The sequence below is a fragment of the Antechinus flavipes genome, chromosome 4 (genome assembly GCF_016432865.1).
Source record: "Antechinus flavipes isolate AdamAnt ecotype Samford, QLD, Australia chromosome 4, AdamAnt_v2, whole genome shotgun sequence".
Taxonomy (NCBI): domain Eukaryota; kingdom Metazoa; phylum Chordata; class Mammalia; order Dasyuromorphia; family Dasyuridae; genus Antechinus; species Antechinus flavipes.
The window spans coordinates 474,033,293-474,105,381 of NC_067401.1; the positions used below are offsets into that span (position 1 = coordinate 474,033,293).

The following is a 72,089-nucleotide window of genomic DNA, read 5'->3' on the forward strand; positions in this document are numbered from 1 at the left end:
AGGAGATGAGATTGATCTAGCACAACAGACTGAAAAGGAGTGGGCAGAGAAAAGAAAGAGCAAACTATTATAGAAGCAAAAGAAAAAGAGAATTTCTTGGAAGAGGGATTGCCTAATAGTGTCCAAAGCTGCAGAAGTCAGGAAAATGAATATTGAGAAAAGGATGCTAGATTTTTCAGTTAAGAGACTATAGGTAACCTTACAGTGCCCCAAGGATTGGGTTTGGACCAAGTGTGCTTGGCCAGAATTCATTTATCAGACCATAATCTTTTATCCTTCTGTCTTTCCCTGAATCTCATCACCTAAGCCTTTGTCTTCACCCTAGTCTCCTTCCTTCCATCCCTCAGTTCTGCCCACCCCGGATTCACTCTTTTCTCTTCCTCTCTTTTACCCTTTGGTGAATCAATTCAACTCCATAATACCCTCTATTCTCAAATCCCTTGCCCCCTTGCACTATCCCTTCTCATGCCTTGCCAACCCCAACTAGGGATGACATTCTACATTTCCCTTCTTTGATACTATTCATTTGCTGCTGAATGGAGCTGGAGGGAATCGGGAAATCGTGCTGATTGAGTCCATTACAAATTTGTTATCTGATCTTCACTGCATCCTCACAGCAGAAAGGCAGCTTTTCTACTCCTTCCAAATCAATTCCCTTTTCCCTCATCGCCTCACACCTGGACCATTACAATAGATGACTGGTTTATGCGTCTGCCTCCAGAGTCTCCTCGCTCCCGTTCATCTTCTCCTCAGCTGTCAAAGGGATCTTTCTAAAGCAGAGATCTGACCAGAATAAATTCCGATGACTGTCATCTACAGGATCAAATGTAAAATCAACTATGGCTTTGAAAGCCTTTCGTATCCTGGCCCCTTCCCACCTTTCTAGTCTTCTTATACTTTTTCCTCCTCTGCATATTCTGTAATCCATCCATACCAGCCCTGCAGTTCCTAGCATTGAATGTCTTTTCCATGACTGTCCTCCCAAGCCAGACCTCCATCTTGCAAGTTTCTTCAAGACTCAGCTCAAGTCCCAACAGTTGCAGAAGGACTTTCCCAGCCATCCCCAGTACCTTCCTTCTGGGATTACCTCCTATCTCTACTATGTATTTTGTATGCACATATTTGTTTGTATGTTGTCTCCTTCTATTCAGATGAAGCTCCTTGGGTCCAGGGCCATTTGGGGGGAGTTAAATTTAATTTTAGTTTTGCTAAAGCTAAAGTCCCACCTTCTACCAGATGCCCTTTCTGATGATTCCCCCAAACTCTCATGCCTTCCCTATTACTTAGCTCCGGTTTATACTGTACATGGCTTGTTGTGTTGTCTCCCCTATTTTAGACTGAGAGTTCCTGAAGAGCAGGAAATGTGTTTGCAGTTCTTTATATCTCTAGTACTTAGCACAGTGCCTGGCACACAGTTGGCAATTAATAAATGTTTATTGGCTAACTAATTGAAGGCTTAGTCAGGGACATGGTGTCTCCTGGGGACAACCAGGTTCCCATCAGTACAAGAGGACAGAAAGGGTGTGGAAGGAAGCAGCCCAGTAAAGTCTAGTTTCTCAGCAACAGAGCAGAACATGATGCAAAGGGAGGTCAGAGGAGGCCACGACTGGGGTAAGGTAGGGCTGAGTTGGACAGGAACGGGAGAGCAGAGAGAAAGATGAGAAGGAGGGGGTGGTTTTCACCTCAGCAGAGGTGATGTTGGCTTGGAAACATGCAGATGAGGGCAGTGGGAGCTAAGGACTTCTCTGTCACAAGATAATGACTAACTGGTAGCATCCACATCCCCCCCAACCCGGCCAATGTTCTTGTCACAATAGTGACCACAGACCCTAAGCTCAGATTATCAGAGTCTCAGGAACTCTTACAAGCTGAGACCCCTGCAACGTGAGAAGAGTAAGATGGTGTTCAGGCCTAGCTCAGCTGGTTACTTTCTGCTGATGAGGCATTCCACAGTGGGGTAGATAAGTGCTTAGACTGGATAAAGGACAAGAAATCCTGAGTTCAAATCCAGCCTCAAACACTTACCAGCCATGTGACCTTGGGCAAGTTGAAGAAGAAGAAGAATAAGAAGAAGAAGAATAAGAAGAAGAAGAAGAAGAAGAAGAAGAAGAAGAAGAAGAAGAAGAAGAAGAAATCTGCAGCGAATAAATTCCATTCTGAGTCTCAGCCCCTATATTTGGTGGCTGTGTGACTTTGAACAAGTGCCTTTCTTTCTCAGAGTTTTGGTTGCCTTATCTTTATGGGGATAATCACCCCTGCCTTCCTGTCAGGAAGGCAGGGGTGATTATCCCCATAAAGCTATACTCCAGTATAGCTTTGAAAGCTATAAAGTCTAAGGGAGATGCAAGTTTTGCTAAGGTTTACACAGTCCCCAAGGGCTCTTCTAGGTCATGTGGTCCACACAGCTAGATGTGTGGAGGGATGGTAGTGGAGGGATGCTGGAACCCCAGTCTAAGAGCTGAGAACAAGTCCCTGGACCCATGAGGTGCTTCCATGGTGAGGAGTATTTTTCTCCATCATCTCAATTGCACTTGAGGATCAGCCCTTCCAGCAGGGATGGAGGCAAGCCAGTAGCACCGGAACTGAAGCTTGGACTCTCTGAACTGGCTGGGGCAGGAGAGGCCATGTCCAGTTTGTTCCTGACTGAACACAAGACATATGACCCTCCAGCTCTCCCTTGTAGATCCCAAGGATAGTCCACAAGACAATCCATCCTCTGTGGGGGCAGCTCCAAATACAAGAAGTTTCCTTTCATTTACCTAAAATCTGCCTCTTCCACTTCACCCCCATTGGTACTGATTCTTCTCTCTGGGGTCAAGTAGAAAAATGTAGCCCCTTTCTCACAAACCAACCCTTCAGATCCTCAACAAGAGCAACGGTGTCTCCCTCCCAGATCCAACACCTAGACTGCATCACCTCCCTTATCTGTCCTTACCTCTACACTACAATCTATGTTCCATTCAGTCATTAAGGTGATTTTTCTGAAATATAGATCTGACCATGTCACCTCCTTATTCAGCAAATTCTAGTGGCTCTGTAATCCTTCAGGTCTTCTGTTTGATTGTAAAACTCTTCATGACGTTGGCCTTCCCCTCCACAAACTCTCCTTGCAGTTCTTCAAACAAGAAACGTTAACTCTCGTGGCTGTGCCCGGGCCCTGACTGTTCCCTATGTTCCCTCCTCATTTCTATCCCTGAGTCTCCCAAGATTTTTCTCAAGGCTCAGCTCAAATCTCATCTTCTATAGGAAGCCTTTTCTGGTCCCTGCACCAGCTGATGCCTTCCTTCTAGAAATTGTTTTTCCTTTTTTCTGTCTACACATATCTGGGGCTGCTGCTTTAAGTTACCTGTTCCCCATTAGATTGGAAGCTCCTTGGGAGTAGGGACAGTGCTCTTACTTTTTTTGTATCTCCAGTACTTAAGCCTCTTACATAGTAGATGCTTAAATACATTTTTTGATTGGTTGACATGGAGGGTATTTGAGGAGTTGTCATATTGTGGGGTGTGTGTGTGTGTGTGTGTGTGTGTGTCTATGATGAAACTTGCTTTGCTCAGCTCTAAAGGGTAAATGAGAATGAAGGGAGAATTACAAAAAAAAAAGATAAATTTAAGCATTATGTCAGAAAGGACGTTGTAAACAATAAAAACTGTCTAAAAGTGGAATTGGCTATCTCGGGAGGGAATGGCTTCTCCCTCTCTGAAATTCTCCAAGCAGAAGTTATTTCTTGGGCATGTTAGAGTAGAGTTACCTTTGGGCTGCTTACATTAGCTAGTGACTTTGATTGTACACTTGTGTGAGCATGGACAAGTCATTCAAGCTACCTTGTAAGATGGATGACCTTCTAGCTCTCACTCAGTTCCACATAAAAATGTCCTAGGCAAAAAGGGATCATGAGTGGAAAAAATTTAAGAAATCCTGTTCTGTAGGAATTGAGCTAAGCTGAGCCTTATCCCCTTTCTCTTTCCTTTTTTAAAATTTTAATTAATTAACTTTTTGTTGAGGCAATTGGGGTTAAGCGATTTACCCAGGGTCACACAGCTAGGAAGTGTTGTGTCTGAGACCAGATTTGAACTCAGGTCTTCCTGACTTCAGGACTAATGCTCTATTCACTGCATCACCTAGCTACCCCCCCTTTCTTTTTCTAAAGCCTGAAGTGGTGAAAAGGAGGAAAAGGATGGAGCGCTACATATCAGAGGGTAAATTCACATATTTCTGATAATTTTTGAAGTAAATATTCCTTTATAAAAGTTAATCTGTTAGTGATTAAATGGAACTGGAGTATGGAGCACTACCCTTTACATTTGGGGAAAATACATTGGCAGGGGCTAGACCATTTGTGGGGGGCTTAGACACAACTCAGACCCCCTTAATGGAGAACTCTTGGAGGAGGGCTGAAATGTCACCCACTTGACTTGAAGAAGGGAGCAAGGTAATCCAGTGTTACACTAAAAAGAGTGATTGTATTTTATTCAGTCAGGAGTCTTGTCTCATTGTGTTCTGTGCCAGCATCCTACGGATCTGAGCAACATCCCCCTGTCTACCTCACCTCAACCCAATATATAACAAAACCCAAGAAGGGACCTCTAAAGCATCAGCAAAGTATCCACTCCCAATCCTAACATCACATCTCATATCCAGAGATTTTGTGAGATTCCTGGGAGTCTCTTCCTGAGCCATACCAAAGATCACTCCTCAAGGTGGAGATACTTCAGCTTGTCCCCAGGGTGAAGTGCTATGAGAAAAATGGGACAGCACAGTCTTGTACCATAATAACTGTAAGTCCCCTGCCTTGTTCACAAGGGCTTTGGCAGCAATCGGGGCTGTCCTCTGGCACGGTGGAACATAGCCTTTCAGAGAAAGACTGGTTGGATTTCAATGGTTCTCATGCCACAAAAAGACTTGTCCACCACTCAGTCACCAGTCAGAAACTATAAAAATTAGGGAAAACTTCACAGAATGTCAGACCTGGGTGGAACTTTAGAAATCATCTAGCTAACCCTCTCATTTAATCTCAGGCTACACAGGAAATTGGGAATAAAATCTCAAGATGCTTCTTTACTGTTCATTTAAATGAAAAGACAGTCCTGGGAAAGAGACCACCAGAAAACCTTTCACTGTGAAGAGGAGGGAATTTCAGGAGGTTTTCTGGTGGGGAAAGCCAAATAGGGGACATGAAGGTGGAGAGAAGAAGGACTATGGATGGATAGCAGAAACTGAAAGGGGAGAGAGACAAATGACAAACAGAAGGAAAATGTGGGACTTTGCAGAAAGTATCACCTTTTTGCTTCAGGCCAACCTAGTTCCCAGGGTCATTTATTTCAAAAGACATTCATTTACTGGAAGATGAAGAAGAAAGACAGAAAAGAAGCATGATGTGATAGAAAGAACATAACTTGAAGATCTACTCCCAAGTCTGCCAATAACATTCTGTGGCAATCACTTTACCTCGATATATCTTGGTTTTCTCTGCTAGAATTGGACTCTACGTTCTAATATTCTGTTCTAAGTCTATTCTAAGTTCCTCCCGCTATCAAATTTTATATGCTAACATTCTGTGCTCTAAGGTCCCTTCCAAGTCTAATATTTTAAAGTCATTTACGGCTCTAACCATTTATGGTATAATATCCATGTTTTAATGCTCCAATTCCTAAGCCTTATTACAGCTCTAACATTCTGTGTTCTAACACTCTGTATATTATAAGGTTATCTCCAATCCTACCATCCTATGTTTTAATGTTACTTGGTCTAATGATAATATTCTTTGTCAGTATTCTAAGGTTACCTTCAGTTATAACATTTTATACTTAAGTTCTAGTATTCTAGGTCCTGAAGTCATTTACAACACTAATGTTCTCTAACATTCTCGGTAATAAGGTTACCACCAGTCCTAATATTTTATGCTCTAATGCTTTAGATTTTAAGGTATTTATAACTGTAATATTCTATCTTCTAATATTACATACTGCCTCTAAAGTAATATTGTATGTTCTAACATCCTATGTTCTAATGGCCAGTGGTTCTCAAAGTATCATCTAGAGAATCCTGGAGATCTCTCAAACCCTTTTAGAGGGTCTACAAATTCAAAAATAGTTTTTATTTCCAATATGGTAAATGTCTATAAATATAATTCAGATAAACAAAAATTATTTGGAGAGATCCTCAATAATTTTTAATAGGATAAAGATACTGAAAACAAAATTTTGAGAACCACTGCTCTAAGGTAATTCTCAATTCTCATATTCTATGTTCTAACTTTTACATTCTAAGGTCACTCCCAATCCTAACACTTTGTGTCCTATGATTCCATGCTCTACAATCTAAGGTCATTCCAAGTGCTGCCATTTGATGGGGTTATTTTTGGAAGTCTCTAATAATTCTGACACTTTTCACCTGGTGTTCTACCTCACTCTGAAAGGCTGGGTTTATGGTCAGTTTTGCTCCTTTGTAATTCCCAGAACTCAAGAGCTCTTGGCAGGTTTTGTTTTCCACAGGCCTTTATTATCAAAATGGATGTGTTTGCATACATGAGGTGAGTCATCATTGAGGGTAAAATCAGCACCAAGGAAGAGCTGGGCCCCACAGTCAGGCAGGCGTGCCCTCTGCTCTGGACACCGTCAGTGTGACCATGGCTACGGGCAGGTAGCATTTAGCTTATTGTTAAGGGATTAGGAAGAGCGGTGTGGGAGATTAGGAGTTGATAGACCTCTCTCTCCCTCCCTAACTCACTGTGACCTGGCCCAAATCTCTTTCCCACTCTCGCCCCCAGTTTCCTCCTGCTCTTCCTTCTCTAAAAAGGCAACAAAAGAGCTGCTAACATGCTAATGAATCAGCTTTGCTCCTCGGGAACTGAGCTGGTAAAAGGTGGGCAGGGTTAGGCAAGTGCCCAAACAGGAAGGCTGGGGGCTACTTCTGGCTCTGCCTGATTTGCTGTGTGATTGTGGTCAAGGCACGGGAGGGGATTCATGTTCAGGTAGATTGGTCCAGATCCAATGAGAGGGTGTAGGTCAAGAATATTTAAAAGCCTACAGGAGCCCCTTTAGTGGTAGTGACTTTTATTCAGGTTCTGATGGTCTCTTGAGGGTCCTTAGAATTCAGAAGGTCTGAGGAGATTCTGGGGGCTTGAACTACATGGTCTCCAGGGTCCCCCTTCTCTCCACTGTAACATATTGTGAATAATAGGTGGGGCATTGTGAATTGGATCCCAACTGTGGCAGACCAGCTCCTTCCTTACCCTACTTCCTAGGCCCATGTGGGACTTTGCAGAAAGTAGCACCTTTTTGTTTCAGGCCAACCTATAAAGAGATCTGTGATGAGCAAAGTCCTAGGGGGGAAAGGTTAGCTTCATGGTCACAATGGTCTCATAGCAGAGCATGGTAAGGAGATACCATCAAGAACCCTTGGGATGTTAAGAGTAGAAGGAGCATCAGAGACCATCTAGTTCAACCAGGCCCCATGTACAAGTGGGGAAAATGAAATTCAGAGAAAGGAAGCAATTTATGCAAGATCACAGAGGGACATTGTGTTGGTCCCATACTTGGGATTAGCACCAGGATTCCTTACTTCCACTTTCGTCTTCTTAATAGTAGGAATCATCCTGGGGATTCCATATTTATTTACCAGGATCCTTCACCCCTCCTTTTTCCTCTCCTTCCTCCTTCCATAGGCACTAGGCTCTTTCATTATCTCTTCCCCATTTTCTCTAGCACTTACTCCCAGGACTGCTCATATGGGCATTTGAAGTTGACTGGTAACTTCTTCTTGGCAGAGAATTCTGACTAGTTGGTTAGTTCCTTTCGATTGTGAGTTTCTATTGGCTACAATTTTTATTGGCTAGTGAGGTTTGATTGGTCAAAAAGTTCTTATTGGCTATAAGTTCTTTTTGTTCATGAGTTCGTTATGTTCATGAGTTATTATTGGCTATTGAGGGCTTATTCTTTCATGTTTCTGAGTCCTTATTGGCCTCAAGTTTTTAATGTTTACTGAGATTTTAGTAGCCACAAGTTCTTATAGACTGATGAATCTTTATTGATCACTGACTATTCAGAACTTAATAACTGCAAATTCTCATAGGCTGATGAGGAATTCTTATGGGCTACAAGTAACTATCACCTCTTGTCTTCTGACTGACCAGAAGTTTGTAAAGGCTGCTGAGTCCTTATTAGTTACTAAGATCTCAGTAGTCAAACTTCTTATAAACCGATAAAGAATTTTTATTGGCCACAACTTCTTATTGGCTGCTGAGACCTTATTGGTTATGTTTCTTATAGGCTATTGATCATTTATTGGTCTCACCGCATTACTTGGAAGAGATTCTGAGATATTGGTAGCCAATATCTTATAAACTGCTGAATTCTTATTGGTCTCAAGTTCTTATTGGCTCTGTCTAGATTAAAAGTAGAATATATCTCTAAAAACCCAAGTTTTTCTCCCTGGGCTTGCAGAGCAAGGAAGGAATAATCTATTCCTGAAAGGCACCTGTAAGAAAAAAATCTGGCATTCACATTTGGCATTCACATTTGACACTGTGAAGTCAGGAATGATTATAATTCTTCCTTCTTCCCCACGATGAGCTTCCCCACGAGCTCGTGGATCTTGGGTCGAATTTCTTCTACTGATACAGTTGAGTCCCAGGCTCCCACCACTTTTCCATTCGGGGCGACTAAGTACTTCCAGAAATTCCAAGTTGGTTCTTCCCCGGAGGATTCTGGGTAAAAAGGAAGATGAGAAAAGTACATAAAATCAGGTGGATCTTTGGATAGGGGAAGAGGGGACACAAGGGTTTCCTATTTTCCATGGACAGGACCTTCTATCTTCTTACTTCAATTGCTTCCTGTTTCCTCCACTCCTGAAATTTCCCCATTAGCACTCATCCCTCTAACTCTGAACCTGTGAAAAAATACTCTATGTCCTGAGAAGAATAATACCACAAACTATTCTGTTCCATCACTGACCCCTCAGTGTCTTTCTGATTCTTTCCTGAGAGCATTGCCTTGGTAGTGAGAGTGGCCAAATTCAAGGGATATTTTAGAAAAGATTCCAAGTCAGATATCAATTGAATTATATGGCTTTTGAGGCTCCTTCCAAATGTGTGATTTGGGGTTTCTTCCTTTATTTTTAGCTGATGAGTGAGGGTTAGGGTTAGGGTTAGTGCTTTCCTCAATACAAGCCTTTGAGGTGGGTACCATTAAAGAAGTGACAGGATTGTCCATGATCCCATAGTTGGGGATTTGAACTCAAGTCTCCTGATTCCATGTCTGGTATTCTTTGTACTGGGAAAGCAAGGTGTCACTGAGACTGTAGTCTCTGGAAGACTCTTTTTCATGAGTTCAAATCTGAGCTTAAACATGTATTTACAGATCAACAAACTCAATTCAGTCCAACAAGCATTTATTAAGTACTTGTCTCCCTAAGTTGCCCAAAGCACTGAGGGGGACTTGCCAGTATGTGGCAGAGGTTTTATAAATGCTCCTAGGATTGTTTTGAATAAGAGGAACCAGAGAAACCCGAGACACCATTCGCTAGGATGGCTAGACGGGTCCTGAGCTCCTTAGGGACATAGCTCACCAATTAGATATTTGAAGGCAGCATTGGCCCCAGCACCACGGACAGCGATCTTGCTGAACATGGGGAAAGAAACTCCATAAGTCTTCCGCGCAAAGTTTTCGATCTCCTTGTTGGTGTCTGGCTCCTGCTGCCCAAACTGGTTGCAAGGAAAGGCCAACACGTTGAAATGGTGTGGGCCCAGCTCCCGCTGCAGCTGCTGAAGGGCTCGGTAGTGCTGGTCTGTGTAGCCACACTCACTGGCCACGTTGACAACCAGTGACACCTGAGGAAGGAGGATAAATTCTTGTTGATTGACACACATTCACAGAATTGAGTGACTAAGCAAACATACAAAAAGAGACATAGTTTCACATGGAATCATAAGCACAGACACAGGTATGAAAGCAATGACAAACGACATTTTCTAAAGGGTCTTCTTGTCACAGAGCCTTCTCCTGGGCATCAAGGGTGATACATAATTTAACTAAGATTCAGGCCCCATTTTTATGGAATACAACATTTAATAGGTTAATAAGACACAGATACATCTAAGGATGAGACAATATCAAAGGATAATTTACTAATAAAAACATGTAGGTGGACACACAGATATAGGTATGATATTTATCCATACACCTATACATGAATATATGTATAATCATTGTTATTTATATGGGGTTTTGAATTTTATAAAATGATTTATAAATATGATCTCATTTTATGTATTATCTCATTATGTATATCACAGATCCAGTCATAAGTATATATTAACTAAGATTCAGATCCTATTTTTATGAAATACAATAGCTAGGTGGTTAATAAGACACAGATACATCCAAGGGTGAGATACAACATGAAATGATAATTTACTAATAAAAACATGTAGGTAGACACACAGATATAGGTATGGTATTTATCCATACACCTATACATGAATATATGTATAATCATTGTTATTTATATGGGGTTTTGAATTTTATAAAATGATTTATAAATATGATCTCATTTTATGTATTATCTCATTATGTATATCACAGATCCAGTCATAAGTATATATTAACTAAGATTCAGATCCTATTTTTATGAAATACAATAGCTAGGTGGTTAATAAGACACAGGTACATCCAAGGGTGAGATACAACATGAAATGATAATTTACTAATAAAAACATGTGGGTAGACACACAGATGTAGGGATGGTATTTATCCATACACCTATACATGAATAGATGTATAATCATTGTTATTTATATGGGGTTTTGAATTTTATAAAATGATTTATAAATATGATCTCATTTTATGTATTATCTCATTATATATATCACAGATCCAGTCATAAGTATATATTAACTAAGATTCAGATCCTATTTTTATGAAATACAATATCTAGGTGGTTAATAAGACACAGATACATCCAAAGGTGAGATACAACATGAAATGATAATTTACTAATAAAAACATGTAGGTAGACACACAGATGTAGGTATGGTATTTATCCATACACCTATACATGAATATATGTATAATCATTGTTATTTATATGGGGTTTTGAATTTTATAAAATGATTTATAAATATGATCTCATTTTATGTATTATCTCATTATATATATCACAGATCCAGTCATAAGTATATATTAACTAAGATTCAGATCCTATTTTTATGAAATACAATATCTAGGTGGTTAATAAGACACAGATACATCCAAGGGTGAGATACAACATGAAATGATAATTTACTAATAAAAACATGTAGGTGGACACACAGATGTAGGTATGGTATTTATCCATACACCTATACATGAATATATGTATAATCATTGTTATTTATATGGGGTTTTGAATTTTATAAAATGATTTATAAATATGATCTCATTTTATGTATTATCTCATTATATATATCACAGATCCAGTCATAAGTATATATTAACTAAGATTCAGATCCTATTTTTATGAAATACAATATCTAGGTGGTTAATAAGACACAGATACATCCAAGGGTGAGATACAACATGAAATGATAATTTACTAATAAAAACATGTAGGTAGACACACAGATATAGGTATGGTATTTATCCATACACCTATACATGAATATATGTATAATCATTGTTATTTATATGGGGTTTTGAATTTTATAAAATGATTTATAAATATGATCTCATTTTATGTATTATCTCATTATATATATCACAGATCCAGTCATAAGTATATGTTAACTAAGATTCAGATCCTATTTTTATGAAATACAATATCTAGGTGGTTAATAAGACACAGATACATCCAAGGATGAGATACAATATGAAATGATAATTTACTAATAAAAACATGTAGGTAGACACACAGATGTAGGTATTTATCCAAAAACATGTACATGAAAATTATACATATTTTATACCATTATATCATAAATGCAATTATACATTGGCATTTATATAGGGTTTTAAATTTTATAAAATGCTTTATAAATATCATCTCATTTTATGTATTATCTCATTATATATCACAGATCCAATCATATGTGTGTATATCTATATGTAATTTATCATTTCTATGCAAATAACCCTTAACCCTAGTTTCTCTTTTGAACATCTATACCATTTCACAAGCCGTCCTAGTGGATATTTCCAATCAGATGTCTCATAGACTCTCCAAATTCAACATGTCTAAAATAGGATTCACCTTTTACTCCAAATGCTCCCCTTATATCTGAGTTTCCCTATCACTGTTAAGGATACTATGCTCCCAGTCATTCAGACTCACAACCTGGGGTTATCCTTGATTCCTCACTCTCTCTCAAGCTCCCAGTCAGTTTATAAGTCCTGTTGATTCTAACTTTCTCAGCATCTTTCCTACACCCCACCCTTCCTTTGACATTGCCATCAACCTGGTGCAGTCTTTTATCACCTCATGCTTAGAATACTTCAAAAGCCTTTTGACTGGCTTCCCTCCCTCTAGGTTCTCTCCATTCATCTCTATCCCACTTAGCCATCTGAGTGATCATCCTAAAGTACAGGTCTTACTTGTAACTCCCTGTTAAAATCCAGTGACGTCTTATTGTCTCCAGGATCAAAACTTCTGATTGGGTTTCATATATATATAACCCAGCCCTATCTTTCCAATTTTCTTATACCTTACTTTTTCTCTGTACTCTCAGTTCCAGCAACATTGGTCTCTTTACTGTTTCTCAAACAAGGTCCCATCTCTGTATTCTGAATGTTTTTCCTGGCTGTCCCGAGTGTCTGGAATACTCATCTCCACTTCTTGCCTTTCCTGACTTCCTTTAAGTTTCACCTAAAAAACATAGGGTGAGACAGCTAGGGGGCAAAGTGGATAGAGTTAGGATGCTGAAAATTAGCCTCAGACCCAAAGCAATGTGGTCTTGAGTAAGTCACTTAACCCCAGATTGCCTTGAAAAAAAAATCTTACCTTCTGCAAGAAGTTCTTAATTCCTATGTTAGGGCCTTCCCTCTGAGTTTATCTCCAATTTATATATATGTTTCTTGTGTGGAAATAGTTTTATTATCATTTCCCTGCATTAAATTGTAGGTGCATTGAGGACAGGAACTATTTTTGCCTTTCTTTGTATACCTATAGTTTAGCACAAAGCCTGATGCATAATAAGTGTTTGGTTACTGTAAACAAAATCTACATTTGAGAAATTGGAGATAATCTCAGAGGGAAAAAGACACCAATATCTAGGGAAATACAAAAAGGCTTTCTGCAGAAGGAGAGATTTTAGGAAAAACTTGAGAAAGCTAGGAATCAGTAAAGGGTAAAGAATTCCAGGCATGATGGACAACCCATGAAAATGCAGAGTTGGGAAATGGAGCATCTTGTTTGAGAAGGCTGTGAGTCTGGGCACCTGGAAGGGTGAGAGTGTTTTTGAAAGCAAGAGGGAAGTTAAAAAGAGGGGATGGCTTGGAGGTCTAGTAGAGGGACTGGAGCATAATATGTGCTTGATAAGTGCTTTTTGATTGACTGACATTGAACTGGATCTGTGCCAATATACTGTCAATTAAGTAGTGCAATTGATGGGGTACAACTTCTAAGGAAATGTCACAATTATCCTGGGGCCCTGACCCTAGGACACATATTAGTGATTGTCAGATAAACAATTTGTCGATAACCCTAAGGTTAACCTTGGCAGTAATAGAGTTTTTATATATATATTTCCCCCTAACTTTTAGGGAAGTTGTAGTGATAATCTTGAGGTCCTCTGACTTTAGGAGTACTATAATCCTACAAACATTGCTGACTGTCAGATAAATAATCTATTGATCAGTGATAACAAAGTTCCTGAGACAAAAGTGAATAGACCACCCCTCAAACCTATGGTAAACCAGAAAATGAGCAAATAAGTAATATTTAGCTCCTGCTCTCTCTAACTTTTATATAAATTTATCTGCTTGTTTCTGGTTCTTTACTAAATTCTTTTGGAACTTAGCCGGCTTCAATTGGCATTTCAATTATAGCAAACTTTGCCCCTTGACCTGGAGATGGGTTCAAGCCTGCAAATTCTTTTGAGATAGCTCACGACACTGGTCTGCAACCCTAAACTTTGAGGATTTTCTTTGAACCCCAACACAATGGTTAGAGTCCTGGGCCTGTAATCAAGAAGACCTGAGTTCAAATCCAAACTCAGATGCTTACAAGCTAAGTGACTCTGGGCAAGTCACTTTCACTTCTACCTTAGTTTTCTCAATGGTAAAATGGGGTTGATAATAGTATCTATCTCAAAAGGTTGTGGTGAGAATCAAATGAGAAAATTTGTAAAGCACTGAGGACTGTGCTTGCCACATTGTAGCCACTTACTCAACTGTTGTTTCTTTCCCTTTCCCATAAACCAATTTTATTTTTTGGCCTAAACCTGGGATGGAAGCCTGAGAAAAGACCTGCCCAGACTCCCACAGCTAGGGTATGTTAGAAACACCTCTTGAACTTAGATTTTCCTGATTGGGAGAACTGCTTGTTATCTGTGTGAATGATTCACACCCCAAGGTAGGGCTGGACACTGATTTCATTGGTGAAAGATACTCTCCATGAGGAAACTCCCTCTTCCAATGCTGATCGACACTTTCTTGGAGGCATTGCCTAGGTGAATCAGAGGCTTAACTAGAATCCAGGACCTCCAGACTCTCCAAGGAGAGCTCTCTGTCCACCATGTCACACTGCCTCTCATGCCGTACACACACACCTATAAACAGAGTACCATGTATGGGAACATGACCACACCTATACAAGCACAGATGTTCATGTTCTTAGAACACGCCTGTACAAGTATATAAATATGTTCTCAGTCTTATGTATGGGACAAACATCCACAGAACATGGGGATTATCCACAGACTCTGCATGCTTTCGGACCTCAGGCTACCTCCCGAATCGGCTGGGGAGGAACAAGTGAGAACCTCTCGTCCAGTCCAAACCTCTAGTCCAACCATGTTAGGACTCTTCTGTTTCTATGCTTCTTCCATTAAAAAAAAAATCCTTCATTCTCAGGGACATCCTTCAGGGTTGGGAAGTCTTCTCCACATGTTACTCTTCCAAGAAGGAAGGGAGAAAAAGGTCAGATCTCTGGGGCAGAGCCAAAATCTGACCTCCACCCAATCATAAAGATGGCTTGGGTGGTGCTCCTTTCTTTTTTTATGTTTGGCTTTGCTTTCCTTATCTGTCAGAAAGGAATAATAATAGCGCACATTCAGGCGCAGTTGGTTTTAAATTGCTTCCCCTATCCTATGTCATGGGAACTTCTCGACTTTACCTTACAAGGAGAGAGGGTGTCCATAGAGCAGACCTCGTGATTTTGTCCGACAGCTGCACATGGCGACCTGTCTATAACTTAGGAGGTAAGGCTTAGGGTATGTAAGTGGCCATTTGGATGCTAATATTATCCAACTACATGACCATACATGGCTAGGCTGGTGAAGAGCCTTGAGTTCATTCCACGTGAGGGTCACCCCATAGGAGGATCTGTGGAGAGCCAAGGGGAATGGAAGAGCTCAGTTCAAAGCCCAGAAGATCTGTTGCCTGGTTCAATCGAACCCGCAGAGCAGAACCAGGAAGGGTTGAAAGGTGCCAAGATGCAAATTTAAACAAGAAGACTATACTCTTCCAAACTCTTTGAGAAGTGGCTTGGGTGACCCCTGGAGGAAGGTCCTGGATTTCCCTTCCTGATCTTCAAGTATCACCTGGATGACCACTTTTTAGAGGTTCAAATAGGTTGGACCAGACCAGGGATTCCTCACCTTCCTAGAGTTCTGTATGCCCTTCAAGACTTGGCAAAGAAAGTGAACCACTACACAGAATTGTGGGTTTTTAAAATAATAATAATATGTATATATATATGCATATGTAAATGCTAAAGTTAATGAAAATACAGAGAAATTTTCCTATCCAAGTCCATAGATCTCCCTGAAATCTCTCCATATGTGTATACTAGATTAAAAACCCCCTGGATTAAATGAATGCCCTCCTCAGGTCTTTCCTAACTTTATTATTCTGGGATATTATAATAAACAACATATTATTGAAAAAAAGAGTATATTACTCTTCAGTCTTAATTAACCACCAATGAACAAATGTTTATTAAGGATTTATATGATGGAGAACTACACGAGGAGCTAAGGATATGTGAGATGGTTCTCTCCTTTTATTCCTGAGACTTCCTGAGGCTGGTAGCGTTCAGGTCACCCACTTGGCAGAGGAAGAACCTGTGCCTCAGAGGGGAGCCACCAGCGGCAGAAGAGGGGGCTAGCTTAGGGTGACTGGATTTGCTGCACAAATCCCCAGGCCTGCGATGGGCCTGCAGACAGAAGGCCCGAGTTCCAGTTCTGCCTCTGCCCCTTTTTTTGAGGGGGCCGTAGCCTCCCTCGGGCCTATGCTTCCTCCCATATAAAATGGACTGGCTTCTCTCTGAATCATTTTACAGCCCCAGCTCCGGGCTACGAGCATGAAGCCCTCCCTGGGCTCGGCCCCCTTGCCTGAGTCGGGGGGCTGAGCCGCCGCCGCGGGGTGACTGGGTGGCTCTAGGCCTGGCCCGCTGCGGCTTTCTGCAGGCCCGCGTTATCCCTTTTAGGGCCTGCCTGCTTGTCTAGCTCAGACAGCAGGTGTCAATGTAGCAAAGCTGCGTGCGCATCCGTCCTTGGCCTCGGCCTTGGCCGCAGAGTGACAGCAGCATCTGCACTGGGCCCGCCCCCCGCCCCCCGGAAGACAGCTTCCCCGGAAGTGGCCGCCGCCTACCCGCAGCAGCCGCCACCGTGGCAGCAGCTGCCACGCTGGCCCTGCCCAGGGCGCATGCGCAGGAGCCCTGGCCCGCTGGCCTTGGCGCCCGCCCCAGTCACATGGCTGGAGGGAGGCTCAAATGAAAGAATGCTGGCAAAAATAACGCTTGGGGCCGGGAAGCGCCAGGGGGTGGGGGAGGGCTGTTATTAATTATTAATAAAAGAGAGCCCCTGGGCTGCTGGGTCCCGCACTGACGTCAGGACGCCTGGAGCGCGCCACCTGCGGTTGGCCGCAGCTGCCAATCAGGGGTTGTGACGGAGCGGACCAGCTGGGTCCGCCCCGGGGGTCTGGGGGTCTGCAGGCCCCAGCCAGGGGGGGACTAGGGTGACGAGCTAATTTGATAAACTCACTGCCGATATTTGGGCCAAGGAGACTTTGCAGGGGGACCGCGGACCCCACCTGTGTGGCTGCGGCGGCGGCGAACCGGGTCTGGAGGTGGTGGCGGACCCCAGCCCACGAACCCCACCTCCTGCCCCCTAGCCCTGTGGACCCCACCTCCCACACCCTCTCCCCACTCCCAGCCCTTAGCCGGGCTGCTCAGGGGACCCTGAGGCAGCTGTTGCGGACCCGAGCCCGGCTGTTCTCGGCTCTGGGCCGGGAGGGGGATGATGCGTTTGGGCGTGGCGGACCCTGCCGGCAGCCGAGTAGCAACAGCAGCTGCAGTTGCCGCAGTGCCCCCCCCCTCGGCCGTGCCCATGCCGCAGTGCCGCGGTGCCTTATGGGAGCGGCTGAGCCTGGCTCCCCGCCCAGCCATCTCAGGCGAGGGGCCGGGGTTTGGGGGCGGGGGCGGGGGCGGCGGCGGCCTTGGCGCGGGGCCTCTGCAAACGTCTGGCGGGGCCGGGCTGGCCGGGAGGGCCCCAGCCAGCGCCTCCCCGCCGGGGCCTCCCCAGCCTACGCGCTTGGGGAGCCTGGCAGGCTGCCCAGCCGCCCTCCCTCCCATCCCCGGGTGGAGACTGTCTTCCCGCCAGGGCGGGGCAGCCAGGCCGGGAGGCCCCAACAGCTGCGGCTTTCAGCTCTGAAGCCCTTTTCTGTGCTAGGGTCCGCGGCGGGCCCCATTCCCAGCCCTCGCTGGTGGCCTCCCCAGCCTTTATGGGCCTGGCACCCTCCGATGGCGGCAGGGGCCCAGCCTGGGAGCTGGAAGGGTCTCCTGGTTCCCGGGGTTTAGAGGGAAAGAGGGAGGGAGGGAGGGAGCTGCCCGCCGGGGGCCCTGGTCACTGTGGCGGGCAGGGTGGGTAGGGGCCTCCGCTTTCAAGCAGGGGGCTGACTTAGCCTAGCCCAGAGGGGGATGGATTTCCAGGGAAAGAATGTCAGGCACCACATCATAGGATGGGAGGCTGGAGGCCTGGCAGGGGCTGAAGAACAAAGGGCATTAGAACCAAGAAGATGGACTAGCACAGCTGGGAGGGAGCTCGAGCACGCAGTGTCGGGGTTGGGAGGGGCTTCTGCACCCGGAACGTTAGGGCCCCTGGGTCTACGGAGCCTTCAGACTACAGGAGACCTCAGAAGCCCAGACTTTGGAGTTGGTGGGGACTTTAGAACCCAGAAGCCCAGGGCTGCAGGGACCATCACAGAATGGCAATCGGGGACCGTTCGAATGGGAAAGGAGATGAATGCATGAGTCATCAGAACTGGGAGGGACCTCAGAAAATATATTGTCAGAATTGGAAAGGATCTTAGAACATAGATGTCAAGGTACAAGGAAGAGAGTGTTCAAGCCAAAAGGAGCTTTAGAACATCAAGCTGGGAAGAATAAAGAATATTCAAACAGAATTTCAGAACTGGGTGGGCCCTTTTAGGCAAGAAACGTTTATTAAGCATTGTGATAAGCGCAGAAGCACCTAAGATACACTTGAGCACAAGAACCATCAGAATTGGGTGAAATCTGAGAATATCTGATGTCAAAGATGGGGAGGACTTTAGAGTTCAATTCATTTTACATATTGGGGAAAATAAAACTCATCGAGGGGCATGAACTACCCTGTATTATATGGGGGAGTCCAGATCCTCTGACTCCAAAACCCATGCTGCTCCTAACTCGGACTGCCTTTGCGCATGGTAGTCCTGAAATAGATGGGTGTTAAATTAAAAGCCAGACCCATAAGAGAGAATTTTTTTTCACTCATTCAACCCCTACAAACCTTATTATGTACTCAACCTGGTGCTAGGTACTGGGAGAGAAGCAGAATCAAATAAAACTCTGTCCCTGCTCTCAAGGAGGTTCAAGCTGACTCAGAAGACATGACATGTATATAAATGACCATAACTCAAAAGGAAAGATGAAAACTACATAGTGAGGGCATAAAGTGGTACAATCAGAGGAGAATCTTTCCAGCTGGGGGGAACAGGGAAAGGTTTTCCTGGAGGAGGGAGACAGGGAGCCAGCATTTATAATGGACCCAGAAGAAAGGGTGGGAAGGATTCCCTTTTAGTATTTGACATTCAAGTGCCTTGCCATTGATCTTTCCTTGAAGTCTTTTCCCAAACCTTCTTCAAGGCACAGAGTTAACCCTCATTTCTCAAAGGCTAGATCAGTGGAGTTGGAGGGCTTAATGATGGGCTGCACTGACTCCTAGGAACCAGTGTAGCTAAGGCAGAAAGACTCAGCCTATGTCTGACTCAGTCTCAGACGTAGTAGTTCCTGAAGCACAGTAAGTCACAGGGGGCTACAATCTGGGCCACTGCAGGTTAGGATTGCTCACTGATTAAATCACAGACCCTTAAAGCATGAAGTAGTTGTGCTCAACATTCCACGTACAGCAATAGAACACAAATACTAACAGCCATTGGTTTCCCTTTTGCCAGCATGACTGGCCCCTTCTCTCTGATGACATCCTTTATGCCATTTCTTCTGTGCAAGTCTTCATTGTGAACATGTTGCATTATGTTAATGTCCCCCACGGTCCTCTCCATTGCGTCTTAGGTGACCCACAATTTTAATTCTTTAGAGACTGTGGTATTCTATGATTCATGGCCATTTAGCATCATGGAAGAATATTGATGTAAAAAAGGTGGGCTTTTGTTTCAAGAGAAAGCTTGAGGATATTAAAAATGTTGCACAATTTTCCAAAGTCAACCCAGCCCACTCTTCCTTCTGTACATTTCTGGTCCCAGTTTATTGTCTATCTGAAGTGTCTGTCTAAGATTTATGTATTGATGCACCATCTCAGTTGAACGATTGATTGTCCATGCGATCTCATATCTTATTTTAGATGATAGATATCCTTCATCTCGTTTACTCCTTTGTGAATAGTTAGGCTAAGGTATTTTGTGCTATTATGAATATCTGCAAAGAAGCTCAGCAGTGTCCCAGAGCTGGATGCAATCAGCATAATATTATCTGCAAACAAAGACATCTGGAGGATCTCAGCATCCATCTTCTTTGGTTTCATCTTTGCTCTGAATCAGCTCATGCAAATCTTCCCATGTTTTTCTGAGTTCTTTGTACTCATAATTTAAAAAATACAATATTCCCTGTATTTGTGTACCATAATCTATCATTCCCAAGTTGATGGGCATACAGTTTGTCTCCTTAAATTTGTTTTTCTCACCTTACTATTTTATTAGGCAATAATACTCTATTTCTTCCATCATCCTCTTCTGTAGGATTGTACAATATATTCTTTCTTGCCCTTGACTATCAAACCTTTACCCTTAACAAGAAGATCAAGTATTTACTGATGGAGACAGTTTCTAGGATCTTCTGGTATCCTCATTGTAATATTTAGTTTATATTCTAAGCATCATTAAGAAATGGTAATAATCTGTATTAATGCCATTTCTTTTATCCATGAATTATTTGGAGACAGCTTATTTACATAGATTAGGTTGTTTTTTGCCTCAATACTTCTTCCCCTTTTCTTCTAATTTGTTGTTAATTTTGATTTTGGTGCGTTCATTTTACTATGACAAATCTATGGATTGAACTACACACGCAGCTGATTTGGAAAAGGCTCTCACCTTGGTAACCAGTCATTTCCTGTCTATAAGCATTTAACACTTTCAGCTTCCATGAGAAGCAGTGTAGTATGCTGAATAAATAATAATGAGAATAGCTTTCATTTATGCAGCACCTACTATGTACCAAGCACTGTGTTAAATGCTTTACAAATATAATCTCAATTGATCCTCACAACAACACGGAGAAGTGAGTGCTATTTTTATCCTTGTCTTACAGATGAAAAAATAACTGAGGTAAATAGGGGTTAAGCAAATTGCGCAAGGTTGTACAGTTAGTGACTCTAACTATACAATTCAGGGTTCAGGTCTTTCCAGCTGGGGAAACAAAGGCAACAAGGAACCAGCATTTTAAATGGATCCAGAAGAAAGAATGGGGGAGGATTTCCACTTTGCACAATTACTAGCTATATGACCCTGAGCAAGTCACTTAATATTTTTTTCTCATTTTCAGGTTCCTCACATGTTAAATGAGACTGATGCCTTCTCAGGTCTCTTTTGGCTCAAAATCTGTGATTCTAATTAGGATCCACCATATCCTTCACCTTTCAACTCTCTTCTTGAGAAAATATTAATAATCAGTGATTTGCCCTTCTCATTTCTTGCTCCTGAACTGTGTCCTCCAACACTTTTTTTTTTTGTACTGTCCCTTCTATGCCTACCGTGACACTGAAATCTTCAAATATTACAGTATATTAGGAGGGTCCTACTGCATTCTTTGTAGAATTTATCTACCTCCTTATTCTCTGCAACAGATGTTGGAATGTAAGCTATAAATACCTTCAAAGTGGTCTCATTGCAAATATCCATCATGAGCACTACAATAGGGGATGACCAAATATCTCATGAAATGATGGTTTTTGTTCCCTTTGGATATGGGATAGAACCAACCCTGCTAACTCTTTTCTTTGCCTCTTTGTGAAAAGCCTGTGTCCTTCCCTTGAGCTAGTTTTAGTTGCCTGTGTTTTTCTATTTGCAGAAAAAGTATCAAGGAGCATGTAATTTGGTTCTTTTCAATAGAATAACATGCAGGTCATTGGACATTGTGTGTAGGGAATATTTAAGTCATTATTTAGGAAATATCTAAGTTATTCATTATTAATGGTTTAACAATTGTGGGATTCATATACCTTACGTCCCCCTTTCTACATCTCTGACACTATTACTACAGAAATAGAAGAACCTACGCCATTTTGTATTTTTCTTTGGTCACAGCTTGCTGTTTCCAGCTTACTGGACAAAAGGCTTTCTGTACTTAGCTGGACTGGTCCTTAGAAAGTAGATACAGTCTATTGCTAGGATCATACTTGGGGCCTTTCCAACATGGTAGAACCTGACAGAGCTTGCACCTTGCTGGCATAGCCTGTGAGAATTCTAAGTCACCTCCCATCCTTAATGAGGACTTGGTGAAGAAAAGAAAGCCCAAGTAACAATAATAATGGTGATGATAATATACAGTTAACATTTATGTAGCACCTACTGTGTTCCAGGCACTGCGCTAAGCACTTTACACATACATTATTTCATACTCACAATGACCCTGGGAGATACATGCTATTAGTATCCTCATTTTATGGGAAATTAAGTCATTTATAACTGTAATGGTAATAAAGTAATTTCTAATTAAGGGATTAAGTCATTCACCCAGTTTACAAAAAAAAGGAAGCATCTCAGCTTGCATTTGGATTCCTCTTTCTGACTCCAGGCCCAGCACTCTGATCTACTGAGATCTAACTTCCCCAAGTGTTGCCCAAGTTTTTTATGAATATCTGAATAATGATGAAAACCTAAGAGAAGGCCTCCAGAACATTGGATGGATTCTGTATAGAGCATTTAAGGGAAGACATAGAGACAAGAGCCCCAAAGCTTAGAACACAGCAATCACCTAGGAAATACCAATTGACATGAGACAAGAAGATCTGAAAGGGTTATAATATAGAAGGTTGAAAAGAGATACACTGATGAGATGACGGCTCCATGGAAGCATTATAAAAGGAGACACTATCCTTCATAAACCTCACCAGCCTCAGAGCCTTCTGAGGAGCTGGAGAGACTGGAATATTCTTACAGGAGTGTCATGTACCTGCCTTCTGTTCTTACTTTCTTCTCCTGTATTCCCCCTTTATTCATCCGAGTTGGTTAGTGAGCAGCCTGTGCATCCACATCAATCTCTTTAGATAGTTCTCCTTTCAACAACCCTCCAACTTTCCCATCATTTCCCTTCCTTCCCTCCCCAGCAGTCAGTTTCTCCTTGTTGCTCACAACAAAATCCAAAATAGCAATTCCTCTAGGCATTTTCTCTACCTTTTGAAGGATGGATGACATTAGCATGAAGGCAAAGTAAAATGTTCTTAGCTGTTCTGCCTTTGTGTGATAAAGAGAGACAACCGATAACTGAATAATCACAAGCCCTATCACTGCAATAGCATGCCTTCACATCAGGTGTGTCCCCAAACTCTCTTCACTTTTCACCTTCTTTCTTTATGGTCTGCAGACAATGTAAATGATAGTATTCCTTCTGTTTATCCCTCTCTTGATCTTGGCCCTAATGATCTTCTCCTTTGGATCCTGGAGAACCAAAATGAGCTTATCTTGTTAATAAACAATATTACCCCTCTTCCCTTTCATCTATCTTACTCTTTTTGGATAATTTATATCCTTCCAGAATGATATTCTCACCCAGGACGCTATCCCACCAAGTCTCAGTGAGACCTATAAAGTTGAATTTGTCTCTGGAGGTTAGTATCTCTTTTCCTTTTTACAGTTTTGAGATTCTTCTTATAATCACTATTACTTTCCAATGACCTGAATTGCATACACAATAATTCACTTGTTTGTGGCAGACAGACAGATAGAATGAGCGTTTATTAAATACATATTATATGCCAGGCACTGGGACAAGCATTGGGATACAAATACAAATAAGCAGGACACTTCCTTCCTTCAGAAAGCTTACATTGTAGTGAAAGATAGTAGATAAATGGGGGCTGGAAGGAGGAGGTATTGACACAGTGGGATGATTTAGATCTGGTGACAGTACAATCAAATAGACTAAATCAGCACGTTTACCATGTCAGAAAATTTGTACACATTCCTCATCATCTCTTTGCTGGGAGGAAGGAAGGATATATCAAGACTGAGGGAAATCTGTTTATGTTTATAGCGCCAGGGAAGAAGACAATATAATGAGAGAGATTGAAGAGGGGAGAAGAGTACGATATGATAAATAGGACATACTCCTGGAGGATACAGTAGGGCATGAGATTGAGGACCCAAGTAGAATCCATCAAGTTTTCTCAAGTCATGACTAGGTACCCACTCGTAGTAGTTTTTTTTTTTCATTTTGCTGAATACTGATATTATATTCATTTGTGTACAGAAATTTAAAGCCATTTAATTTGATTCAAATGGCCTCTTTTGGGGGTATCATTGCATCTACCACAAATCTGTCACTTCATGGCAGTCTTGTTTTTCCTTCCATGATCCTCCACCGATGTTCCCTTTCCTGCAGTTATTCTAATACTTTTCTTGCAGACTCCCTACATCACTCCCAAATCCTTCTCAAATTATTTGACCTCATCTACTTTGCTGAGAAAATCAAAGGGCCATCTGTTATGAGCCCCCTCATCTCCCCTTACTCTACACTTCAAAACTTTTCCACATGGACAATCTCCAATTTTTTCATCAAGGTCAACCACTTTCCTTGGGCATTCAATCCCATCCTTTTTGGTGTCTTCCAGGTCTTTGTCACAGCATTAATAACAAAAACAATAGGTTTGTAAAGTGCTTTACAAATATCATCTCAGTTGATCCTCACAACTCTGAGGAGAGTTATTTTCTTACTTTTACATTTGAGAAAACTGAAGCAGATCATAATTAAGTAATTTGCCCAGGATCACAAACTAGAAAAGCCAGATTTGAATTGGGTCTCTCTGACTCCAGGCCACTTCACCCAACCATTCTCTCCTTTTCCTTCTTCTTCAATCTCTCATTCTACTGACTTCTCAAAGCTTAGCAAAGTGCCTAGCCACAGACTAAGCACTTAATAAATATTTGTGATTGATTCCTCCTTCCCTGCTATGTACAAACACTCAGACCTTTCCTTGACCCTTGAGGGAGATCACCTCAAACTTTTATCTTCTATATTTTGTCCCCTCCTCAACAGAAGGCCCTAGTTGAAAGCAGGGACTTAACTATTTTTGTTTGCACTTGTAACTTCACTGCTTAGCCCAGTGCCTCCCCTAGAGTAAGTGCCTAATAAATGCTGGTTGCCTTATCTTGTCTTCATCAAGTTCCTCAAGTTCTTTCCTTTGCATCTGCTGCTCTTTCTGATTCCAACTCCACAGAGCAAGGTGCCTCTAACAGGATAAACTCACCACTTCTAATTTCGCCATGCTGCTAACTCAAGCCTTGATGGATACTACCTCCCTTAGGCTCCTCTTCCCTCTTTTTGGAGGGCTGTCGCATATAGTAAGCACTTAATAATCACTTTGTGGTGATTTTTCCCCATCATTTATAGTTCTTCAACATGTCCCCTGTAAACTTCCTTTCCCATTATCAAATCTTGCTATGTAACAAAAGATATACATTTAAACAAAAACAACTGACAAAGGCACCGCGTCTGCCAGTAGATACAATATTCCACACCTGTGTTACCCCACCGTATGAGTGGATGTATTTTATCTTCTTTTCTCGAGGACCGATTCACCTGCTTTTTAGAATTGTGGTACTGTTGCATTTACTTTACTAGAGTCACTGGGTATATAATGTCCCCTTGATCTACTTTCTTTGCTCTGTACCACTTCATACAAGTCTTTTCATCTTTCTAAGAATCCCCCAAATCATTTCTTGTGGTATCATATTATGGCATTATCTTCCGGCATGAGTTGAGTACCACTTATGAAATGCTTGTTGTGTTCTATGTATGTTAAATGTAATGCAATCTGTTTTGCCACATTTCCAATATTGGAACCCATCTTGTTCCCAATTATTTGCTACCATAAAGAGTGCTGATGTACATATACATATACATATATAAATACAAATATAGATATAGATATAGATAGGTAGCCAGATAGATAGACATCTCACTTCCTAGTCACTTAAGATCAGGCTTCCAACTTCTACTTTACTGAAACTAGACTGATAGGATCTCAGAATTAGAAGGGATCTGAGAGATCATCGATCTCATCCAACTATGTCTCTGTCAGGTCTTTACTAGTGATCTTTCCCATGCCCAAATAGTCTTTTCTCAGTCTTCATCTTCCTTTTTGTGCTTCAGTTTTTTCCAAGTATTTCTGACTCTTCATGATTCCATTTAGGGTTTTCTTAGCAGAGATGCTGGAATGGTTGGCCATTTCCTTCTCCATCTCATCTTACAGATGAGGAAACTGAGGCAAACAAAGTGAAGTGAGTTGCTCATGGTCATCCAGCTAGAAGTGTTTAGATTTAAACTCACAAAGATTCATCTTCCTGATTCTATCCTAGCCCATCCACCTTTACCTCTCTATAACTTTTGACATGATTTACTAGTCTTGCTCTTGGATTCTGGGCCACTGCTTTCTGCTCTTACCTATTTGACGGATTCTTCAGTTTCCTTTGGTGCATCATCATCCCTTTATCATTCTATATATGTGTGGATGTCCTTTCTGCCCCTTTGCTCACGTCAGCTTTCATTCCTGGATCACCCTCTTAGTCTGTTCATCGATTCCTATCCTAATTGATTCAGTCATCCACTCGTTAATTTACCCAAAATTACACTCCTTTGCATCTGCTGCTCTTCCTGATTCCAGCTCCACAGAGCAAGGTGCCTCTACCAGGATAAACTCATCACTTCTAATTTCGCCATGCTGCTAACTCAAGCCTTGATGGATTCTATCTTCCTCAGTCTCCTCTTCCCTCTTTTTGGGGGGCTGGCGCATATGGTAAGCGCTTAATAAACTCCTCCCAATGCCTTCTTTTATAGAGAGCATTAAACAGACTTTCCTCACTCCACTTTGCATCTGCTACTCAGTCTGGCTTCAACTACACTGAAGAAGATGCCCTGGTGTTGAGTACCTCCTGATGTCCCATCTCTCCCTCTACCTGCTTTTATGTCTTCTTTTATATGTTGTCCCCATTGTAAGGTCCTTCAAGACAGGGACTGTATTTTTATTAAGCATATCCTCCATGCTTAGCTAGGTACTTAATAAATGTTTCTTGGATTTATTGGATCGGATTGATTGAATGCTTATGTGTTTAGTCCCAGGAGAGCTTTCTACCATCCGGGAGCTTACTGTCTAGTAGAGGAATGAGACATTTCCAGTCCCGATTCACGTTCCATCCTTCTACGTACTCTGGAGTTATTTGCTGCATCTCAATGGAGTTCTCTGATCCTTCCCAGGCAGGCTGGCAGTTGAGGGCAGACAAACTGGATGGCTGTGACCTCCAAGGACCATGGTATGTCTCACAGCCTTAGATCTGGATGGAGCTTTAGAAGTCAGCCTCTTTGTTTTATAGGTGCGGACAATCTCTCCTTCCCAGCCTGATTTCCCCGGCTCCCCTGTAATTAATTCTTCTTCTAAGTCTTTGCTCCAACCGAGTCTGTCTCTCCTTGCCTAGATCTTTCCTGATTTTATACATTTGCATGAATGGTTCCCTTCTCCCATCACTTTACTGTGACTTGAACTCTTGACCAACTTAACTGCTCTGAGGACTCACGGAGAGGAAGGACCCCATCTTACCTTGATTTCCCCTCAGAGTACCCAGCACAGGGCTTACACACATAAAAGACCTGTTGAAAGAATGGCCAAGCCTGGTAGGGAATACAGAGATCTGAACTCTTTACACTCTGCAACCCTGTACAAGCCATTTAACTTCCATGGGGCTCACTTTCTTGCTCTTTAAAATGAGGGAGGTGGGCAACTCATAGACCATCAAGGTCCCCCCACGGTTTCAGTGCTCTTCCAACCACATCCTAGCGTTCTGTGTCTCGCGTCCTAACAACATTCTGTGCTTGGTGTTCGCTTTTAGCTGTGGTAGGATCTGCTCTGAAGTTGCTTTCGGCCCTGACCCCCTAGGTCCCGAGGGCCCTTCTGGCCCCAACATTCTATGTTCTATAGTCTAAGGTCCCATCCAGCTCTGGCGTGCTCTGATTTTTCCATCTCCTGTCTCGCCCATAGCAACTCGCACAGAGCTGGGCTTGCGGCCAGGGCTCCATAAAGAATCGTTGACTTCTTATTGAGGAAATGGATGGAAATGATGCTTGGTCACCTCATTCCTGCTTCACCCGGCTCGCTTCTCTGTGAACGGGGTCATCCTGGGAGAAAGAAAACAACCCTCCCCCTTTTGCAGGCCTTCACAATTTGGGGGGACTGTGCAAACCCATAAATAGAAGGATGGTTCTTAGGAAGTTGGGTTTAGCAATCAGATTCACTTGGGGCCAAACTGGCGGGAACCCAACACGGAACCGACAACTCCGGAGTTGCTGGCTGAGATAGCCTGCCTTCGCTCATCCCCCTCCAGCAAGCCACCCAGGAGACAAAGGAGGATCAGGAGGCAGCGGGGACAGGCTATCCCCCGGTTTGGAGCAAGCAGGGTATGCTTTGCATGTGATTTTTAATAAGTTGCACATATTTTTCATGGATTTTCTGATATTCTAGAATTCTGCAAGTGTTCAAATACAAGACAAAAAAAACATTTGTTAAGTGCCGACTGTGTACAGAGAGTTCCACAGAGGTCACTAGGTCTATTGTATGAGATTGACCTCTGCTGAACCATGAGAGGGAATCAGCTTTGGACCAGCAGGAGCCAAGGACTGGAGTCTTAAACAGCAATGGGGAGAGCATCACATTTGGCATCTGAGGATCTGCCACTACCTTGTGAATTTGCACTGTTTTGGAACTCAGTTTCTTCATCTGTCAAACTAGATGACCTCTAGGGTATGGCTCTTGGGATGCTCTGACCTGAAAGGGCTTTGCATCCTCACTGGCTGGATTTGTAATCAGAAGACTGGTCTGAATCCAGAACCTTGGGCTTTCCGTTTTTTCATCTGTATGCAGCAGGGGGTTGGACCCCATGACTCCTGAGGTCCCTCCCAGCTCCAGATCTGTGACCCTATGAATTCTTCTGTTCTGATATTCCTACTACAGTTGCATATAAATCCATTGTAGACTTAAGAGATGGTTTTGGAAAGTAACTGTGGTTGAAAGATTTCTCTGCCCGAGGCCAGTCGGGTAATTAGGCTCTCAGCACTTAGCAAGGCTGGTACTCAGCGCCAGAAGCACACTCTCCATCATTAGAGCTATATTTGAACCCACAAGAGCTGGTGCTCCAATGACTGAGCCTCCCAGTACCCAGAGCCACATTCATGCTATTATAAGGCAACAGAGAGGGACTTAGATGGAACAGAATGCAACAAATACTTTTCAATGCAAAAAGAAATGTCCTCCATGGCCTCCTAACCCGACCGTCCCCTTCACACATTCTTCATTCCCCATCTGTTCCCCATCCATGGCATTCCCACCTCCGTGCATTTGCCCAGGCTGTTTCCCATGCTGAAAATACCTTCCTTCCTCACCTTTATCTCTGAAAAATTAATCACTTCCTTCAAAGCTCAGCTCAAGCACCAACCTCATCAAATAGCTTCTCTTTGTGATTTATTTTAGCTCCTTAGTGTCCAGTTACTTTATATTTCTTTGCATATCCTTTATATCTATATCTGTGAGAACATCCTATTCTTTCAGGGGGCTATAAGTATCTGGAGGCAGAGACAGCCTCGTTTTTCTCTTTGAATCTCCAGTGCCTAGTACGGTGCCTTGTACTTGGTAAACACATATTTGTCCAAATGAATCAAACCAGGCTGAGGCAGCCACTGTGTTCCATTAGTGTGAAGACAGAGGCGCAAATGAGGCTTCCTGGTAAGGACAGGGAGCAAAGAAGCACAATGACCATGGAGCCGATGAACACGTTCCAACAGATGGGATCCACTCTGACCTCAGAACCTTTGCTCACACTAGTACTCAACTTGGCCCCTGTGGGAGCCTTTAGTTCTATGCTTTCTCCTCTCCTGGCTGGAGAGAAGGCAAGGATGGAATGAAGATGCAGGGAGCTGCCTAAGGCGGATTTGTTTTGAGATGATTTTTCTGCTCTTGCTCTGCACTCAGCCCATACTTCCTTGTCTCACTGTCATAGATTTCTACGTTAACTTAAAAAAGAGCTGATGACCCCCTTTCTTGCTCTCTGAATTCAGCAGGTCATTCTGCTTGCAGAATTTTTAATTATTTTTAATAATAGTTCTTTTATTTTCAAAATACATGCAAAGATAGTTTTCAATATTCATCTCTGCAAAATTTGAGTTCTAAATCTTTCTCCCTCTCTTCCACCCCATCCCTTAGACAGCAAGTAATCCAATATAGACTAAACATGTGCAAATCTTCTAAATATATTTCCACACTGATCATGCTACAAAAGAAAAATCAGATCCAAAAGGAAAGAAAATGAGAAAAAAACGAGCAAGCAAACAACAACAAAAAGGCGAAAATATTATGTTGGGATCCACATTCAGTCCTCTCTCTGGGTATAGATGGTCCTCTCCATCACAAGTCTATTGGAATCACCTCATTGTTGAAAAGAGCCACGTCCACCAGATTTTACACTTAACTTTCAAAACTGTCCTGCTGCTCTGTGCTTCCTTTCATTCTCTTTTGTGCACTTTTAAAATGTAACAGTGATCTTTGCAGGGAGAGAATTTCACTAATGCTTTCTTCTCATGCTCTGCCTTTAATTCCTCTCTAATAATCAGGAAATTTGTACTATATTTTTCTACCTTACTCTCAGTCAGAACAATCATCTTCATAACTGTCAAGCTGTTGATCCACTCTCCCTCCCTTCTCTTACAAATTCCTGACACACTTTGGCAGCTTCAGTCTAGATTGAGTGGGACAAGAAAATCTTGTCTTATGCCCCAATTATAAACAAACTCACCCCTTATCTCGGACAATGGCAGAACTGTTTATCGCCCTTGCAAGTTGTCCTTGCCCCTTCAACTTAACACTATGAAGTTACAATTCTATCCCCATTAGTACCCTGAACACCATATGTGAAGACCAGAGCTGTACCTTGGGTGGAGTGATTGGAGTGTTTTCCTAGGGTGTCAAAATTGATAGGGCACTGACAGCATTTATAGTTCTTCAAGATCTGTAGAAATTACTGATGAGTACATAGCCAGCAAGAATCTTACATTACACTAGAAAGTGACCACGACTCAGCTGAAGAGCCCGAGATGAGCTCTACCCATCCTTGTCGCCACTAGAATTCCCTTGCGTGCTCCCAGATCTGTATTCGGGAATCCTGGGGGCTTTAGTCTCCCTACCCCAATTTAATTTTTTAAGTTATTTTGAGAGTGTTTTTCATGCTCTTTGTGCTTGGTTTCTTTTGGGAAGCTTGCCTCTGACACACAAAAAACTACTAGTTGTGTCTCTAGTGCTGACTCCCCCTCCACCTTCATCATGATTGGCTAAAGCAACTGTATTAGTCTGGGGGAGAGATGGCTCAGAGGGAACATAGTAGTCATCTTCAAGTATTGCAAGTGCTGCTGTGTAGGAAGCCTTGTTGTTTGGCCCCAAGGAGCAGAAGCAGAAGCAATGGAGGGGATGGACCAGCAGGCTCAATGTGGAGAGGAACTCCCCAACTCATCTCAAGATGCATGGGCTGCCTTGGGGGAAATAGCTCCTGGGATCTGATGGCCCAAAGAGGAAATAGTTTCCTCTCCCTTTTCAAATATTTCTAGAAACCCTTGTGCAAGCTCCCTTTTCCTCATCACAATGTGTCCTGTGCCGTATTTATGTGTTTTTTTTTTCCTCTCCCCCCACAAAATACAAGCTTCTTGAAGACAAGGGTCAGGAAGTTCTTCATCTTCCTTTTTTTTTAACACATAGAAGACACAAAATAAAACTTTGTTACTGTTAAATCTACTCCCAGACCCCACCTAGCTCAACAAATTGGTCTGGGCCATCTCCCAGCACAGCTGCCAGTGCTGATGGGAAGCCAATCTGGAGATGGGCCGGATGGAAAGAAGGAAAATGGAATTCCTTGGGGAGGATGAGCAGAACCACAGGGGTGGAGGTCAGGACTCCCACATGAATGCCAGCTCCGTGGGCACCATGGCTTTTCAGAGCATTGCCATTACTTCACCCCTAAACTCCCAGCTCTGACAGTTTGTGGCCCACCGGTGAAATGTCCTAAGGCATTCTGTGGGACGCCAAAGGGGAGGGGATTTTCAGTGCTTATAGTCGGAGGGATTGGGAAAAGACCGGAGAGGTCGCCGAGTCCAGCCCCCTCATTTAGAGGTGAGGAAATGAAGCCCCTGAGAAGTCCCCAGGTCCCAAGGCTCGCCAAGGCTGGACCTGACGCCAGGTCTTTGTGTCTCCAGCAGAACTGCCTCCTGTCTCATCTTGGTCCCTGTCCTAATCTACCTGACCCTAATGAGCAGCTCATAGTAAATGTTGAGGCTCCGGGGTCACTACCTCTGCACACCTATCACTCCCATAAATCCCACACAAACTGATCTTTGGGGAGAAAAACTAGACTCTGTGAGACAAGGAGCTACTCGTGAGCAAGGGCACTGTTACGGCAAACATTCAGCACTCCAATGTCATCCATGTTGACCACTCGTCCACAAGCATTTATTAAATGCCTACTATTTGCCAGGTTTTGTGTTAGGTGGGAAGTAAAAAGACAAAACTAAAACACTCCTATCCTCAAGGAGCTTATATTCTGTGGAGAGGGACAATACTGTCTATCTAAATATGGGTAGATTGAAGAATGGACACCGAGTAATGGAGGCAGGATCCCAACGGTCCATCCTGTCCACCAGCAGCAGATTGCTCCAGCTGCTCTTTCTGAGCAGGAACAATTTGACTGCCTTCAACTTTCTGGAACATCACCACCCTGGGGCAAGTGGGCTGTCGAGGACAGCAAGCCTGAGCCCTGAGGAGCCTCCCGCAGCTTCCCCCACCACCAAGCAGCCCCTCAGCTCCAGGCGGACCCACCAGATCTGCTCCTGGAGCAGCGGGCCAAGGATGCCTCCACCCAAGCCCAGTTGTCCCGGCTCCAAGCTGGCACCGCTCCTGTATCTGAAGGAGGGTCAACCTCCAACCAGCTCCCGAGCCTTTCCTGGCAACGTTGTGCATCCCTCCCCCCGAGAGGCCGGCCTGGCAGCGCTCTGCCTCAGCCACAATAACCTGGCTGTTTCTAGGAAGATTTATTGGTACATACGGTTCAGGAAAGCAGCCAGACCCGATCCCCAACACCTAAGGCTGACGGGGTGAGATGGCAGTTGGCCTCCCGTTTGTATAAACCTTTGGCTGGCCACAAGGCACGCTGTAAACTGCAGTCCGATTCGACCAGGGACTGCAGGGTGTCAGGGGAGAACAGGGAGGAACTGGGGATGGAAATCATGGTTGGCGGAGAAGGCGTCCTAGGGGGACTGAACGGGTTGGGTTATTAGACTCCGGGATTGGCTGGAAATTCACAGAGGCAAAGTCTTCAAGGACATGGGGTCCAATGCCATCACCCCCCCAAGACTCCTTCTCCAACCCAACACACACAACCATGATCAACTGGCCTGGGACCACAATCTCGGCGAGGGGAGCTTCCTGCACCCAGAGGCTGTCCACCCCACTCTGGAACAGCTCTCCTTGTCAATTAGTCTCTCCTATTAAATCTGAATTAGCCTCGTTGCCACTCTCCCCTCCCCCTGCACATTACGTCTGGTTTTGTTCCCTGGGGCCAAGCAGAGCAAGGCTAATTCTGTTTTAATATGACAGACAGTCCTTCAGATACTTGTGTCATCGATAATGTGTTGTTCTCCCCTCCCCCGCCTCCAGCTTCTCCTTCTCTGGGCTAAACATCCCCCAGTTCCTTCACAAGCTCCTGACTGGCAAAACCTCAGGGACTCTTCACCATCGTGTCTCTCTGCTCTGAACAGTTAGCAGCTCGTCGATGGCTCTCCTAAACTCTGGTGCCCAGAACGGAACCAAACCAGGTTTAATGGAGAGACTGTACAGCAAGAGGAGAAGAAAGAGAAGGAGGAAGGGGGGGGGAGTCCCAGATCTGTGATGTTACTGGCGTGGGGGACTCCTGGTGAGAAATCGCCTTCCACCAGAGCAGATCAACTTAGAATCTTAGTCAGCAACCCAGACAGTAGGACTTTCTCCTCCTTATTCCTGGAAACCCTGCCTCTCTTAATGCAGTCCAAGGTCACACTAGCTTTTTTGGCTTCCAAAATCCAGTGGTTTGGAAGCTGAGTTTCAATGGTAAGGAATATCAGCATAGACTCCTAGATCTAGAGCAGGAAGGGACCTCAGAGATCTTCTAGACAAAGACCCTCATTTTACACACCTGAGGAAATGGGCCCAGGGAGGTGAAGGGATTCAAGTAGTAGAATCTGACCCGGGTTCTCTACTACAGAACCAATTTTTTTTTTCCACCGCCCCATCCTGACTCTGATGACCAAGGAAAGAGACATTTAGGAGAAGCTTGGGGCGTGCTGAGAGCGGGGAGGCAGGGTGAGCCTTGGACCTGAGCAGTGCTCGAGCCTGGGTGGCAGGAGTTGGGCCGTCTCCCTTACGGAGCACATGGAATTCTCAGAAGGTGAGCCAGGGGAACACTGGCGGAATCCTCATAGCTTGGCCATGACCAAAGACAGGATAGGATGCGGCCACACTGCCAGCTGAGCATGGGTAGGTTTGTGGCTACCTGCCCTGGGATCGTACAGTGTTGACGGGCAGGGCCAAGCCTTTCAAAAACCCATCTTCCAGGGAATGAGTATTCCAGGACAAGTCCTGATTGAGGGTCCAGAAGGAGCTGGAAGTGCCTACGTCGTGTGAGCCAGAAAATCTGGTATTTGCCAATTTTGAATAGATGGGAGGGGTCAAGAATTGCCTTGGGCTCCTCGGGGAGCCTCAGCACATGGGCCAATCAGGGGCTTTTTCCCATGAGCTTGGGGTTGGCCCACTGGGCAGCCTGCTTTGCCAGCCGGCATATAAGAAAGGCCACCTTGGCCCCAGCTGTGGGGCGTCCCCAGGGATGGAGATCTATAAACAGCTTGAATTGGGCCAGAAAGACTGGGAGGTCCTCTGCTCACCCGGTAAAAAGATCTGGGGGACTCATTGTGCGTCTGGGAGGCAGGGCAGCTGTCTCCACCCGCTTCCGGAACCACTCTCTGCTTCCTACAAGGCTACAAAAATCTCCCCCGGAGCCTCGCCAGTTCTTCGGAGGTCTGCGCCAGCTAGCGCGGAAAGATCAATTTCCCTGGAACCCCTAGATAAAGAGCTGGCGGTGGGCAAGTGGTTGGCCCCCCAACCTAAGGGCTGAAGGTAACTTGTTTTAGTTTGGACGTGACATCGATCTAGTCAAATATGGGTGATTAGAGACTAATTAGCCAGGGCCCAGAGAATGAATCCTCAAGACAGGAGAGCCTCATCCAAGTTGTGAGCCAAGAGAGAATGAAAGTTGTAGAAAGGCAGAATAGGATCAATATAAGGGAAAAATTCCTTCCACAAGGGCCATCCAAAAAACGGGACAGGCTGCCTTAGGAGGCAGAGAGCTCCATTCTGAGTCTACGAAATGCCAAATAGTCCCAAATCCTGAGCTTTCAAACAATTTATTTTTTCCTCCAGGTGATCCACATCAGAGATCATGGGCAAGACAAGAGGTGTAAATAATGGTCCAGAGCCAGAGAATCGGTAAAGACAGAGAAACAGGTAGGTATCATGATGATGGCGGCTTTCTCTTTCACATCACTTGTCAGAAATATTGCTTTCTCATGGCAGGCAATAGGAAAGCCACAATCTCTCCTCGTTGAGCTGTGTAACTCACACAGTTGCCTCAGTCCCAGAGGCCTTGGGGTTTTGGATATCACCCAGGACAATTAGGGGACACATTGATGAGGGAGCCAATGGACATTGCAACCCTCGGGAGATCTTGTGAGTAGCTACCTGAAATCTGCATATTGATGGACCCTTCACACAAGTCATGGACTAGGATGACCTAGACCCTCCACAGTCAATGGCTCATGACCTCATGGCCAAGTAACCAGGATTAGCTTGCCTGCTTTCCCACTTCCCAACACACTTTGCTGTGAAAGGCTCTTCTCTATCCTGACGTGCATTCATCAAGTTCTCAGCGGTGTTCATGGATCACCGATAGGCAAGAAGAATTTGCCATCTTGGATTCATAGAAACAATGGATGGAACTCTTACCTGGTAGGCCCCAAGAAAGAAACAAGAACTTACATCCTGACGCTGATTAAAACAACAACAAAACCTTCTGCCAGTAAAACCTCAACATGCTTGGAGCTTGGGGGAGGAATACACAACTCAAAGGTTATCATTTGGGTGAGGAGGGAAGCTTGGGGATCATGCTGAAAACATGGAAAGACCCTGCCTAGTGCTGATTCTTTACCCGAGACAACTCTCCGGTCATGATTATCGGTGCCTTACTCTTTGCAAATGTCCCATCACTCTCTAGCTTGAGATGGGATGCTTCTGGACTCTGGTCATCTTCTCCTGTCTAACCCAAAAGATTCATTAATTTGTGGATTTCTGGAACAACTGAATAATCTTTCTTTTGCTCTTGGGAGTGGGGAGAGATGCTGGGACCATACCCTTTCCCATCCCTCTACTTGGTGGGCTGATTCTTACTCAAACTGTTAATTTCCTGTTAATCCCCAAGCTATAGTGGGAGACCCACAACGGCTTTCTCCTCTCTATCCATCCAAATCCTGCATATCTGTCAAGGAATGATTCATAAAGCACCTCCTACACGAAGCCTTCCTAGACCCCCTTCCCTCTACCTTTACTGGTCTCTCCTTCCTCTGAACACATAGATTCATCATATCATTTATCTTGAACTGGGAAAAGATTATCATTTTACAGATGAGGAAAATGAGGCTGAGGGTAAAGTGACTTGCCCAGGGTTATACATTAAATGTCTGAAGTCTTCTTAATTCCAGGCCCAGCCCTCTCTAATCACTGTGCTACCTGACTATCTGAAACATCTTATTTTCCAGGGGAAAATATTTTGATATCTAAGCTCCCATTTCTCTGAAAATATTCTGTGTTTCTCTATTTGATGACCACTCTGTGCCCAGCTCGTTCTTGAGACTATGGAAAATAAGGAAAAAGAAGAAGCTACAGTTCCAGCTGTCAAGAAAAAGCTTATATTCTAATCATGAAACTATGGTGTAGAGGAAAGTACACAGGCTTTGGAGTTAGTGGCCTTGGGTACAAGGCTAACATGACTACTTTGCTACTGTTGTAACCTTCCCTTTTGGGGACTTCAATTTAGTCATCTGTAAAATAGAATCGGACAAGATGGTAGCGAAGATTTTTTCCAGCCCTGGATCCTATGAAACTGAGCAATGAAACTTAACTTATGCTCAAGGGCTTCAAAGTGAGTAGTAGAAGTTGTAAAAAGGTCTATAGACAGAGTGGTCAAGAAAGAGACAAGCTGATGGGGATTCAGTGCAGAGAATCTTCATCTTTGAGTTTGGCGGGACCTCCATTATCATCTAGTCATGCTGCATTTGACAGATCAAGAAACTGAGGCTTAGAAAGAGAAAGTAGATTTCCCAAGGTCACACACCTAAGAAGTAGCATGCCCTGGGAGTTGAATCCAGGTTCTGGGACACCAAACTTGGTGCTTTCTCTCAATGTCATAATGGAGAAAAGAAAAATGTAAAGTAGATTTCAAAGAATTCACCACCCAATTCAGATGCAGCTTTCTTCATGGAGTCTTTGATTCTCTCTTCAACCAATCCCTATTTCACCATGCTTAACCCTCTTCACAATTGTCTTTTACTCTCCCCTAGCACAATGATGTCTTTCTCTGCTATTAGATTGTAAACCCCTTGGGGACAAACCTCCCTGTTTGTGAGCTGCAGTGCTTATAGAGGATAAACGTGTCCAAAAGGAAGCAACTTTGAGGCACGGCTGGCATTTTAATACTCAGGGTAGATGGATCCTGAACAGATGGACGGGAAAAGAATGGGACTCTGTCCCTTCACAGGGAAACAGCCTCTCAGATGCTGCCTTCATTCATAATTTATGGAGTGAGCGCCTCTTCTATACATAGAGTTGGGTGAGGAAGGAGACAGATAAACAGAAATGACATGCCTCCTGATTCAAAAAGAGCCTCCAATCTGGTCAGAGACAAGGCCTTCACACAGGAGAGGTTAAATAGCAATATCACTGTACAAGAGAAGACACAAGGCAACATAAGATTAAATGCCAAATTAAACTCCACACCACGTTTAGAAGTAGAGCAGCATAGTGGATGGGGCAGCTAGACGAATAGAACACTAGTCCTTGGGTCAGGAGGACCTTCCTTCAAGTCCTGCTTCAGAAACTCCCTGTGTGACCTTGTGCATCACTTATCTCTGTCTGCCTCAGTTTCCTCAACTGGAAAATGTGGATTATAATAGAATCTATCTTACCTCCAAGGGTTATTGTGAGGAGCAAATAGGATGATATTGTAAAGCACTTAGCACAATGTCTGGCATAAAGTCAGTGCTAAATAAATCTTTGTTCCTTTCTTTTCTAAAGTATCTTCCAGCTCTGTTTTTTTTTTATAACATGTAGTCCATCTCTCTCTGCCCTCGTTTTCAGAAGAGGATAACAGAACTTGAGCAAGAAGGAGATTTAATGACTATCTAATCAAACTCCATAATTTTACAGATAAAGAAACTGAGGTTCAGAATGACTGACTTACTCATGGTTGATCACATATAAGTTAAGTGTCAAAATCAGCATTTGAAGCAGGGTCTTCTTAATCTCAGGTCTGGTGCTCTATCCATTATACCATACTTCTCTGCTGAGGATCAGTACTCACTCCTGGACTTGCTCTCTCTAGACTTCTCCTTCTCTTCCTCACCTCCCTCACTGACACTGAGGGCAAGCTAAAACATGGCCCTTGGAGCCTTTCCTCTCCTGATCGACGATTTTCTCCAAGAACAACCATGTTAGGAAGAACCTCAGCCAAGTTCATATCACTTGCTCTGGAATCTCTCTAGATTCCTTCTTCAACTGCCATAGATATTTGTCCTTCCTCTCCTTATTTTTCATCTCTCCTTTTGTTGGTTTTTTTTTTTCTTACTAAAATGCAAGTTTCTTGAGGACAAGGATTGTCTTGTTTGCTTGTATTTGTAGACCCAGGACTTAGCACATGGTAATCACTTATTAAATACTCTATTGATTCATTGATCTTCATCCACCCATGCATCTCTCTGCTTATGTCTGTGTCTATCTATCTTTTTGTTTCTTTGTGTTTCTATGTATCTCTCTTTGTGTCTGTCTTTTTATTTATCTACCTGTGTCTATCTTTGAGTCTGTCTTTCTATTTATCTGTCTATCTATTTATCTTTGTCTCTCTCTTTCTAGTTATCTGCTTCAAATGCTGCTTGTGACACTTATTAACTTACATATGACCAATCATGAACAAGTCAGTCATTCTGAACCTCAGTTTCTTTATCTCTAAAATGATGGAGTTTTATAAATCATTAAATCTCCTTCTAGCTCAAATTCTGTAATTCTCTTCTGAAAAATAGATCCATCTTTGTGTCGTCTTTCAATTTATTTGTCTGTGTCTATCTATCTACCACCGTGTCTGTCTTTTTATCTATCAATCTGTCTTTCTTTTTATCTGTATCTATGTATCTACATATCTACCTATCTTTGTGTTTGTCTTTCTATTTATGTCTATCTATGTATCTATCTTTGTGTCTATCTCTCATTGTGTCTTTCTATTTATCTATGTCTATGTAATCTACCTTTGTGTCTTTCTATCATTGTGTCTTTCTATTTATGTCTATCTATGTATCTATCTTTGTGTCTTTCTATCTATCATTGTGTCTTTCTATTTATCTGTGTTTATCTATGTATCTATCTTTGTGTCTTTCTATCTCTCATTGTGTCTATTTCTCTGTATTTATCTATGTATCTCTCTTTGTGTCTTTCTAGCATTGTGTCTTTCTATTTATCTTTGTCTTTGTATCTATCTTTGTGTCTGTCTTTCTATCATTGTGTCTATTTATCTGTGTTTATCTATGTATCTATCTATCTTTGTATTTGTCTTTCTATCATCACTATGTCTTCTATTTCTCTATTTTTGTATCTATGAATCTATATTTGTGTCTATCTACCTACCTACCTATCTATATTGTGTCTGTCTATCATTATGTCTTTCTATTTATGTATCTATGAATCTTTATGTCTATTTATCTGTCTGTGTCCATCTATATATTTATTTATTTGTCTATCTGTCTATCTATCTATGTATCTATCTGTCTTTGTGTCTGTCTTTCTATTTATCTGTCTGTGTCTATGTATCTGTATTTATCTGTGTCTGTCTGTCTATCTACCTACCATTGTGTCTGTCTTTCTCTTTATCTGTGTCCATGCACCTTTATGTCTTTCTATTTATCTGTGTCCCTGTATCTGTCTCTGTGTCTTTCTGTATATCTATGTATCTATCTTTGTGTCTGTCTTTCTATTTATCCACCCACCCACCCATCCATCCATCATGTCTGTCTTTCTACACTAGATGCCAGAGAGATGCGGGTGATTTGCCCACCGTCCCCCAGCCCAGCCCGAGGCAGCGTGGGGAGCAGGACCCAGGCTTCTGGTCTCCCAGGGCTGGTCCTTTCTGCTCCATCTGCAGCTAAGAAAGCGCGCTCTGCCTGGGACTAACCTCTCAAGGTCCATTTGCATTCCTGTTCTATCCTCAGGGATGTCTGTAACTATTCCCAACTTAGCAACATCTGCAGATTTCATTAACATGCTGTTTATTTTCCTGTTCCAACAAGGAATAGAGATGTTAGGCAGAGCACGGCTTCGCTGGCTCTTCTCGGAGTCCTGCGAACGCCCTCCCCCTCCTTTTGGGGGGCTGGGAGGGAAGGGAGGTGTCGGAGATGCGCCTGCATGGGACCCGAAGGGAGCAGCTGCTGGGGGCTCGCCGCCCCCCCTCCAGGGACCCCGGCTCCAAGTGGAAAATTCTGGCACCTGGAGCGCACTCCGAGGAGCTGGGGGGGGGGGGAGGAGGGGGGAGGCGGTGGGGGCGGGGAGGCTGTCTAAGGTGAGAATGATCCTGGGCAGACAGAGGCCATGGGAGCTGAAGAGGCTGAGAAACAGGAAGACCAGGATGCTCAAAGTAAAGGGGGGGGGAGCTGGGAAAGAGTGGGAGCCCAGCACGGAGCTGAATGGGGAGAAAGAAGCCTCTCTGAGTGAAAGCCATTCACAGAATTTCCAAGTTGGACAGGCTCTCCATGGCCATGAAATCCAACCCACACCCCAAAGCGGTCTCCCGGAGCCAACGAGAAGCTGCTCGAAGACCTCCACGGAGGGGGAGGGGCCGGGTCCTTCGCTCCTCACTGGGAAGGCTTGTCCTCCCCGGGAGCTAAACCTGCTTCTTCTTCCCTCCCCTCCCCCATTGCTACTGGTTCTGCTCTCCAAGAACACAGCACACGTGGCTGTATTTCCCCAGAACAGCCCGAGATCCTTTACCAGAGGCTTTGCTACAGGCTACAGTCACAGCCTTCCCTCCTTCGCCAGTGGAAGAATCCTGTCAAAAGCACAAGGGAAGGGGTCTGTTCTGGCTGGAGCCACGCCGGCTCTCTGGGACCACTCTCTCCTTCCCTCCCCTCCCCCCAAAGACTGGTCCCGAAATGTTCCCAGGAACTGGACCCCTTCCGAAGCAAAAGAGGGCACACTGAATCCTGGGCCGGGCCCCGGGCTTCCCAGCTCCCGACCCTGGTGAACCGGCCCTCTCCAGAGTCCATGTGCCCATTTTCTTTACCTGCTCCACATCTGAGAGCTCCCAAAGGCCTTCTCCACTCGGGCCGGCAGCTCTCTTCTGGACACTTTCTACATTATCAATGTCCTGCCGGAGATCTGATGCTCAGAACCCAACCCGACGTTCCACATAAGACATGACTGGGGCAGGAAGTAGAAGAGCCATTGCTTCCTTACTCAATGCTGCCGAGAATAACTATATATATACACATACATATATACATATATACACATACATATATACATATATACACATACATATAGGCCATGTTGCTGATTCATTTTGAGCTTGTAGTCCACTAAAACCCTAGATCTCTTTTTTTAAGCAAACTCTTGTCTAACAATACCTCCCTCCTCTTGTATGTGTAAAATAGATTTTTTAAACCCAAGCCTAAGACTTTACATTTATCCCCATTGGATTTCACCATCTTCAGAGTTAGCCTTGGGCTCCAGTTAGTCAGGATCTCAGCTAAAGATTAAAATGCATAAAACTGGGGCCTTTTCTTGAGAATTCCCCCTTTTCCCCTCCTCCTCATCTCACATCACCTAGAGTCTTCTGCCATTTACTCTTTCTTCAACCTTTTCTCTCATGAGGAGGTGGCCCTTCTTTTGGCCAAGGCAAATTCCTCTCCATGCACAGATGATCCTGTTCCATTCCGTCTTCTCCAGAAGATTGTCCTTTTCCTCACCCTCACTCTCTCACTCTCCTTGTTCAATATGTCCATGTATCTCCTTCACCCTGCTGCCCCTAGCTTTAAGAAACTCTCACATGATCTAACCATCCCCACAAGTTATCATCCCATATTCCTCCTCACTTTCTCAGGTGTGATACTTATGAAAACTGTCTACATCAGGGCCAGCTCTTCTACTTGACAGACTACTCATTCCTCGGCTTCCTTGCTGGATCTCTGGGCAGGTCATGCCCACTTACCATGGGTTAATCCATGGATTTGTCTTAGGCCATTTTCTCTTCTCCCGCCATATTATTTCTCTGGGTGATCTCATCAACTCCCATAGGCTCAATTATCATCTCTGCAAATACCAGCTTTTTAAAATTTAATTTATTTTTTATTTAAATTAATATTTAATCCTGGTTGTCTCCTATGTTATAACCCCAAATCAACAATTGTATTTTTGTTTCCAAAATCTCCAACTAGATACGTTTCTGGACGTCACAAATTCAGCACATCTAAAACAGAATTCATTATCTTTTCCCCAATACCCTTCCCCTTTCTCAGCTTCCCCATTATGGTCTACGACACCACCATGGATCCAGTCATCCAGTCACCCTCAGTGTTACCCTTAACTCCTCCCTTCTACTCAATTCACACAGTCAACCTGTTTCCAGGTCTTATCATTTCTACTTTCACGTTCTTCATAGATATTCTCTTCTCTCAACTCACACAGCCACCAATTTAAGGTCAGGTCTTCATCACCTCATGACCAGACTGTTACAATAACCTTATTATTTGTCCATCTGCCTCAAATCTCTGCCCTTCCCTCCTCAATTCAGCAGCCAGAGTCATTTTCTAAACTGTAGGTGTGACCATGTCAATCCTCTCTCCTTACTCGATAAACTCCAGTGGCTCCCAAGCCGACTTGTCTATTTGGCATTTAAAGCTCTGCACATCTTCTCTCACTTTCCAATTTTCTTAAAATTCTACTTCACTCCGGTCATACTGATCTAACTGACATTACTCCCACAAGACCCAACATCTCCTGCCTCTGTACCTTTGTACCGTCTGTCTCTCAGCAATGCTCACTCTCCTTAACTCTGTCTTTTCGCTTTTCTGACTCCGTTTAAGACTCAGCTTAAAATCCACCTTTGGCAGGAAATCTTTGGTAGTCCTCCCTTCCATTGCTAGTGTCTTCTCTGAGATTCCCTTTCATTTACACTTTATCTATCTATGTACATATATATGCATATATATTCATATATATGTAGAGAGATAGTGTATGTAGATATACATACATGTGAGTATATATATTCACAGAATATATATGTATACAAATGTATGTGCTGTATAAACATAGTTACTTCAAGTTGTCTCCCCCATTAGAAAATAAGCTCTATGAGGGCAGGAACAATGTTTTTTGTCTTTGTTCCCAGAACTTAGCAGGGGATCTGGCACATCACAGGTATTTCATCAAAGCTTCTCGACAGGTCGATTAATGAATTCCTTGTCACTGGAAGTAATATCTAGTTAAAAGGTAAACAAAGAGACAGAAGATGCTGGGAAAGGTAAGAATTATCTGCACAGCGTTTCGGTACCGGTTGTCCAAGGAAGGTCCTTTCCAACTCTGAGAGGGCAGAGTGAATATAAAATCTTATCCTTGAATTAAAGAAAGCAACTGCCTGGGTAGAGAGAAGACATGGCTAGAAAGCAATTCATGCGAATAAGACCTAAAGGTTTCCTGGATTGCAAGCTTCAGATGAGTCATCGATGAGACACAGCAGCCAAGGCAGCTTAGGGGATTTTCGGCTACATTCATTGAAGTACAGTATCTAGAGTGAGGGAGTTGATAGGCCTTCAATTCCCTGACCTGGTCAGACCACATTTGGCATATTGTGTACAATTCTGAGAGCTGCAATTTCGAAGGGATCATTAATAAGCTGGAATGTCTAGAAGAGGGCAACCAGCATGATTTGGGGACTAGAAACTCTGCCATGTCAGAGTAAGATGAAAGCATGGGGGGATGTTTAGCCTGGAGAAGTCTTAAGGCTGGACAGGGTGGGGGTGGGGGAAGGGCATGGTCATTGCTTGCAAGTATCTGGAAGGCTGTCACGTGGAAAAGGGATTTGACTTATTCTGCTTGGCCCCAGAGAACAGAACTATGAGCAAGGGGGAGGGGAAGAGAATTAGAGAAAAGCAGATTTTTAGCTCAATGTGAAGAAGAGCTTCCCACTTCTGGCTTTTGTGGGAGAAGATTCTATAGGAGAGAGGACAAAAGAAAGATTTGATCTGAAGGAAAGAAAAGAGAGAAGGAGACTTGTAGAGAAGAGGGACTGGATGAATGGATGGATGGACGGATGAGGATTTATTAAGTGATTATTATGTGCTCTGTGCTACATGTTGGGAAGGCAGAGACAAAATCAAGGCAGTCCCTGCCCTCATTAAGCATCTATTAGTGGGGAACGATTCCTCTAAGGGAGTGATAGCTAGAAAGGAGCTGTGGTCTGGGGGACCACTGGATGATCAGGAGAATCTAGGAAACTCTCCTCTGCCCCTTCCCTAAGCAGTTAGGATACTGATTTGATTCTTGTGCCCAGGATCAGATCATAGATCTCAGGTTAAAAGGGGTCCTCGAAACTCTCTAGTCCAATCACCCCATTTAACAGATGGGAAAACTGAGATCCAGAAAGGTGACGTTCTTTGCCCAAGATCAAACAAATCATGAAAGGCAGAATTTCACTTTCATTCTCTGATTGCAAATTCAGTGCTCTTTTCTACTGGGCCAGTATCTTCGGAGGAAGACATAGCATCCAGGAGTGAGGACAAGAAGCAGGGTTACATTTAGTCCAGTTGCTGGGCAATGATAGCAAGATTCTTAGGCAGGTCTTGGTTTCCTGTGGCCGGATGGAATGTGGAGCCCAGTTTGAGCTGGATAGAGTTCGGGGAGTTTGCACTCAGTCAGTCATTCAACAATCAGAACAGCTCAGCTTGGGATAGAGTCCCAATGCGGAGTTAGAGCACAGTCTCAAGAGTTCATGGCCCAAAGGTAGCTGTTCCTAGGGGGATGAAAAGGGTCAGTGATAGGACAGATGGCAAGATCCCTGGGTAGTCTGTCCTGTGACTGAGTGAGAATTGTGCAAAGGTTAAAGGCAGATTTGGGAGGACATGATCAGTCAAAGGAGGATAAGAAGAAGGTACGACTCAAGCTGAGATGATAATGCTTGAGTTGAAGAAGGATAAGAGCTAGGAGGAGAAGAGCTGAAGGAAATGAACTTGATCTTAAACTAGGAAGAACCTGACCTTGAGCTAAAGGAAAAAAAGATTCAAGCAAAAAGATCTGAAAAGGAACAAAATAAGTGGAATTTAAAGGAGAAGGACCAGAGAGTAGACTGCTTACAGAGCACCGTGTTCAGTTCTAGACACCATATTTGACAAGTTATAGTATGTTTCAAATAGGGCACACAGAGTGGACAGAAAAATCAAGAATATGCTTTCAAGGAATGTCTGAAAGAGCTGAGAATGTTTAGATTGGAGGAGTTTCAAAAGGAATGTGGTAGAGGAGGACTTCAGCTACCTGAAGGGTTTCTATGGAAGCAGGATCAGACGTGCTCTTCCTGGCACCAGAGGGCAAATTCAGGAACGATGGTGTACACGGTAGAGACATAGCTAGACCGGACGTCAGGGAACTATCAATGAGAGCGGACGGTGAAGTGGGCTGCCTCAGGAGATCGTGCATTTCTTCTCACAGAAAGTCATCAAGTGGACATTGAATGATGATTTGTCACATATGGTGTAAAGGGGATACTTGGGCGGGTATGAGCTGGACCGAATGGCTTCTGAGGTCCTTTCTGACACCGAGATTCTGCGAATCTGAAAACTCAAGCTGAAGATGAAATTGAAAGAGAAGAGAAGAGCTAAGACACAAGGAGTAGCTTACAGAAACAAGGAAGACTAGTTAGTTAAATGAGGCAAGAAAGTTAAGAGGAGGCTCAAGATGTAACAAGACAGAAACATGCTATAGAAGTAAAAAGGTCTGAACAGTCAGTCAACAAGCATTTCTTGTTTACAATATGCCAAGCCATGTGCTGAGAGCTACGGATACCAAAAAAAAAGAGAGAACTAGTCCCCATCCTCAACGAAGTCACATTCTAATGGGAGAGATGGCATTAAATAACGGGGTACATAGGAGCTATAAACAGAGTAGATGAAGCTAATACAAAAGATTCCCCCAAAGATTTTTGTTTTTGCAAAAAAAATTTTTTTTAATCCTCCAGGGGATCTATCAATAAGAAAAACCAAGAACTGGGGAGCTCACTTTCAGCAAGCATGGAGAACAAGTTGTAATTTGCAGGGACTGGTAGTTCCGTTTCTACCATGGCCAAGTGACTGTTATCTCTTTGAAGAGGTAGATAAGCATCCTGATCTGTGTCAGGAGGTTGGAGAGTAGGGTGCAGAAAGGGAAGAATAATAACCAGTGGACACTGGAGTTCAGTAACAGGCATGAGACACTTTCTGAAGAGAAAAAAAAAGCTGGACCCTCTGAACTGGAGACCACTGTCCATGTAATAGCCCAGCTACCACCAGTCAGAGGAGAAATGGGGGACTAGTAGTGACTTCCTGTTGAGGGATACAAAGGCAATTGCAAAACTCAATCACAAAAATAGAGAGGTCTGCTTCCTTTCCTTGGTATGATGTGACAGAGGATTTTAGAAGACTTGTCAAAGCAGAGGACTATCCTCCGTGTCTGGTGATTCTTGTTGGCACAAATGATACTCTTGGAAGGAGCCTTGAAAACATTGCTAAAAATGATGAAATCCTGGGCAAGAAACAAGATTTTAGGAGGACAGGTGGTATCTTCATCACTCCTGCTCTGATAGAAGGCAAGGGCTTCAGATGAGAAAGTCATCTTCAAAACATAAAAAGTGGTTCAAAATCTGGTCTCTGAGTTCTGTCAATAAAAAGTTAGAAAAAAAAAATCTGGTCTCTGAGAAAGGGATTTAGAATTCCAGACCACAGCTTAAAACACAAAAGTGACAGGCTCCTGGCCAGGGATGAAGTAGACCTATCAAGGACTGATAAAAGTCTATTTGCCTGGAGTCTTAGAATTCTACTTAAACTGAAAGGGACAGAGGGAGGAGAGCACGTCCATCAAAATTAATATCAGTGCCGAGTAGCTAAAGGAATAGCAGTAGAGACACCAGCCGCAAGTTCTAGGTTGTTTTTTTTTTTTTAAGCGCCAGCAAGAGCCTCAGATATTTATACGCAAAAGTGCCACAAAGCGACATAAATGATCGTTATCATTAGTATCATATGAGCAGTATCACTAGTATCATTGAGATTTGGCTAAATGGGACCCATCACTAGACTATGGGTATATCTTATTAAAAAGCAACAGAATAGAAAAGAAGCCTTTTCTAACTTATATATTAAGAAGATACAATATTATATAGTAATATGTCATGAATGCATATATGTATATATGTATATATATTAAGAAGAGGTACTTATCTCTAGGAATAGAAAAGAAAAATATGGTTGAGAAGATTTGTGAGAATATCAACAAAGAGAGAAAGAGATTCGATGACCAGTTGAATATATTATGGACCATCAGCAGAAAAAAATAGCTGAGGTCTTTGGGAAACAGTTCATAAACTGGCATAAAGGCATGATATGGCTGTATATATATAATATAATAATATATAATGCATTATAATGTATATATGCATAATATATAATATATATTATATATAATGCATAATGTATATACTATATGATATACAACTTCATTTACCTAGACATCTACTGGAGCTCTTTTTTTTTTTTTTTTTACAAAAGCAGATCAATTAATAATTTCCTGACTTTAATAATTTCATCCTTCAAAAGGCGCAGAAATCAGTCAAGGAAAATTCTATACAAGCTCTGATTCTTAACAAGAGGGAACTGGTTGCAGGAGAAGAAATGATAGGGACCATGTGGGAGATGTTGGGAAGTGACTATTCCATTTAGAATTTGTGATGCAATTGAAGGGGAAAGCTGGGTAGAGTTGACATGTACATGGATTTTATGACAGAAGAGCAGATTTCAAAGAGTTCAGAAAAAGGATAGATAGGATCCTACAGCCATTTTGGGATGACTTGAAGGAATTGGAACTTTAGCCCGGGAAGGCTCAGGGGGAATATAATAGCTCTCTTCAAATATTTGAAGGGCTGGTGTATGAAGGGAGAATAGATGAGATTTAGTCTGCGTGGTCTCAAAAGCACAACAGGAACAGAGGGTGGAAATTGCAAAGAATCAAATTTAAATTTAAATTTAATAACAGGAAAACCTTTCAAAACTGTAACGGGCCCTGTGAGGTGAAGATCCTTCTTACTGGAGGTCTTCAAGCAGAAGCTGGATGACCACTTGGGGATGTTACAGATGCTTTAGATATGAGTTGGATTTAGTGAGTCCTGAGGTCCATTTCCAATTATAAAGGCTTGGAAAGTTTCACGGGCTCTACATTTCCAGTCCCAATGGGTTGTGATATCCAATTTATGCATCTCCTTGATTGGGACTGGAATTTGAAAGCTACCTATTCTCAAGAAGACAAAAATATGACCATCGTTAGCCCAGAGAGTCATCTTTAATCACTAAGTATCTGGAAGGAGGAGAACTTAAATCGACTTTTTAAAAACCTAGTATGATTAGAGAAGCTCTGTTAATCTTCTAGATTATCTCCACGATCCAGATGCTGTTACGTCTTAAAGTTCACTTTTAGATATTCGTTCCTTTCTCTATCCCTTAGGATCCCCTTGTCAAATTCAAACACCGAAATAATCAGGTGAAACCTAGGAGAATACATAAGGGAGATGAAGGAAGCCGGGCAGGAAGTAGAGGAACAGAAGAGTAAAGTAAGGCTCCGTAACAGAACTGTCCAAACGTAGAACAGGCCACCTCAAGAGGGCTGGGGTCCTCATGCAGCATGTGATGGGCTGCGTTTCAAGCTTCCACTCTCACATTTAGGCTCTTCTTTAGCTATCGTGTTAATTCAGGTCCCCAGAACCTCTCCCCTGGATTTTTGTCACAGCTTCGTCAGGTCTCTCCCCTCCAGGACATCCTATGCACTGCTGACAAAGAAATTCTCTCAAAATGCAGATCTGACCCTAGTACTCTTATCAGGTAGTCTAGTGACTGGAGAATAAAACATAAGCTCCTCTGTTTAGTTTTAAAGCCCTGCACAGACTGGCCCCTGGCCTATTTTATCATATCAACCTGACTTCAGAGGGGAAACGCTTGGAGAAAGGGGTCTATATTTGATTCCTCCACTTCCTCTTCTCTCACTCTCCTCTACATCTCCTGCAAGCTGAAAATGTCTTCTCCAAGGTTACCAATGATCCCGTAACTGCCAGATTTCATGGCCTTTTCTCAATTCTTATCACTCTTGGCTTCTCTACAGTCTTTGATGCTGACAACTGTCCTTGGGGATCACGTTCACCCAAGGTTTTCCTCAAACTGGATGTTCTGTAGACATCTCAAATTCAACATGTTCAAAATACAAGTCGCCATCTTTCTCTCCCAGCTTTTTTATTACTATTGAAGATACCACCATCTTCCCAGGTACCCAGGCTTGCATCTTCACTATCATCATCATCTCCTTACTTGCAATCAGTCTTTTGGATCCAATCCCAGTGTTTTCCTTTCTATATTCACAGCATCTCTCATATGCATCTTGTCTCCACTCCCACAACCACCTCCCTAGCTCAGATCCTTATCTCCTCTTCCCTGAATTATTATTATTAATAGCCTTCTAACCCATTCCCTGTTTCCAAGTCTCTCCCTCCTAAAATCCATCCTCCAAGAAGTTGCCAAAATGACTCCTCCATACTCAGTAAACTCTCATGGCTCCCTATTATCTCCCTGATCAAATGTAAAGCTCTCTGTTTGGCATTTAAAATTTCCCTTACCCTTACATGTCCCCTCTACTGTATTCTGCCATCCAATCACACTGACTTCCTTGCTATTCCTCATACAGGACACTCCATTTCCAGCTTTGCCTTTTTATTGGCTGCCCTCTATGCCTTTAGTGCTCTTCCCCATCACTTTCCCCATTTAGCTTCCTTCAAAACTCAACTCAAAGTGGTTATCTTCTGTGATTAAGTTCCATTTACACTGACTGTATTTTCTATGTACCTGGCTAGTTACCTACTATCTCTTCCATTAGGTGAACTTCTAGGGGCTTTGTTGTTGTTTTTCTCTACCTCCCCAGCACTTAGCTAAATGTTTGTTGATGGACTGTTAGTGCTTTCCCTCCCAAATGATCTTGCACTTAATTACTTTCTAACTCTGTATTTATTCTGCATATAGCTATAAATGTCCTTGTCTGGCCCATTAAATTGTAACTCTGAGAATAGGGATTGTTTCATTCTGGCTGTTTCTATCATCAGTGCTAGCACACTGCCTGGCACTCATATAGTTCGTTTAATTATTAATTAATTAATTAATGCTTGTTGGTTGACTGGAGATGTCATGGAGAGGATTTTTAGTGAAGCGGGGGTTGGCCTAGGTTCCTTGTTCTGGAGCTGGAGGGAAGCCCAGAAGCCATCTATTCCAGTCCTCTCATTTACAGATGAAAAAACTGAGATCCACTGAAGGAAGGGATTTAGCCAAAGTTATAGAGGAAGTCAAGATTTGAACCAGGTCCCCTGAATCCCAAACCAGCATCCTTTCTTCCCTCCTTCTCTTGCTTCCCTTGATGATCACTGGAGTCTCTTCTAACTTTGAGATGCTCTGAGCCTCTGAAATGGGGGAGAGAGAGCAAAGGAGAACAATACAGGGTGGGGTGTTAGACCAACTCTGCCCCTTCAGCTTCTGCCCAGAACTAGGGCAGTGACCACAGGGCCTTCCTGGACAGTAACCTAAAAGGCCAGGAGTGGATTATAGCGTCCCAGGTGGGAACTGCTGGGCAAGATGGCGGCTGCTCTGTTCACTCTCCTCCTGGCCTTCCTAGCACACAGTAGGCACTCAAAAGAATGAATTTCGAGAAAAAATATTGTCTAAGCACCTACTCTGTGTCAGGTACTGTGCTGGGCCCTTGGAATCTAAAGCTCAAAGCCAAACAGTGTCTGTCTTCCAGAAACTCACAGCCTAGACCCAGCTGAGGAGGGAATGGAGTCAAGGCGTGGGGAAAACAACCCTTGCAGAGACACAGGGGAGGAAGATGGGATGCCTGATGCAAGATGACCCCATCCTGTAGCAAAGATAGTATGAATCTGGTAAGGATGTTGGAAACCAGTTTAAGTTGCCTTGAATTGATCTATCACAGCATTTTGGAAGGACCACTGGCCTCCAAGCCAGATTCTGGTTGGCCCAGGTTCAAGTCTGCCATCAATTTGCTGTATGACCTGAGCTAAGGCCATCGCCTTCTGGACCCCACCTTCTAACTCTGTCAGACTGAGGAGGCTGAGAGAGGTGGTATCCAGGTCCACTGGGGCATCAATACTCCTTCTTAGAGAGTCATGAAAGTTGAGAGTTAGATGGGACCTCGGTGGCCATTTAGAATTATGAGGGGATATATTATGGCGGCAGAGAAATCCCCCACAGGATGTTTCCCAGCACTGACCGTCCAATCTCAGCCTCCGTTGAGCAGAGGGTAGCACATGCCATGTGGGGCAGTTCTGTTCAGAAGTTCTACCTGCCTCAGGCTTTCTGCTTTCAGGTTCTGCTTTCTGGGGCTCTTTAGAACGTATCTAACCCTTCCTCCATACAACCTCTTTTGGAACCATTGAAAAAACCATCATGACTTCCCAGTCTTTTTTTTCCCCCAAGCTAAGCACACCATGTTCCTTCATTTTACCTAAATATAACGGACTTAGGATACTTCTCCACTCCCTAAGCTTATCAACATCCTAAAACTGTAGTGTTCAGAACTGAACATGATACTCCCAACATGGTTTGTGACTAAGGGGGGTGGGGTGGGAGATGACCTCCTTATTCCTGGAAGCTGGGCCCTTCTTTAAAAAGCCCTAAATGGCCCCCCACACAACCCCTGCATTTGGCAGGTGGAGACCCAGGGAGGTTACTTGCTTTGCCTGAGTCCCATAGAACTGTGAGAGAAGGGATTCTGAGACTTGGGTCTTTCCACCCCACGTCTTATGCAAGGCTCCTCCTGATCTCATCTGCTACTCCCCAATGATATGTATTTACTTTGTTTATATTTCATATTTATTTGTGCATGCGCACTCCTTGAAGGCAGGTGGTTTCTGCCAAGCTTCCAGTCCAGCGACTGACGGGGCCCTCTCCAAGCCCCGCTCATTCTAGTTGAAAGTCTGGCTTTATGTTCTGTCCCCACATCCCACACACTGAGCAGAATGTAAGCTTGGTGAGGGCAGGGAACGTTTAGTTTTGTCTTTCTACATTCAGCACCGAGCTTTGCCCCTGCTTACATTGCTTGTCAAATTAGATTGATTTAAACCAGACCGGGTTAGAAGGTCACACAGCCTATTAAGCATCCAAGCCAGGATTCCAAGGCCAAGTTCTTTCTGACTCCAAGCCCGGCCTTCCTTTCCCATATCTGGGGGATTAGACTTGTTCCGCTGGGCCCCAGAGCCATGAAGGGAGCTGGCAAGGGACGGATATCGGGACAGACTTCCTTCCACTGCGAGCTGTCCCTATGTGGCCCAGGCTGCCTGGCCCCTCATGCTTCCAGGCCTTCCCCTTCACGGGAGGCCCTCAAGCAGAGGCTGGATGACTAGTTGTTCTCCAGGGTGTGGGAGGACTCTAGCAGGGCTGACCGGCTGGGCTTGGAGGGGCCGTGCAGCCCGGAGTGTCGGGAACACTGTGAGAGCAAGAGAAAGCCCCCTCACGTCTCCCCTCCGGCTCCCCGGGGGAGCCTATCTGCCCCCAGGGCAGCCCAGTGAGGTTTTTCCTATTGTACAAACGAGGACTTTAGGCTGGGGGACGGGGCAAACGACCGGACCGGTTAAGCAGCTGGGACTCTGCCGAAGTCGGGTTCCTGGGTTTCAGCCCAATGGTCTGCCCACTAAGGGGATGCTGCCCCTTCGGCCCAAACGTGTCCCCCTCCGCACTGTCCCAGGAGAGGGGGGACGCCGCAGCACCTCCGTTTGAGAGATCAGAGCCCGAGGTTGGGAGAGGGGACAGCATCCAGCCCTGCCTGGGGGGCCGAGGGAGCAGAGGCTTGTGGGCCCTTTCCCTCTCTGCCTCTGACCCCCTCGGAAACTCCGGGGGTGGGAATGGGGCTGAGTCCCTTCCCGGGGCGGGGGCGTGCCACGTAGACTCCAGGCTGCGGGCCGGCCAAGGGAGGCCGGTGGGAGAGGGCCGGGCAGTTAGCGGAGAGGAGTTCAGGAGGCCAGGGCTCTGAGCAGCTCTACCGCTTTGGGGGGAAATCCGAGCCGGATTCCAGCGGCTCGAGAGGCGCGCCCATCCCCCTCCTCCGCCACCTCCAAACGGCACCCCCCTCCTTCCTCCAGCCCCCTCCATCCTGTCTGGATCCTGGGGCCGGCCCGAGTCCTACGGAGTCATGCCCCTGCCTCAGAGTGGGCCTGGGCCCCTCGGAGTTGGGGCCTGAAGCCGGGGGCCGGGGCCAACTCGGAGTGGGCGGGAGGGGTGGGGGTGGGGGAGCTTGGTGAACGCTCCGGTGCCCCGAGCACTTACCGAGCCGCGGTACTTCTCCAGGGACACCCACTTGCCCCTAATATTGACCACCTTGAAGTTGTAGAAGTCGCTCTCCTTGGGCCCCGGAGTGGCGGGGGAGGCCAGGAAGAGGACGACGACGGCGAGGGGGGCGAGGGGGAGGGGGCGGCAAGGAGGCCGGCGGCCGAGCATGGCTCAGTTCGGGGCGCTGTAGCAGGGAAGGCTGGCGGGCCGGGCCGGGCCGGGGAGGAGGAGGAGCGCAGGAGGCGGCGGCTCGGGCTGGGCTGCGTGGCGCTGCCCCCCTCCCCCCTCCATCCCCCGAGCGCTCGGGGCAACGGGCCGCCTGCGGGGCCCCAGCACCAAGTTCGGGTCCCAGGGCAGCCGGCGGCGAGCCCCCACTTGGGCTGGCCGGGGCCTGGTGGGGGACGGGGCCAAGAGCCCCAGGCTGATCGCAGACTTGGAGGGGCTGCCGGGTCCCACTGTACAAATGAGGAAACTGAGGCTCACACGGGAGAGCTAACTTGACCCAGTTTACACGGAGAGGAAATGTCACAGCTCTAATCCCCTAAACCTGAATTTTCCCAAGCGTCCATCCGGCTGCCGGGAAGCCCAAGTACTGCCACTGACCAGTGGCTGGTGACTTGCCAGTTCCTCTAGGTCCCTTTCCAGGGATTTCCTCCGGGACACTTCATAAGCAGCCATTCCAGCTGTGGAGCCTCCCCACGCCGGAGCCCCGGCCAGCCCCCGCCCCATCCTCTGCCCATCCACAAGGTGCTGTGGCTTAGGGGTTTCGGTGCTCGTCTACTCTAAAGGAGTCTGGTGGTGGAACAACCGGACTGGGTCCCAACAGATCGCTCTGACGCTGATCCCTGTGGGGTCCGGGGTAGGGCACTTTCCCTTTCTGGTTTTCCATTCCCTCCACTGGCAAATGGAAGTCTGGGACAAGAGGACCCCTGGTCCATTTCAGAGTTCCATCGTGGGAATATTCAAAGGAGTTGGCATTCTAATGGTGAGAGCTGTGAGAACCCAAAGCAACCTCCCAGAAAGAGTGAAGTTGTCTTCTGAAGCGCTCCCTAGGATCCCCCGGCCCGATCTAACTGGCCTAGGGTCTTGTGGCTTTGAAGCCACTGGTTCAGGAGAGTCAATCAATAAATTCGCTGGGATATTTTGACTGCAAGGTAGTGGCTGCTCCTCCTACCCGTCTCTTTGCAGTTCCCACAAGGTTATGTGCAAGAATTGGGTTTTTCACAGAGCAAAATTATGATAGCGAGTTTTTCTTTTCCACATGAAGGTCAGAGTTTGAAAGGATCTTAGAAAAGAATTCCAGGGCTAAGTTTCTTCAGTTTCCAAACATCTCCAGGACTTTAGAATATGGAACACATCAGAGCTGGCAGATATTTTAGAACATGAAGTGCTAGAACATAAAATATGGAACATCAGAGGTGGCAGATACTTTAGGACATGAAATATTAGAACATAGAATAAGGAACATCAGAGCTGGCAGATATTTTAGAACATGAAGTGCTAGAACATAAAATATGGAACATCAGAGGTGGTAGATACTTTAGGACATAAAGTACTAGAACATAGAATGTGGAACATCATAGCTGGCAGATACTTCAAAACATGAAATACTAGAACATAGCATATGAAACATTAGAGTTGGCAGATACTTTAGGACATGCAATACTAGAACATAGAATAAGGAACATCAGAGCTGGCAGATAATTCAGAACATGAAATGCTAGAACATAGAATGTGGAACATCAGAGCTGGCAGATACTTCAGAACATGAAATACTAGAACATAGCATATGAAACATCAGAGTTGGCAGATACTTCAGGACATGAAGTACTAGAACATAGAATAAGGAACATCAGAGCTGCCAGATACTTTAGAACATGAAATGCCAGAACATAGAATATGGAACATCAGAGCTGGCAGATACTTCAGAACATGAAATGCTAGAATATAGAATATGGAACATTAGGACTGACAGAGCATAGAATATAGAATATTGGGACTAGCAGGTATTTTAAAGATGATCCGGTTTGATGTCTTCATTCTACAAGGGAGAAAGCTGGGCCACAGAGAGAGGAAATTGAATTTAAGCCCCAGAGAGATTATTTGCTCAAGGCCACAAAAGATTAGAGCACTAGGTCCAGGATCAGAAATCAGACCTCTCTCTAGTCTTCCGGTTTTCCTTTGCCGCTTTATGGATGTTGCCATAATAACTGTGCTTTGGCCAAATTGTATTCATCCATTCATTCCACAAACCCACCCAAGTTAATTCCCTTTGCTCAGCCTCAGTTTCTTCATCTGGGAGCATTATTCTCCTTTTCAGGCTTCTGTTTACTCATTTGTAAATAAATAAATAGATAGATAGATAAATAGATAAATAAGTTGAGTTAGCTGCATTTAATGACCACTGGGTTATAAGCTCCAGGGTCCATGTGTTATATAAGCTCTCTTTCTGTCAATATGCTTCCTGAAAGTATGGGTTGTTCTAGGTGGCTACTGAGGTCCCTTCTGACTCGCACACTCTGTGATCTAGAACTCATCCCGAAGGATTAGAAGTCTCTCCATGAGAACCATAAGACCTGGTGTTTTCATGACCAAAGCTGATGCAAAGCAAAGGGAAGTTTTCAGAAAGAAACTGGTTAAAAGGATGGTGTTTTATCATGGATTTGGAGTTCAGAAGCACAGCTGGATCACAGTCTACCTGGAAAACAATCCAGGAGTTTTAATGGACAGCAAGCTCAAGTGTGATATGGTGACAAAGCAGCTCATTTAATCCTAGACTGTACTGTCCAGAATCAGAGAAGCTGTGATTTTCTTGTACTCTACCCTAGTCAGACCCTGGTTGGAGTATTCTGTCGAGTTCAGGGTGCTATATTTCTGCAAGGATGGTGATAAAATGGAGCATGTCGGGAGAAAGGTGACTAGGTTGGTCAAAGGGCCACTGGGTTAGCAAAAGACCTTGTCATTTGCCTGAAGGAGCTTGGGAAAGTTTAGTCTGGGGATGGGAAAACTGGGGGTTGGGGAAAAGAGGTAGGCGGGACATGCTCCCTTTAAGTATCCGAAGGCTGGTCATGTGGAAGGGGAATCAGCCTCCTGCTTGGCCCCAGAGGGCAGACTAGGAACAATGGGGGGAAGTTACAGAGAAGCGAATTTTGGCTCAATGTAAGGAAAAAACTTCCCACAACAATGAGAGTTGTCTCAAAATGGAATGCCTCCAGAGGTCCTGGGATCCCCATCACTGGGGTCTTTCAGGGCTGCACTTGGAGAAATTGAGGTATCGATGGGGACAGTACTAGCTGACCTCTGAGGGCCCTGGAACTTCTTATTTCCCCAACTCATCCCAGAACCCCTCGAGATCTTATTCACTCATCACTGCCTGATTTGTCTTTGCCTCTCCTGAGACATTGAACCTGATTCAAATCCCACAGGAAATATTGCATACAGAAGCATTTCTTGATTAACATCACTCAGTCCCGAAGGCTTTTTCCTTTCAGAGTTTTCACCTAAGTCAAAGCCTTAATAGAAAGAGACTCCCCCTGGAGAATCAGGAGAATTAACTTGCTGGGTGACCCTGGACAAGCCATTTCTCCTGTTCTTCCGTTCTGGTTTCCTCATCTGTATAATTGAGGAACTCTGCGATCCCTTCTAAGCTGACATTTTTTGATTCCAATTGATCCCTTGACTGCCATGGAGCCTCTATTCTGTACGACCTGGCTGTGTCGGTGCTGTTCTCTCCCTCCCCAATAGAATGTAAGCTCCTTGAGGGCAGGAGCTGAGGTATCTTTGTCCTGCTGTCCCCAAAGCCAAGCTCAGCTCCCGGCAGTTGAGCTGCATCCTCTTCTGGAATAGTCAGTATTTATTTTGCTTTACTTTGCACTCTCTTTTCAAAGAAGTTTCCTTCCAATTTTTGGTGTGTTTCTGAGCTCAGCATGGCCCTGGGGTCTCTGAGACTCTGCTTAATTAGGCCAGATTGGCAGGTCTGTTGCTTCCTCTGTCTCTGGGAAGAGTGAAGAGGACATTTCCCGCCCTTCCTCTGACTTCAGCCCTTCTTGGAACCCATTGAGCTCCCTGCTAGGAGAGCCAGAATATTTGAATCCATCCAATCAATCGACAAACATCTATTAAGAACTTATCATGTCCCAGGTTTTGTCAGGGCCTGCAAACGTACCTACAGAGACTGAGACAGACCCAACTCTTGAAAAGTTTAGAACTGAGCTCCCGTTTATCTGACCCCCTCCCGTTCTGTTCACCTAAGGGACTGCCACCAGGGAGGGGGAGACCCCTCTGCTCAGAAGCCTCCCCCTGCCCATATTCCGGCCGGTATCTTGCAGTTCATTGACAACTTGGTACCCCTCCCTCCCCAGAGCTGGCAAATCCTGACCCTGCCATTCAGAAAAGCCACCTTTCTAGGCAAAAGTCCCTTTCCTGATAAACTCCCTAAAGCTAAGCGACTCAGTCCCAGGCTTTTTCTTCCTCTGGCCACGGGAACATCTGATGTGTAATGGTTAGTGTGAGGGGGGGCTCATCATCAGGATCTATGCCGTGATCAGACATGGTCAGACATGGCTCCCACCGGGTCAGGGAGATGCCTGGATTGTGCCCATCATCTCCTTCATCCTGGAGCCCTCCCTCCCACCATTCCTCACATCCCGGCCCTGGTGGAAGCCTGGTTTTCTCTCCCAGAGACTGCACATCTCCTGCCACTCTCTGCTCCCCTGCGACTCCTCGCCTACTATCTCACATTTGGCAGGGTGGGGAGGAAGTAGGAAGAGAAAGGCCGACAGATTTTCTTCTTTACTGCCATTTTTAACCTTGAAGTTAATTGCCTCCGATTGTGTTGCCCTGTGGAAATGCTTGTTGCTAGTATTACTGACCTCCAGGTCCCTCTCCCACGCTGCTCATTGCCTTCCACATCTGGCAGTGAAGTGATCTCCACCCCATAAGCTTGATGACTTCAGTATTCATACTGGGAATAGAATCCTAAACCTGGAGTCAGGAAGACCTGGATTCAATTGCTCCTCAGTCACTTGTGAGCACGTGATCCTATGCAAAACACTTAACTCCTTTATATTATGAGGGTGCCTAACATTCCTTCCAGCTCTCAATCTGGGGCCTTATTGTAAGAGGAGGGTCAAAACCGCTGGTTCTGGTTTTAGTGCCTTGACCAGTTGTAAACACTTTTTAAAAAATGGAATCAAATAATCAGGAGAGTGTCAACTGGCTTGTACGCCTTTTCTATCAATCAAGGCCAGTGTGTGAATGGCGAGGTCCTACCCAGAAGCCTTCGGGTTAAAGGGAGAAGCTGTTTCAGAATCAGGGAAGAAGAGATTCTGAGCATCTCATGGAGCAAAGGAAAGACCGAGTCAGAGAGGGATTATGTGGAGACTTCTTGGCTCTACGGGGATCCCAGAGAGAAGTCTACATTGAAGCCGGTCTCGAGAAAAGCTCGGCTCTTTCCCCAATATTCCGCCCTGATGCCTGTTATCCATGGACAGACCTGCTTTGTTTTGTTATCCAGATGTTCCCAGTAGTTTCTGTTTTGCTTCAACCACAAAGCAGTCAGGAGTTAAATAGAGAGATAAAAATAAGGGTAAGCAAAGAATCTAACCTCTGTCTAGGTGTTAGAAAATTTCCAAACCAGGGGCTTGAAGTGATTGTAGCAGAACTCAGGATTTTTCTTCCAAAATAGACTCTAGAAAGACAAAGAGAAGGAAATCAGGCGGATTTTAGGGGTTGTTTTATTGCTCAGTAGGCTTCAAAGAGCTAATCATTGTAACGGTGCCTTCTCACATAGGATCCTAGATCTGATTTCATTTTATAGATGAGAAACCAGACTCAGAGAGAGATGAAATGGGTCTAGGGTCAAACAGATTTTGAACTCAAGTCCTCTGATCCCAAATCCAATGCCATTTCTGCTGTCCCCTGCTGCCTCTCCGCCCTGAACATGCACTCAGCTTCTCAGCCTCTTTAAACCCTAGAACCTGTTCTCCGGTCCACCTCAGCTTCCCACAGGGATGCTCACATCTTAGACTTCGCCATCAACTGAAATTGCTTCATCACTGACTGATTTAATCCACCAAACATTTCCTAAGCACCTACTATGTGCCACCAGTGATGGAAGATACAAAATTCAAAATAAAAACATTTTCCACCTTGAAGGAGTTTCCAAGGTCCTGAGTTCTGAAATTCCTCGGTGTGATACCAGTCTCCTCAGTCCTTCTTTCTCTCTTCCACGATCTCATTCCACTGGACCTTGCTTTTTTCCCCCAGAGCTTTTGATCCCCTACAGTATCCCTAGATCTGTCTGTAGGGCATTCTATCCTTGTGTGTCTGTATAACTCTCCTATTAGAATACAAACTCCAGGGTAAGGACTGCTTCCCTTCTAGTGTTCAACTAGAGATTGATTTTCTGGTGATTTTGGTTGATTTTGAATTGATTTTGGTTGATTTATTGACTGGCCAATTCCTCTTCTTCCATTCCAGTTTCCCTCTTGACTATATTCTATAGTTAATTCTATAATTCACCCTTTCAGTCCAGCGCTGTTCTCCACCCTTAACTAGGGGAGGTTCTACAGCATGGAAGGAAGCTCAGCCTCAGAAATCAAAGGTCCTGGACTCAGCTCTCGTCGTGGACACTTACTCTCGGTGGGACTTCACGCCCCCCTCCGGAGTCTCAGTTTCCTTCTCTGTAGAGAGGGTGAGCTAGATGTCTTCTGGCCTCTTTTGTTCTAGATCTAGGCAGGTCTAAATCTGTGATCCCATGATCCCTTGCCCTTTTGAAATTGGGGGAGGGAAGAAAAAGAAAGCTGTGGCTGCAATTTTTTTCCTTTAAAAGAGGACTCCTACAAACACTAAGGGCCTCGCTGCGCCTGCGGGTTTTTGGTGGTTTTTGGTAGTAGCAGAGAAGAGAAGGAAAGCCGATCACGTGATTTGGGAACGGCGACCGGACTCTAAGATGAGGACGCAGTGGGAGCTCCCGGGCCGCGAGGAAAGACTGATGCGGAGAATTCCCAAAGCCCAGGAAGAGTTGGCTGGACTGATCCGGAGCAAAGGAAGCTGACCTGGGACGATGACCGCCAGAAAGCGAAGGAATGGTATAGCAAAGCCTGGAGAATGCTGAGGCAGGCCATGGCCAAGCGCGGCCCCGCAGAACTGACCGGGAATCCCGCGTTCGGTCCCTCGGACGCCCTGCAGCGTCGGGCCCAGCATTTATGTTTCGGGCAGGATCACGCTGCTTTATTTTACTTGCTGTAATGCTCTGTTACAAGGAGCGTTCTTTGGTGGGGGAGGGGAAGGGAGGAGAGGAGCCAGGGGGAAAGATCGCGGGATGTGTAATAAAGAAAAGAATATCACTTCAACACTGCTTAAACCGGCGAGTCGTGCGCCCACACAGCCGGGCTCCCCCGAGGACTGGGGCTCTCTGACCGAACAATCATCCTCTGCTTCTTGGCCCCCCTAACCCATTCCTTAGGCAAACTCTCCCCTGTCCCCCCCGCCCGGAACTCTAGCCCTCTCCCCTCTGTCCCGGCAGGCGCTGAATTTGAATTCGACTAGAAGTTCTCTGAGGGGAAGGGGACTCTTTTTCCCCTCACTCCTACGAGGTCTGCTCGCTCCGGGAACACTCATTGGATCTGCTCCAGTTAGGACTTGGCTGATCCACATTTGCTCAGTTTCCTCCCCCTGGGGAGGAGTCGGAGTAAAGGCCCCCCAAAGACCTCTGCAGGCCCAAGAAAGTTCCTACCCTAGCCAGCCCCTCCCCCAAACCTCCTCGTTTCAACTTTATTCGTCCCAGGTGCTGGGATCCCCTGTCATGGCTCAGTTACAGATGGGACAGACCCATCTGACTACATCCCCCACAATGCCAGGGGCCCAGAGAATAACTCTCATTGGGAGAGGTTCCCGGGACTCCATTTCCCAGGGGGCCGTATGTCTGGGTGCAGGTGGTTTCACAATGAGTCCCATACTCTGATTGGAGGGAAGTCTTAGGGGGAAATGGGAGGTTTAAAAGGTGGACCAGCCAACCGCAAGAGCGCCCTGGGAGTCCCGGCCAAACTTTGGGCGGTGGAACCACATGGAGCAAGACTGCCATGGTGCTCCCAGTCCCAGCACGGTCTGGAGAAGTCCAGGACGAGGCGGGACGGGCTTTGCCCATGCCCTTGCCAGCTTCCCAGGAGGAGCCAGAGTTCAGGGGTTCCGAGATCTAAGCTTTTTCCCCTGGGGCACCCGTCCCAGAAGCAATTGTCTCCTTCCTCCAGAGGCTTCCAGAAGAGATTAAAGGAAGATTAAACCAGAATCCTTGGGGAGCCTGAAAGCAGGGACCCTCATTGAGGGATTGAAAGTGATCACATTTCTATTGCTTGATTTTCTTTTTCGGATATTTCTGATCCTGTGAGATATCTTGCCACCTGATTGAAGTTATTGCTCAGGAGCACTGGAAAAGAACACAGTGAATAGACGCGAGAACGAAATATTAGTTTCCACGTTGAACCAAAGTGATACAGAGGTTGTAGGATTGAGTAGGAGACTCCTTATCTCGGTGGGAGCTCATCCTGTAAACTCACGCTTTTTATGAATATTCAACACGTTGTATAGTAGGGTATATACCCGGATGCACCGAAAATGAGAGGAGAGGGAATGAGAGTTTGGCTACAAAATTTAAGTTGCAAATTGTCGATACTAGTAGCAATCTCTTTTTTTCCTTATTTTTTTTTTTTTATTAATGACTTCTATTTTTACGCCAATCCTTTCCTGATATACCCCGATGAACTCTCCCTTGTAATCATAAATAAGTCGGGCAACCTGTTTCACTGTTTGTCTCCGGATCAAATCATCAGCTGCTTTTTAGTATGATTTATTCTTCTAGTTCCGCTTATCTCAGACTACATCAGTTCGTGCATATCTTCCCATGTTTCTCTGAATTCCTCATAGTTGTCATTTCTTATGGAATGATAGACAGAACATTAAAATGCCACCGTTTACTCAGCCATTCATCAATCAATAAACACCCACTTTGTTGTCTTTTCTTTTCTTTCTTTTTTTTTTCTACTGCAAAAAACAAGCAGCAGTAAATTACATTGCTTAAGTTCCTTATACTGGTAGCATTGAGAATTTTTTCCCCTCAGAGTCTCCAGTAATTTGGCAGCAGCTTTTTTTTCCAGTGTAAATCATACTGGCAATTCAGGCCCTTTGATTCAGGAAAGCAGTCTATGCTTGTATTAAAGGGACCCTGCATATTTTGTCCAAGTCCTGTGGCTGGTTTTGTGAGGGGGTCATGGTGTATTTTGTAGAAGGTCCGCAGGACATTTCATGCTAGTGTGTCGGGGTGAATAACCACTTTGCTTAGTCTGCTATTGTAGAACTGGGGCGCAGGAAGATGCCTTGGACCCTCCTCAAGGACTGTGGATTGGGGGTAGAGAGGGATCACCCCCTGGTACTTTGGTAGGAATTCTGCTACAATAACCCCAATTGCTAGAGCCTTCTTCTTTAGGGTTATCTGGCTTCTCCCTGTATTTTGGGCATATATAACAGTCATACCTAACATTTATTTTAAAACTTTAAGATTTCTCATATGTGTAAATATTACCCCGCCTTCAGATTGAGACCAGCTAGATCTTCCCCTCATGGTCCTACAGGGACTGCCTGAAGGATGGTAGAGATTGTTCTCTAATGTTTTTGACTTGAGGACTCATTCTAGTATATCTCTCCTCCCCTCCCCAGCCAATTTTTGGCTACCAGTGATTGATTCCATTAACTAATTAACATCAATTATCTTCTACAAAAAGATGTTTACTTTGAAGATATAACAAAAATAGAATAACAACTATTTTCCCTCCCCAAATGAGTGAGAGGTCACACTCTGCTCTACATCATTCATGGTATGTAGTTTTTTCTTTAAAAAAGTTATTTTTAAAATTTCCTAAAACACTAAGTCAATTTGGATTATAGATTCCAAGTAAAAAACACAAATCCCCAGTGATTTCAGTAGGATGCAAAGGGAGAACTGTAGTTTGGGGAGCTACTGCCTCGGTATGAAGAATCATGGCCCCTTGATCCTGACCCAAAACAGGAATAACCATAGCTGGTGCTTTTTTTTTTTTTCTGCATAAACTCTGATTAAAGAGGCTTCATCCTCATGAGAATGGAATTTGGAATCATTCAGTACATGCAGGGCGTATTCCATATCTTTGTTGCAGAGAAACTTACCCACCCCCTATGCCATCCTTCTGCACAACATCTGCAAGACACACCCCACCAGCTTCTCCTGTGTGATCTTTCAATCCTGTCAGCTGCCTGATGATGTGAGTTGATTGATGGATGGATTCGCCTTCCAGCTCTGTTTCTGACTTTCTGAATCTTGCCACCCCAGTGCTTCAGCTGCTCTCTCACCCTGGAACATCCCTCCACCATACAGACCCCCTTCTCCTACAGGTGATTTCTTCCTCGGGTCTCCATTTGGCCCAACCTTATTCCCCTCCTGGCTCTGATTCTGAACTTGGACACCATTCCCTGGCACAGGAACCACCCTCCCTTCCTTCTTCCTTTTAAGCTCCCTTTGGTGTGTAATCTTACCTCTTTAGAACAGAAGCTCCTTGGGGGTTTACATCTATATCTATTTTGCTTATCCTCCGTGCTTAGCATAGTGCCTTTCACATAATAAATGCTTGCTTCTAGCTTTGTTCTGCCTACCATCCTCAGGGCAACACCCTTGGTCTCTGAGGGGAATAGTTTTTGTGTGGCATTGGTCCTTCCAACGGCATGAACCAATATGGCATCGCCATTGGCTGAATTCATGTGTCCGCCATCAATAGGCTGGGTCCCTGTGGGCATTCCTCATTTTAGTGCCCTATGCTAGACTGGCAGCAAAACCCATCGTGTCCCTGAACCTTAGGCAGGGAGGTCACTCTCCTAACCTCTAGAAGCTCAGCAAGTCACAGTCATCTCCAATAAACTTCACCTAAAATGGAAAGAATAGACACCGAGATAAAGAAGTGAGGTCCTTAGTCATGGGCTACCTGCCGTCCCGAAGCCTTTCCCCTCACCAGTTAGGAGGGAGTGAGCCAAAGAAGGAGCAGTTTCGATGGACTAGCACCTTCTCGATTCATCCCTTCCTCCCAGTTGCAGCTACGGGGCCAATCACAAAGGCTCCTCTTCATATGGCTAGCATACTGAAACCAGTTATAGGATTCTGTGCGTATTCCAAAGTATATGTGAGGATTACATCAACCAAGTACTCTGCACATGTTCAAAAAGATTGGTACAAATGCATCTTGTATATATTTATGCCATTTTGAGGTCAGGAATACAAAGAAAAAGCAAAAAGTATCATCTCTGTCTTCAAGAAATCCACGATCTAATGGAGAAGACAACATACAAAAAACTATGAACTAACAAGATATGGAGCAAATAAATTGGACATAATCAACAGAAGGAAGGAGTAAGAGGGAGATCAGGAAAAGTTTCAGAGGAAAAATAGATAAAATCGCACGTTTTCAAATTCTACAACAACATTATTAGTCAAGAAGAATGAAAGATGCTTAAAGTTGAAATTCTGAAGACACCAATGGAAATAATTCTAATAAGGAGGAAAATGAGATTTGTTTAAAGATATGGGTGTGAACACGTTGGAAAATCACCAATCATGCTAGATTTTTAAAAGAAATGTAAGGAAAATGGAAGTGAGGCTAGGGAATAGGCAATCCATAGAAAAGGATGGTACAATTCTGTAATAGTTTAAGGAATTAAAAGTTCAGAATCATCTAAGAATGCTGACAGAAGCAAAGGCTTTTCTAAAAATGACCTTTTTTGTAGCTCTATTGGAAGAAATAGGAGAATTAAAGAAGACATAAGACCAGACATAAGAACTTTGTTTAATGAGGATGATCTTTGTGCCAAAAACAACAGAACAAAAATGACAGGGAGTTGATAACCAAAATAAATAAATGTAAGAGTCTAGTTCGCCATTGATGACCAGATAAATGACATCCTTGGGTCCTGAAGAAACTTCCAGGTGTGACTGTTGAGCCACTCTCAGCAATATTTGAAAGATCAGGGACAATGGGATGGAGAAGGAGACGTGAGGAACAAAGAAAAATGATCTTGACTTTGATTTCTGGGAAATTTTTTAGAAGACATCATTAAAGAGATAGTTGGTCTATTTCATCTAAAAAGAGAAAGAGTGATTTAATGTACCCATGTGATTTCATCCTATCAACTTCATTTCTTAGTAAATGAAGGGTATCCTGTGTATATAGTTTACCTAGATTTGAGCAAAACTTTTGATGAAATCTCTTGCTATTCTCGAGGAGAAGATGGAGACATATAGATTAGACAATAAGACAATCCAACGGATTCAGAGATGGTTAGATGGCTGGATTCAAAAAGCCATTATTAACTGCTCTGTGTCCATTTGATAGGAGGTCTCTAGAGAAGTGTCCCAGGGATCTTTGCATAGTCATGAGCTACATAATGTTTTTATCAGGGAATGGCCAAAGGGTATGAACAGATAATTTTCAGATGAACATTTCTAGTCATATGAGAAGATATCACTATTGATCAAAGAAATTCAAATGAAGACAACTCTGAGATACCACTACACACCTCTCAGGTTGGCTAAGATGACAGGAAAAGATAATGATGAATGTTGGAGAGGACATGAGAAAACTGGGACACTGATACATTGTTGATGGAGTTGTGAATTGATTCAATTCTGGAGAGCAATTTGGATCTATATCCAAAGGACTATCAAAATGTGCATACCTTTTGATGATCCAGCAGTATTTCCACTGGGCTTATATCCCAAAGAGATCTTACAGGAGGGAAAGGGACCCACAAAAATGTTTATGGCAGCCCTTTTCATAGTGGCTAGAAACTGGAAACCGAGTGGATGCCCATCAATTGGAGAATAGCTAAATAAGTTATGGTATATGAATGTTATGGAATATTATTGTTCTATAAGAAATGATCAGCAGGATGAATACAGAGAGGCCTGGAGAGACTTACAGGAACTGATGCTGAGTGAAATGAGCAGAACCAGGAGATCATTGTACATGGCAACAGCAAGATTATTCTGACGGACGTGGCTCTCTTCAACAATGAGGTGATTCAGGCCAGTTCCAATGATCTTGTGATGAAGAGAGCCATCTACACACAGAGAGAGGCCGGTGGAAACTGAGCATGGATCACAACATAGCATTTTCACTCTTTTTGTTGTTGTTTGTTTGCATTTTATTTTCTTTCTCTTTTTTTTTTTTTGATTTGATTTTTCTTGTGCAGCATGATAATTGTATAAATATGTATGCATATATTGGATTCAACATATATTGGATTACTTGCCAACTAGGGGAAGGAGTGGGGAAGGGGGGAAAATTGGAACACAGGTTTTGCAAGGGTCAATGTTGAAAAATTATCCATTCATATGTTCTAGAAATTAAAAAGCTCCAATAAAATAAATAAATAGATATTTCAGTAAAAATATATGTACATATTTTAATCAGGAATATAATACAAAAGGACAGAGATGGAATTATCGCCAAATCTAAAGATGGCACCAAGCTGGGATGGAGAATTAATCTACTGAATGACAGAATCAAGATCCCAAAGGATCTTGATGGGTTAGAGTATTGGGCTGAATCTAAAAGGATGTAATTCAGTAGGAATAAATGTAAAGTCTTTTACTTAGATAAGAAAAATTAACTCCCCAAAGACAAGATGGGGGAGGTATAGTTAGATATTGGATGTTCTGAAATAGATCCTTGGCTTTTTGTGGCCTGCAAGCTCTAGATGAGTCAGCAGCGTGATGTGGCAACTAAAAAAACTGCTAATAAGATCTCGAGCTGCATTAAGAGGGATATAGTCTCCAGGAATAAGTAATTTCTTAGATCGCATATGGAATCTGTGTCCAGTTCTGGGTACAACATCTTAGATCATCTGGAGAGTATCCAGAAGAGCCTGGGGAAGGATCAGGAGTCTATGCCATATGAAGACTAGTTGAAAATCAGGAGGATTTTTATGAACAAGAAGATTCAGGAGGACCAGGGGATGTCTTCAAGTAATATCCCAAGATCTGTTCTATGGGAAAGGAATTAAATGGAGGCTAGGACTAGGATGAATGAAGGGAAGCAACCAAGAAGCCAATTCAGCTTATCATTCGGAAGAACTTCCTATCAATGGTCCCAAAGGGACCATTTGTAATTCTGTGAAAGTGACTACTTCCTTCTGTCCTACCACGTGGTCCAGTTGACCAAGAGCTTGTGAAGGAGCTTGATTCCTTTATGGGGAGAACAGACTAGACCAAAGATGATACCAATGATTTTGGACAAGGAAATCATTCTCCACAGCCAAGGACTAAGGGTTTCTGCCAAAAAACTTTTCCCGTTCCCCCTTAGTCCTAGGGCCTTCCCTCTGTTGATCATCTCCAATTTATCCTTGTTATATCTCATTTGTATCTAATGGTCCCCTATTAGACTGGGAGCTGCTTGAGAATAAAGACTGTTTTCTGGTCCTTCTTTGTACTCTTAGGCTTAACACAATACTTGGCACATAGTAGGTACTTAATAAACACAGGATGATTAAAGTGTGACAGAGCTTAGTTCCAGAGGAGCGGGACAGACCGTCAGACAACCAGTCCAGTTACAAGGGTCTCAGTACAGTATTTTTCAGAGAGATGATCCCTGAGTTTGTTAGGAGAGGAACTTTTTAGATCCTAGCTGGAACATAGCATAGAGGGAGTAGGAATAACAGGCATCTGAGGGCAGAGAAGTACAAAAGGCCAATGGAGACCCTCCAGAAACTAGCCTATAACCTTATGTGCTTCTTAAAGATACCTCACAGCCATGGTTTCTAGAAGTGTTTGCAAAGGCCGGAGACCCAGTGTGGCAGCCCTTGCAATTTAGAAAGCAATTATGTGGCATAAAATTCAAACCCTTCTGCTGGCTTCAGTTTCTCCTTTTAGACCAATTCCAATTATATATTGGGGCTACTCTGACAAGTCTGAGTCCATGAACCCTGACCTGCACACTGTACTTAGCATTTTGTGTCCAGCTTTTGTATAGCCTGGAATACCCTCCCTCCTCCTTGAAGAATCCATCGCTGCCTTCTGAACTCACCAACTCCTCCAGGAAGCCTCGTTCTGATCTCCCAGGCTTTAGCATTCTCCCTTCTCCTGAAAGTTCTTGGTACTTGATGGTCTTCTCTCCATCCTTATGCTTCTCAGGCTTTCCTCTGCATCTGACACTGGCTGGGCCATGAAGCTTTGCCTGTTTCCATGTTTTCCATGTTTTCCATGATGTTTGCTCTCTGTGTGTCAGAGGATTTGGCTTGGCTTCTTAGAATTTTGTCACAATAAGTGCTCTTCCTCTTCACTCCAAGGAATACAAATGAATCAATAATGTGAGCACACATTTATATACAGCTATATTAAAAAGCAAGGTTTTCATTCCTATTAAGATCTTTGTATAGTGGAAGGTCATTTCCCACTCCCACCCCACAGAAGCCACTTAATCATTCATATGAAGAAGCCAAAGTGGGGAAAATATTGGCATCTCTAGGAGGCCTTTGAGTCTTCACTTGAAAGAACAACCAAAAGCCATTCTTCTGGCTGTTGCCAGTTAATTGAGATGTATCTTGTCTTAAATATCCCTTGCTTCTTTTTCTAAAATGTCACCCTAAAATTGGCTGAGAAAGTCTCTCCCTCTTTTCCCAATAATAACCCACAGATAAAATATTCACTTGAGTTCAGAAAACCCTTTTGCACATGGCGTCAAGCCTAAGACCCTCCACGTCCCCCTTATTAGTTCACCATGAGAACATCGGGGAACTTTACAGGTCCATCCTCTCATTCCCTTCGACCATTCACTGTGTTCAACGATTTCAAAATCTCTATCTGGAAAAAAGTTAGTTAGATAACGTCTTGTTCCCTACCGGACACCCTCCTAGAACCCCGGAAAAGGAAGGAGCATCTCTAACACATCGGAGATGGGCCTTCCTGTAGAGAGAGCAAAAACTGGGAAGGCCTCTCGGAGGGAGCCTCCACGTGACCCCATCTGGGGACCTGCCACACCACCACCCCAATCTGGATGAAGATTTGGAGCCTGCAGCATTCCATTCCCGTCTCCAGTCGGCTGTAAAGAATATCCTTTAATAAATCTCCTTTGGACACTTAAGTCTTATGTGTGGGTTTCCTTTTCCCCTCCTGAATGCAGACACAAGGTTACCACATAATCACTCATTTGGAGAGGCTCGTATAAGCTGCCAAATGAAAGAATAGAAACGGGTTGGAGGAACCGATTAAGTCTCCTCCTCATTTTTAAACTCCTTGAACTCAAGGAGCATTTATTTCAGTTGCTGTAGTGAGTGGCCCTAATTTAGCCATTCTCTCCTCCTGGGTTCTCTCCTTCTCTCTTGTTTTCCATAATGCTTCGCTCACCGACTTCTCCTTTTTGTCTAACTGCTGCTTTTCCATATCTTCTGCCGATTCTCCAGGTGATGTCCCCACGCCATGAGCATCTCCCTATAATCTGCCATGGGCTTTCTTCTCTCTCTCATTGAATGATTTCCTCAACTCCTACCAGTTCAGCTACCATCATCATGCGGCTGATCCTCAAACTGTAGGCAACTGGGCTGTAGAATAGAGAATGTAGAAACTTGGTAGCTTCATGGCTCTGGATCAGGAAGAAACTTCAATTTCCTCGTGTGTAAAGACAGGTTAGTCATTTCAGATTCTTTGTGACCCCATTTGGGGTTTTCTTGGCAAAGTACCCGAGTGGTTTGCCATTTCCTTCTCCAGTCCATTTTACAAATAAGGAAACTGAGGTAAACAGGTAAATCCCACAGCTAGAAAGCATCTCAGCCTGGATTTAAGCTTAGGAAGGTGAATCTTCCTGATTTCTAAGCTTAATGCTCTATCCAATACACCACTCAGCTACCTTTGGAAAATAAGGGGCTTAGAATCAATGGCCTCCAAAGTTCCTTCTAGCTCTAAATCAGCAGTTCTATATATCTACCCCTGGCCTTTTCCCAAGCTCCTCACTGAGTCCTCATTGGACATTTTTGACTCCAATAGCCATATCAAAACCAGAATTCATTCTCTTATCCCACCCCTATCCTAGAATCTTCCTTTCTACCAAACTCCTGTTTCTGTAGGGGATATGACTGTTCATTCGGCTTCCTAGGATCAAAGGTCTGCTATTATCCTCAAGAAGTCTCCCTCACACCACATATTGACTCAGTTGCCAACACTCATTGTTTTTATGGCCCCTCTCAAATTCAAGCCATCCCCTTTACTCCCACAGCCACGATTCTGATTCCTGCCCACATCCCTTTTCATCTGGACTTTTCAAATAGCTTCCTAATTGATGTCCTTGTCTCAAGTCTTTCTCAGCTCCCATCCATCTTGACTCGGCTACCAAAGTGATTTTCCTGAAGTGCAGGTCTGCTGTACCATTCCCTGATGCAATAAATTCCCATGCTGCCCTGTTGCTCTAGTATAAAACACCATCTCCTCCATTTGACTTTTTAAAGCTCTCCACAACCTGGCCTCTTTCTATTTTCCCAGCCTTGTCGTATATTATTCCCCTTCCTGTTGTCTACAATCCAGTTAAGTTGGCCTCCTCTCTTTCCTCACACATGGCCTAGCATCGCCCATTTTTGTGCTTTGCCCCTCGCAAACCCCTCTTCCCAGAATATGCAATGAAAGAGAAAAGCAGTTTCTCCCTACAGGGAGCTGACATTCTATGGGAGACACAGCATGTAAAGAACCAGGCACTTCCTATAAGATACCTAAGTGCAGGGTCATCTTGGGTGGAAAGCACTGGGAGAGAGGGACCGAGATGAATCCTCTCCAGAATAAACCAGCTGAGTGCAAAGTGGCCCGAGCTATATTCTCTTTTTTTAAATTTATATTGGTAGGAGTTTTCTTTTTTATTATTATTATAGCTTTTTATTGACAAAACATTTGTTTGGGCAATTTTTCAACATTGACCCTTGCAAACACTTCTGTTCCAACTTTTCCTTCCTTCCCTCCACCCCCTCCCCCAGATGGCAGGCAGTCCCATACATGTTAAACATGTTAAAGTATAGGTTAAATACAATACATGTGTACAGATTTATAGTTATCTCGTTGCATAAGAAAAATCGGATTTAGAAAGAAGGTAAAAATAACCTGG

The 72,089-nt window shown here is 44.1% G+C and overlaps 1 protein-coding gene across 1 annotated transcript; it reads right to left on the reverse strand.

Moving 5' to 3' along the window:
• Nucleotides 1-6,476: 6,476 nt before the first annotated feature.
• On the reverse strand, nucleotides 6,477-54,213 carry GPX7 (glutathione peroxidase 7). Its single transcript, XM_051999681.1, has 3 exons — nucleotides 53,929-54,213; nucleotides 9,565-9,826; nucleotides 6,477-8,704 (listed from the first exon to the last, which is right to left on the reverse strand). The coding sequence occupies exons 1-3, from the start codon at nucleotides 54,097-54,099 to the stop codon at nucleotides 8,541-8,543; spliced, it is 597 nt and encodes a 198-aa protein (XP_051855641.1). The 5' UTR covers nucleotides 54,100-54,213; the 3' UTR covers nucleotides 6,477-8,540.
• Nucleotides 54,214-72,089: the final 17,876 nt, after the last annotated feature.

What these genes read in the sequence shown, in the direction of transcription:
- GPX7 (XM_051999681.1), bottom strand. Translation starts at nt 54,099, where the DNA reads ATGCTCGGCCGCCGGCCTCCTTGCCGCCCCCTCCCCCTCGCCCCCCTC. An exon ending in TGGAGAAGTACCGCGGCTCG is followed by an intron (nt 9,827 to 53,928) that starts GTAAGTGCTCGG and finishes CTCCTTCCTCAG; the next exon opens with GTGTCACTGGTTGTCAACGT. An exon ending in TGCCTTCAAATATCTAATTG is followed by an intron (nt 8,705 to 9,564) that starts GTGAGCTATGTC and finishes CTTTTTACCCAG; the next exon opens with AATCCTCCGGGGAAGAACCA.